This window comes from Lycium barbarum, chromosome 2, assembly GCF_019175385.1.
Source record: "Lycium barbarum isolate Lr01 chromosome 2, ASM1917538v2, whole genome shotgun sequence".
Classification (NCBI taxonomy): domain Eukaryota; kingdom Viridiplantae; phylum Streptophyta; class Magnoliopsida; order Solanales; family Solanaceae; genus Lycium; species Lycium barbarum.
In genome coordinates, this window is record NC_083338.1 from 46,479,914 (window position 1) to 46,552,002 (window position 72,089).

Here is a 72,089-nt window from a genome sequence, read left to right on the forward strand (position 1 = left end):
TACTCAGATGTCAGTCCAGTACGCATGTATTCGTGCCAGTCCAGTATTCAGTCAGCTCTGTATCAGTTAGTGTGTTTGTTCTGTATTCAGTTAATCCAGTATTCAGTCAGCTCAATATTCAGTTAGTGTGCCAGTTCCATATTCAGTTAATCCAATATTCAGTTAGCTTAGTATTTAGTTAGTTCAAAAGACATTCAGTTCAGTATCTCCGCAGTTCAGTAATCATGTATTCATTTAGTTCAGTAAGCATATGTCCTTGATTTCAATGGTAATTGGGATGACCACATGCCTCTTATTAAGTCTACTTACAATAATAGTTACCATGCTAGTATTGGGATGGCACCGTACGAAGCTTTGTATGGTGCAGATATAGATCACCGATTAGTTGGTTCGAAGTTGGTGAAACAAAGTTGTTTGGACCAGACTTGGTCTGTCAGGCTATGGAGAAAGTTAAGTTAATTCAAGAGCATTTGAGAATTGCTCAGAGTCGCCATAAGTCATACACAGATGTAAGGCAAAGTGACTTTGAGTTTTAAGTTGATGATTGGGTGTTTCTTAAAGTTTTGCCTATGAAGGGAGTTATGAGATTTGGTAAGAAGGGGAAGCTTAGTCCCCGCTATATAGGACCATACATAACCCAGCGAAAGGTTGGTCAAGTGTCTTATGAGCTTGAGTTGCCACAAGACTTTATTGCTGTGCATCCAGTGTTTCATGTGTCTATGTTAAGAAAGTGTGTGGGAGACCCGTCATTGGTTGTCCCGACTAATAGCATAACGGTCAATGATAGTTTTTTTATGAAGAAGTTCCGATGGAGATCCTTGATCGTCAGGTTCGCAAGTTAAGAACGAAAGAGGTAGCCTCAGTAAAGGTTTTGTGGCGAAGTCAGAAAGCTGAAGAGGCTACATGGAAGCCGAAAAAGACATGAAGTCTAGATATCCCTATCTGTTCAAAGAATCAACAGGAAATGGTGAAGGCATTGTACTTCCCCTCTTAGATCTTTCCTTCTACAGTTTCTACATTATCAGTATTCAGCCTGGTAGACAGTCAACTTAGTAATTATTTAGTTCAACAGATAATTCAGTTCTGCCCCCTTTTCAGTTCAGTTTTCATGTGCTCATGTCAGTTAGTGTGCATATGTCTCGGCGGACACTCTTTAACAGAATCCATCATTCAAGGACGAATGATCCCAAGGGAGAGATAATGTAACACCCCGTATCATTAGAGTTCTAGTGGAAAAACTGAAGGTTTTAACATTTTTCGAAAATGGTTGACAGGCCTACTTGGGGAAACCATAAACCCTTTATTAGTTGGAAATTTGGGAAAGTACCCTTAATGAAAGTTGTATCACATAGAAATACCTTTCCAAGCATATAAGGATCAAGCCAATCGAGGTATGGATCTAGGAGATATGATCGTCTCAAAATGGCTAATAGAGGGGTGCTCACATTCGATAGAATCAGCTAAGTTTTCGATACGTCTGCCTTCCAGCCCAATTTTGTGAACATCCGTTGGGAATTTGAAAAGACTTAAAAGATGAAACTTGTAACCCTTTGAAATATCTTTCCAACGTCATATTATGGAGACAAAACAGAGTTTGTGCTAGGGGTTATCCCCATTCTACCGAATATTGTCAGAATGGCCTAGGGCGCCGCCCTGGGCGACTCCCCAAGCCACAATTTGCAAAACAAATGTAATTTTCATTAGGGCCTGTAGTATAGGCCTAGTGCCCCCACCTTGGGTGACGCACCAGGCCAAATTATGCTTGAAACGTCCTTTTTGAATTTTATATGTACCCAACTCCGAAAAACTTTTCCCACTTCTTTATAAACCGTCTTTTTGGAGAGAAAACACTCTAGGACTTCCACAAAGCATACAAGATGAGTTCCTACTCAAACCCCATTGATTATTACGTCAATATAAGAAAGATTAACGCTAGAATCCCAATCTATTTCATAGATTATAGATTGAGTCTTCGTTTTGGACAAAGAAACCCTAGAATCCCAATTCAAAAGGATTGAACTTCAAAATGGTAATACTTCTACTCTCTAATCACTTATAGTTGTGAATTGATATGTTATTGGGAGAATGGTAAATGGACTTCATAGAGAGTATCATCTGAACTATGCTAGGGTTTTGGATTATTAACTTAGGATTTTTGTAGTCATATGGGTGATGAAGAATGATGTTACTTTCATCAAATTGAGATTGTAGAATCACCTAGAAGTAATAGAATAGGAATTGGGTGAAGAAACACCATTAATTGATATTATGGAGCTTTATGCCCACCAAGTGTTTGATAAAATGCTTAGATGAACAAAGCATGAATATTATTGCTAATATAGAATCCCTTTGACTTGTATTGAAATAGATCAGAGTTGAAAGGGTTGACGAACATTGTATTACGCTCAAAGGCTGGAATTAAGGTATGTGAGGCTAACTATCTACATTAGGGAATATTCATGATTCTCCTTACACTTCATTCTTCATACTTGTCAGTAATTTGACTCAGAGTATAGTTTAGCCCTAGTTTCATGATATGATATCTTCTAGGGTTGCAGTTACAGAATTCGTTGATGGATATCACTTTGAACATCATGAACTCAGCACGTAATCTTTATAGACTTATGCATTATTATCACATGAGTCTCAGTCAGTGTATAACTAGTTATTTGCATGAGTCCCATAATCAGAAACAGTTATCATGCTATCAGCTATAGCCAGTCTCAGTCTTGTAAATTGTTAATGTTAAACACCTGTATCTGTATTTAGGCCCTAGGCCAGAGTTTATGCATATGTATTTCTTGGGCCTGAGGCCACAATTTTTGTGCACATTATTTGGGCCCTAGGCCACAATTATAATTATAGTTTTACAGGTGATTCTTTATCCAGAATAGGGAGTACTTCAGCTTCTTACTTTCCTGTTTAGTTCAGTTTCAGTTTCAGTTCCAGTATTTTATTGCTTCAGTTGCTTTACATAACAGTACAATTCAAATGTGCTGATGTCCCCTTTTATTGCTTGGGGGCCTGCATCTCGCGATGTAGGTAACGACATACAGGTTGATGACTCAGTTATTTAGGAGTGCACGTATTAGCTACTGGTGAGCCCTAAATTCCTTCGGGGCGTTGTTAGCTATCCAGTTATTTCAATTTATAGACAGCTCTATTATTCACTATTTTTAGAGGCTTCATAGACACAGTCCAGACAGTCAGATATTTGTTATGTTAGCCTTGTAGACACTTATACTCAGTTGTTCAGTTGTTTTGGTTTACCCATGTTGGCTACTTTCAAATATGTTCAGATTGTCTAAGTATTTCCGCATTATGATACTTCAGCCATACTTTTAGTTAATTAGCATGTGTTAGTTTATTTTATAAATCAGTTATGTTTTGATATCACATGTTGATTCAGCCAGCCAGTTGGTTTGCTCGGTCACATGCAGTCAGGCATCGGGTGCCGTGTTACGTCCAGACCCATGTTCGAGGCATGACAGATCATGCCTTAATGAAAGAAAATTTAGGCTTACATACCTCTTTGTCTTCTTAACTACTTAACGTTCACCGCCAAAGCTTGAGAAATCTACATTTAAAAGGATTCATACCTTGGTTAAGCCTTAAAGATACTCGTATATACAAACTAGAACAATTTATGAATTAACAAAAATTGGGCTGCATTTCCCCTATTTCATCGACTTCCACCATATTACAAAAAAACTCCCAAACAACCATAATGTCACCCACAATATCATAATCAAATAATCACATTCCATTGAGTCTTCAAAATTCATTCTCATATTCAACTTATACTAACAACTTCACACCAACCCTCCGCACATTTTCATACAACGCTTCCACATCATTATTATTACCTTTTATAGCAAGATTATATCCATATCATACTAAGAATCATGATTCAAGTTGGCTTACTACTCAAAAACATCATGAAAACTATATTTAGACCTTATTTTCTATTTCTTCCTTCTACCCAAGTTGTTCAACAACTAAGCATTCTTGATAACATGAAATAAGCATGAAAACTAACCTTTTATCTCATAAGAATGAGTTTTGGAGCAAGTTATCAACTTGTATGAAAACCCTAGCTTCAATACTCAAGTTGTTCTTGGAGTCTACTAACCCTAGTGAGCCTTCCAACACATGAACACCTTAATTCTTGCTATTTGATCTTTGTTTTCCCTTGGGTTTGAGTGGAATATGCTTGGAGAGGGGTTTTAGAGCTTTGAAGAGTTTGGAGAAAGTGGGAAATGAAAAAGAAAGTAAGGGTCATCCATGTATATACAAAGAAAAATCTAACCCGACCCAATTATACGGCCAATTATATGTGCCGTATAATTTATACGGATACGGCTCGTATAATCGGCCGTATAATCTCACCAGGGATCACCCTTCTCTGGAAGTAATCGATGGACCATTATACGGGCCGTATAATTTATACAATCCATACAAATGGCCGTATAACTGGAAATTCCCAAATTTCATTCTCGTCAACTCGTTTGAATTCCAATCCTTGTGGAACCTTCTTGGAACTTATATAACTCTTTATTAACCATATAATAGGCCCTATAGCAACCTCTCAAGACATTTCTAAACACGCATCGAATCAACTATTGCGAAAACCTTTCCAAACACGTCTTGCATCTCACTTCCTTTGACGAACTTAACTTCACATATTCACATGACTTCAAAATCTTATGCTTTGCTCTTAAAACTATTAGATATTCTTCTTAATCTCATAAAAACTTCGTGTTCTTCTTAAGCTCACATTAGTCTACTCTCAAGGCAACAAATCCGGAATTTTCGAGATGTAACAGAACAAATCATACAAAAGCAACAATTAAAGAAATATGCTAAGACCCTAAATGTTTGAAGTTTCACTTAGATACCGTTAAGAAAAACAAAGAATGGGATAATATACAAGACAAATACCTACAGTATACATGATATACACAGATTTCTGGTTGTTTTTAATCACTTTGAGGGTCCCATAGGACATGGTTCCTATGAGGGAACCCCAGCAACCTGGGATAGAAGATTTGGACTGAGTTAGCTAGAAACTCAAAGTCCTCTTCCCTTCCCCTTGGGTCCTAGGTAAGTCACACTAATATTCAACCATACCTTAAGTGCCAACCTCTCATTAACTTAGCCTTTTAACGCTTGAAAACCATATACCAAGCTCTAAGTTAAGTAGTCATGTTCAGTTATACACAAAAAGACAAGATGAAAAGAAACTGTATCCACTCTAATAGACATGGATAAGTCAAATATATGCATAGGCGGTAATCATATGAACATGCATTTGTCCTTTCTTTTCGGTATACTAACAAGAAATAACAATCCCATCATTCACATAAGTTGAGACAAACATTATACAGGGATATACACTCATTTAGTCTATACAGTATTGTTATGTAGACATGAACAGGTTCCAGCTTAGCAAAAATGGCCATACATCATACATTTAGCATGTTCTATCAATATAGGACTTTAAACACTATTATAAGTTCACAGATCATTAGTACAAGTTCACATATACTGAGACAAGATTTAAAATCCTTTAAACCCTTTTAAAATACAAATTCTGAGACTTTTGACATTAAAACAACAAACCAAATGGCACAATCCTCAGGGTTTGAAACAGAGTTATTAAGAGAGCATACAAAGGTCTTGGTCACTTATTAAGTCAAATAGTATGTCACAGACCAAAAGCATATGTAACACCTCGTAGCTTCGGGCGAAAGTTTGACTCATAAGATGATAATATAATGGAACCAAAATGAGGTTTATAGGAAGTGTTTTGAAAACCAATTAAGTCATGAGAAGAGTCTTTGGGCAAAGCAAAGTTGAAAACCACTCTACGGGGCATGTGTACAAGTGAGTTTATAGAAGGTCTTACTTCCAATGACCATAACCCCATTATTAATTTGGAATTTGGGACAACTTCCTTGATGAAAGTTGTAGCCCTTTGAATAGCTTTCCAACGGTATATTATGGGCCTCAAACGGACATCTGTGCATAAAGTTATGCCCATTTTACTAAACAGTGTTCTGTCAGTTACGGTGGAAACATACGAACCGTAAAAATTATACGGTGGAACATACGGACCGTAAAAATTATACGGGCCGTATATTCCAGCAGTATAATTGGTCCAGAATGTCCAAATCACTGGAATGATTATACGGAATGATATACGGTCCGTACAAATTGTACGGGACGTAAAAATGGGCGTAGAATTGCCCGACGGATCAGATTTTAAGATGTTAATAAGAGACCCAAGCTAATTTTTTTCATTCATATTTCTCCTCCAAGACTCAAGGGTTCTCTAGAGCCATCCAAACACTTCATATGCAAGAATCCAAGTGAAACTAAAGATCCACTTCATCAATCCACAAAACTAAGTGTGAGAAACACATCAAATCCATTCAAGTCAAGAAATTCCATGGAAGGTGGAATTAGGGTTTTGTTCAAGTGAAGTATTTCAACTCAAGGCTTATTCCTACAATAACTAAGGTAGGTTTTATGATGTTTCATGATGATTAAAGTGTTGATAAGTTCTTGGGAGAATAGTAAATGGGTTTGATAAAGAGAATTATATGAACTATGCTAGGGTTTTTGGATTGTTGACTTGGGATTGTTGTATTCATATGGGTGATGAAGAATGATGTTAATTACATCTAATTGAGATTGTAGAATCAACTAGAAGTAATAGAATGGGAATTGGGTGAATAAATCACCATTAATGGAGACTGTGGAGCTTCATGCCCACTAAGTGTTTGATAAAATGCTTAGATGACCAAAGTATGAATATTATTGCTAATATAGAATCCCTTTGACTTGTATTGATATAGATCAAAGTTGAAAGGGTTGACGAACATTATATTGCGCTCAAAGGATGGAATTAAGGTATGTGAGGCTAACTATCTACGTTAGGGAATGTTCATGATTCTCCCTACGCCTCATTCTTCATACTTGTCAGTAATTTGACTCAAAGTAGAGTTTAGCCCTAGTTTTATGATATGTTGTAGAACTGTTATCTTCTAGGTTTGCAGTTACAGAATCCGTTCATGGTTATCAATTTGAATATCATGAACTCAGCACGTAATCTTTATAGACTTATGTATTGTTACCACATGAGTCTCAGTCTAGAAATTCAGTAAGCTCAGAAACAGTTAGTGTTTTCAATTCAGTCCAGCATGTCTATTTCAGTTCAACATTGTTCATTGTTGTTATGGTCTCAGTCCTTATTAATTAATCATAATTATACATATGTGATTTTGCCCGAGGGCACAACACAGTCTTGTGTATACGTATACATGGCTGAGGCTATTGACTGACGCACTACTAGGCCGAGGCCATAGCGTGCATTTATTATTGGGCCGAGGCCCCACATATACAAACACAGATAATACAGATGATTCAGATACAGAGCAGGGAGCATTCATATATTTACTTCCTTGCTATTACAGTTACAGTTATCAGTTTCAGTTTCAGCTTCAGTATTTTATTGCTTCAGTTGCTTTACATACCAGTACAATTCAAATGTGCTGATGTCCCTTTTTATTGCTTGGGGGCCTGCATCTCGCGATGCAGGCAACGATATACAGGTTGACGACTCAGCTATTTAGGAGTGCACGTATCAGCTACTGGTGAGCCCCAAATTCCTTCGGGGCGTTGTCAGCTATCTAGTTAATTCAGTTTATAGACAGTTATATTATTCAGTACTCTTAGAGACTTCATAGACACAGTTCAGACAGTCAGATATTTGTTATGTTAGCCTTGTAGACAGTCATACTCAGTCGTTCAGTTGTTTTGGTTTAGCCATGTTGGCTACTTTCAGATATATTTCAGATTGTCTAAGTATTTCCGCATTATGATTTCAGTCAGACCTTTAGTATATCAGCATGTGTTTAATTGTTTCCACATTCAGTTATATTTTGATATCACATGTTGATTCAGTCAGCCAGTTGGTTCGCTCGGTCACATGCAGTCAGGCACCGGGTGCCGTGTTACGTCCAGGCCCAGGTTCGGGGCGTGACAGCATAGACCTCATAGTTTGAAAGCAGGGTCATAAAAGGGGACATGCAAACGTCAGGTTCATCTTTTAAATCAAGAAAATGTCATTTTGGTTTCAATATACAAAGTTTTAGGTCCAGTGAACATAGAGGTTCTATACTACTATCCATAACATATTTCTGAGAACATCATGTGACTCAAACAACACATCACAAGGATGAATAGCTAATATATCAAAAATATAGGTCACAAGTGACTCTGACTTAACTTTAAGCACATATAGACATGCCTCAAATACCAATATAAGTCTACATCAAAGAGGGATTAAACATACTAGTCATGCTATCACAACAAAGGAATTCATGAACATGCTCAGTATGCATTTAGATCAAAGTATGACAAATCCTAACATACATGAGTAGGCCAACAGTTAACAAGATAACCAAAATACAAGGAGCTTAACTACATCAATATGCTTGGTAGGCTTCTAAATCCAAAGTCAAGTTCAACACTTATCAGTAGCATAGCAGTGGATCATACAAACTTACATTTAGATAATAGGCAAAGCTAAACATGATCTTAAGTGTACAAAATTGAAACATATAGATATAGCATCAGTTCTTATGAGACATTACCTTAAATCAGGACATGGAACAACAGTTTAACATCTTAGACATGATCCAATTTAACCGAACAAACAACATGATCCACAATAAGCTAAGCACTTAACATTAATGCACTTAAACCCTTTTTAATGCCCTTTTTACATTTTTACCACACCATAGGACTATATCTAACATAATAATGAACTACAGTACTACAAATAGGACTATATCACATGCTTAGATAATAAAAGGAACAAAGACTAGGCTAAACACATGCCAAAACAGGATTTTAGGTTAACAGTGCCTAAATCATGCCATTACTACTATCTTAATCAACTAAAACTAACTAAACCATATATAAAACAAGCTTAACTGAAACAAACTAAGCTAAACTAAACTATAAAACATACGTACCTAGGACAAACTAACATATAATCAACCACAGATAACTTAAAACCAGAAAAAATGCTAAGAACATAAAAAGGAAAGGGAATTACCTTTCTTATGTGAAGCCTTTGAATCGAGATTTGAATTTGGAGATCCTTTGTGCTCCTCAAATCACAAAAAACCCACAAAAATAACAAACAAAAAGCTTTAAAACTTTAAACTAACTCTAACTCTTAAAGTTTTGAAGTAAATTACTCAGAAACTTAGATATTTCGAGTATGTGTGAACATATATTAATATTCAGTGTGTAGATCTGTTAAACCCCCAAATCCTAATTTTGATTTCGATTTGGGACAATTATAATTTTTGAGAATTCATTTCTCACACAACAATCAAGGGCTGAGATTGAGTCAAACAAACATATCAAGGGCCAGATCTGACTCAAAAGTGATCGAGCCATAAGGTTCTTCAAGAACTAATAAAATTCATGAATTCAAACAAGTGCAAACAAAACCTATTAAGATTTTTCAGAGTTTTGACCATTTAATCATCAGAAAAGTAAAAGAAATAAAGAACGGGGAGGAATTGTACCGTGTTTGGGTTGTGTTTGGTGAGAAACGGGGGAAGCAATTAATGTGTTGCCTCATACGGTCAGACAAACCTGGAAAAAGAACGGTTTGCCTGAAAATTTGCCATAAACGACGAAGATGACGAGGAGAGAGAGAGAGAGAGGAAGGTGGAGGCGGCTAGGGTTTTCAAACCTTTTAGAGAGAGATGACATAGGGGTCGTTTGGTATGAATAATGCGAAGAGGAGGGGCATTATCCCCCTCTTTAATTAATAACTGGGTTGGGTCGGTCTTATTCGGACTCGGCTTAGTTCGGTTTTAAAAAGGAAATAAGGGGCCTGTGTATAGGTATACACTTATATACATGATATACATGTATATTTGTGTATACCTGCGTATATACGTCAACACAAGTTTAATAAATGGCCATAATTAAGTAAACCCATTAATTAAACCCCCTTAATTACGGTCAAAACATAACTTTAATAACCACTTAAACAATTAACAAAAAGCTTAGTTATGCAAAATGGATTCATATTGCAAATATGGCCTTAATTGACTTTAAACCATGAAGTAGGTTATTTCAATTACAGCCATAACCAGCATAATTAAACAATTAAGGACTAGTTTTACACCAATAGCCTTAATTGGACTTAAACCATGAAATTGGTTGTTCCAATTATGGCCATATTTATCTTAATCAAACAATCAAGGGCTAGTTTTGGAATAATGACCTTAAATCACTTGAACCATCGAATTGGCTTTTCAATTAGGGCCAGAATTAAACAATAATTGATCATTTCAATTGTAGCCACTATTAACTACATAATAAAAAAATTAAGGAACTAATCACAATTAAACACTCAATTAATTTTGATAAATTCTAATAAATTTAATATGAACCAATAATTTAAGGGTAAAATGATTAATTCATTTAATTAATCAAATTCTTTGAATCAACAGATCAAAATACTTGCTAATTAATTTATGATAATCTAAACAGTAAATTAAATAATTCTTTTTAAATTATTCCCTTGGTTAAATTTAGAAAATATATCATAATTGTTGCAAAAAATATGTATATTAATTTCTAAATGATTAAAAATACTAGAGAAATTGTTTTACCAAATAAGAATGGTAAAACATTATCTAAATAATTTTATAAAATCATTTTGACTTCTAAAAAATATATATTTCACTCCGTTTAATATCCAAGGACTCTGGGTAATCAAAATGTATTGTGGGAGGTTAAAAATTAGGTGTCAACACATGTTTCGCAACACAAGCATTTATATTTACCACTGGTCTACTACCAGTTGGGCAGTTATACCATCGAGCTACGGCCGGTTGGGCAGATATGTATTTACTACCATGCTACGGCTGGTTGGGCAGTTCTTACCACCGAGCTACGGCCGGTTGGGAAGTTACCACTGATCACTGAGGCAGATGCACTCTACTATCGGGCGATAATCGGATGGGCAGTTTACCACCGTGCTACGGCAGGTAGGGCAGTTACCACAGATCAGTTGGGCAGATAGTACCAGGATAATGAGTAAGCCAGAGACACAGAATTGTACATAGATGCAGTTAAGCGCAGGATAGTATAGAGAGACATACATGCTAGACTAAACTTGGAAAGTCAGAAGTGCCAGGTTGATTCTTATTCTCCTTCATTTTAGTATATGTTTATTACGTTACGTTTTTCGTCTTACATACTCGGTACATTATTCGTACTGAAGTCCTTTTGCTTTTGGACACTGTGTTTCATGCCCGCAGGTCTTGAGATACAGGTTGACGGATCCCTCAGTAGGATACCAGCTCAGCAGGCAGTGTCATGGCACTCCACTTGCTCTAGAGTTTCTCTGTGAGTCAGCATGGTTGCATATACATTTGTATGGGTATGGTGGGGCCCTGTCCCGGCCAGATTAAGTCATGTACTCCAGTAGAGGCTCATAGACAGATACGCACAGTTAGATGTCTTATGGTCATCTCAGTTTATATTTTGTTATGTCATTACTATGGATAGTCTTGCCAGCATATGTACTTGGAATTAGCTTGATGACGTAAGTATATTATCTTTTGGGCTTGTGTCCCATACTTTTTATGATATTTATGAGTTAGAATGATAGCCCACTCAAGTATGATTATGTGATGTATGTATGTTTGTGCTGCTCGGTTGCTTAGATCCGGGTGCCCGTCATGGCCCTCCGATTGGGTCGTGACAGAAGTGGTATCAGAGTAGTTCGTCCTAGGGTTTGTCTACGAGCCGTGTCCAGTAGAGTCTTGTTTATGGGTGTAGTGCGCCACACTTATAAACATGAGGCTACAGGGCATTTAGGATGGTTACCCTTCTTTGTATCCTAGATCGTGCTATAAAGCTGAGTCATAGGGTGTAAATCTTTAACCCAGACCTTTGTTGTTTTATAGTTTCATGACGACCCCTTCAAAAAGGACTACAGGTGATTCAAGGATTGCAATGATGACGGGAAAAGAAAAGGAGTAATATTAAAGAGGAACCTAGAGTGGAATCTGTGGTTGGACGATGGGTTAAAATTGTGAATAAGTTGATAATACGGTGAATAAAAAAAAAAGATATGTTGTGGTAATAAGGAAAGGTATGATTAATCAGGAAGGGCATGTGTGCGGAACATAGTTCGATGAAGAGACTATACCTAAAGAATTATGAATGATGTGTGTTAAGAGGAATCAGTAAGATAAGAATGACTTGTAAGTAAGGGAAGATAGTACAGTACAAGGGGATGAGCAGTGACTTCAGGAACAATTATTGTGGTAATATTGTTTGTACACCCTTGAGGGTGGTATTGATATATTATATGAAATTCTATTAAGATAAATTTTGAAGTATCTTGGTGGGACCTAAAAAGAAGAGAAGTTTGATGGAATTTTTAGTTGGGTAATAGCAAAGGAATGTGGATATACTGTGAATGGATATCTACTTAGAAGTGTTTTATTAATGAGACATCGACATGATTAGATGGAAGTCGTATTCTTCCCTTGAGTTAAGACGTGGAATGGATACACACGTGTTTAAAAATGATCCTTAAGTGTAAATATACCAATGATTTATGAGTAGAAAGAGGTGAAATAGGAATTACAGAAACGGAAATAGTATCGGTTATAAGGATGATGATGTTTAATGTCTAAAAGGGATATGATACGAAACACGATATTTTGCCAAGGACAATTATTGTTTGAATGTTTAAAAAAGTATATGATTGGTTAGAAAAGGTAAAAGAACGATGTATGTCATTCAATGAGCTAGATATTGACTAGGGCCTCCTTATTGTATAGAGTATATTAGAAATGGTGTTATATAGAGATATGAGATTCATGTATCCGCATTTGTTTCCATTACCAAAGGTTATCCAGACTGAGAAATCATAGCCTTCAGGTATGTATATGTTGTTAGTTACTGTCATTGGTCATGTGGGGCCATTGTTGTTACTGATTATTGTAGCCTTGGGTGGCATTGTGTCGTTGGTATGCTGCGTGACAGGTCGATAGTATTACATTTACTGAGGAAGCTCTACAGAAATTTCCATAAGATCTCTGAGAGTTTAATATTCGAGGATGAATGTTTTTTTTTGGGGGGGGGGGGGGGGGGGGAAGAATGTTACACCTCAAAAATTTTCACATCGTTTGTATCGTAATTAAGCTAACGTAAGGTAGGAGAGGCCATGAAACCCTTATAAGGTTAAGGAATACTTTTAACAAGTGCAAAGCAAGTGTCTAAAGGTTTCGAGATCAAGTGAATCGAAGAAATTAAGCTTATCAAAATTTTGTAAAACTTGGCAGAATTTTGGACAGGAAATTCTGGTCCAACTTGAGGGAGGTGTACCTCCTAGAATATGAGGATTTATGGAATGCATAACCTAATTATATTGAATTTCATTAAGTCTAGTTTCCACTGCAACAAAGCGTTCGTCGATCCGACATCAGAGTAGAAAGTTATGGGTGTTTCAAGTTAGTCTGCCAGATGGCTTCTCCGCGGGCCCCAGTTGGAAGGCAGTAGAACTGACCTTTAAGGGGGTATAAATACCCTATACCCCTCATTTTATCATCATTCTACACTTCATTGAGCTCTAGAAACCTCCATTAACATTTCTTAAACACTTATAGCTCCTTAGATCAAGAATTCAACAAGATTACACTAAACTAGTTCATGAAAAGTGATTGTTCTTGCTTCTACTTGATGTTGTGGTGAGTTTGTTCTTGAAGAAAGTTGGTATGGCTATAGTTCTTCAACTATATGGTATGTTCTTCATCTTCACTTTGTTATTGAGTTGTTTTTGGAGGATTTTAATTGTTTAAAGTGAAGGAAAACATAGTATAAAAGTCATAGTTTGATATGTTGATGTTGTTGGCTTAGGGGCTGATTTTTGAAGGAAGTTTTGGATGGATTTGTATATGTTTGTCATGCAGTATCTTGATTATGTTATTGTTGAGGTTGTTATTGATGTTTGGGAGCTGTTTTAGAATTGGTTGGAGTAGATAATATAGGGGAAATGTTGTCAGAATTCCGTTAACTTATTAACTAGCTAAGTTTGAGTGTGAAAGTGTTCCTATTGCCTGATTGTTGTATGAATCATCTTGGATGCAGATTTGCAGGCTTGGAAGGTAGACTTTGAGTGGCTAAGTAAGCAGCAAGGTATGTTAAGGCTGTCCCTTTTTTTCTTAAGGCATGATCCTATTGTTATGAACTTTCACAAATGATGTCCATAATGATTCCTATCCTAGAAATGCTAGAAGCTTACATTCTTGATGTTCTTACGATATTATTGATATTGGTCTCACCTTATGACTATTGTTCCTTCAAGTTGAGATATGCCAATGATGTTAGCTCCATAATGGAAATCGGAGGTTTACCGACATGACGTCACTCCGATAAATTTAGAAATGAGTTCTTAAGGAATGTTTTGTAAGACATGAATAGTAGGCTAGTTATGAGATCCCTGACGAGGTATTTAATACTAGAAGAGAGGCTTATGATGTATCTCAGGATTTGGTTAAGGTTTAGTTAATCGGGAAGAAGTCCTAATGGCCTAGAAATGTGCTTATAAGTCTTATGTAATCATGTAGGCATCAAGGATAAGTAATGATCATGAGAAGAGCATAAAAGCTAAAAGATAAAGAATGAGCACTAGAAGTGTATAAAGGGTGGCTATAGGGGATATTTGGATCGGGTTGCACGTTCCGCAACACATGCTTTCATATCTGGATAGGGTTGCACGTTCCGCAACACATGCATTTATATTTACCACTGGTCTACGGCCAGTTGGGCAGTTATACCACCGAGATACGGCTGGTTGGGCAGATATGTATTTACCACCATGCTACGACTGGTTGGGTAGTTACCACAGATCAGTCAGGGCAGTTACGCTCTAGCATCGGGCGATAATCGAATGGGCAGTTACCACCGTGCTATGGATGGTCGGGCAGTTACCACTGATCAATTGGACAGATAGCACCAGGATGATAAATAGGCCAGACACATAGTATTGTACATAAATGTAGTTAAGAGCAAGAGAGTATAGAGAGACATACATGCTAGATTCTCATTGGTGAGTCAGAAGTGCCAGGTTGATTCTTATTCTCCTTCTTTTCAGTATATGTTTATTATGTTACATTTTTCGCCTTAAATACTTGGTGCATTATTCGTACTGTCGTCCTTTTGTTTGTGGACGCTGTGTTTCATCCCTGCAGGTCTTGAGATATAGGTTGACAGATCCCTCAATAGGATACCAGCTTAGTAGGCTGTGTTGCGGCACTCCACTTGCTCTAGAGTTGCTCTGTGAGTTAGCATGGTTGCATATGCATTTGCATGGGTATGACAGGGCCCTATCCCAGCCACATTATGTCATGTACTCCAGTAGAGGCTCGTAGACAGATATGCACAGTTAGATGTCTTATGGTCACCTCAGTTTATACTCAGTTATATCATTACTATGGATAGCCTTGCCAGCACATGTACTTGGAATTAGCTTCATGACGTAAGTATATTATCTTTTGGGCTTGTGTCCTATACAGTTTATGATATTTATAAGTGAGCATGATGGCCCACTCAGGTATGATTATGTGATGTATGTATGTTTTGTGGTGCACGGTAGGTTAGCTCTGGGTGCCCATCATGGGCCTCTAATTGGGTCGTGACGGTATCATATCTTATCATCCTCCCTATCAAGTGAACCTCAACGCATCTGGTTCCTCGAATAAGGTTAATCACACCGCAAGGTATCATGAGAGAAGACACTTGATCCCATATGATCCCTCTAATAAGGTTTGTCATTTTCATGTATTATAACACGTGGCACCACTCAAAAGCGGTTTGTCCAATCATCAAAACATAAGTTATCATAACTCGTTAATTTCTGTCACGACCCGACTAGGGGCCGTGACGGGTAACCGGGATTAACCACCGAGCACCACTCATTTTATTACTCATCATACTGAAATCATAAGAAAATCATTTTTCATTTGAGAACATAAATACTTTTATATACATAAGCCTTTCGGCTACCAAAATGATAATATATATATATATATATATATATATATATATATATATATATATATATATACAGTAGTAACATTGTGAGACCATATTACCCACATTTGCGTATTTACGAGCCTCTACTAGAGTACTAGACATAGGGACGGGACGGGACCCCGTCGTGCCCAAAATATACATATGTACACAAAAGAATAATCAAAGGCACCTCCGGAACAATGGAGTTCTCTCAAGTCAGCTAATAGCTCCTATGAGTCTGGATCAAGATCACCTCTCTGTCTACCTGTGGGCATGAACACAACGTCCAAAGAAAATGGACGTCAGTACGAACATTGTACTAAGTATGAGAGGCATAAATAATAATAATACGACAATGAGATAAAGGAAACATCAAATAAGGAGCAATTGTATCTGACTGTCAATTATAAAAGAAATAATGTATGCTGGCTTACTTCATATTCATCATCATATCATGTATGCATAAATGTATAAGCTGCCCGTCCATATAGGTACGGTGTGATAATCATTAGCCTGCGTCCAGGCCTCCTACGTCCGGGGTACCATCTCACGCCACCCACTAGTGGTGCTGCCCGTGCCATATAGGCACGATGTAATCATCCATAAGCCGCCCGCCTTAGCGGTGCTACCCGTGCCATATAGGCGTGGTGTAATATCATCAATATTTACTCGTCATAATGCATACATAATAACTCAAAGAGAGCTATACTTTATCGAGGTGACATAAGGTCGTGAATCCCCGATTCCATTATGGAACATTTATAAGTATTCTGCCTCACCTTGAAGGAAATAGTATATAAGGTGAGCGTATACAACAAATAACCTCATTAAACTTGTAAGAACATCATATAATGAATTCTAGAGTCTTTGTACTTAACTCATAATCATTATTGGGCTCGTAATGTATCTCTTATCTCATGTGGCTATTCATGGACATAGACTCTTAGCTTTCCGGGATATAGAGGATTCATGGAGAAGAAGGAAAAATCATGCCATCGGATTCATGCCATAGAAATAAAGGACTAGCCTCACATACCTTTTTCGTTTAACTAATTTATCACTTGCTTGTTCTCCTTCAATGCCCACGTCTTTACCTTCAAGAGAATTCGCATCAACATTAGCTAATCGATTACTTAAACGTGCTTACTAAAGCTAAAGAAAATTGGGCAGCATTTCCTTTGTTTATACTACTTTCTCCATATTATATATCAACTCCCAAACATCCATAACAACATTCACAATATCGCAAGCAACAATCATCGTTCGTCTATATTACCCACATTTCACCATTTCACTCCAATTTCTCCATAATCATGGTCATAGTTCATTATTGCATTTTCTCACATATAATACTTATTCCATGTTCTAAATGTCGTTCATAACATACTTACAATCACAACATACCAATATTCATAATTCACCCCAAACTACTATTTAACGTCACTATTCACACATTCATGACCCATTTCCTATATCTTTCTACAATCCAAGTGTTTTTAACTTTCAACACCTTAAACAATATTGAATGATCATAAAACTCACCTTAGATAATGGAAGAACAAGCCTTGAGTGGAAATTATCTCTGTGCACAAAAACCCTAGCTCACTTCCCTTGGGATTTCTTGGCTTAGATGAACTTTGATAGGTTTCATACACTTGATTTTGTGGGTTTGATGAAGTTGATCATGGATTTCTCTTGGATTGTTATGGGAGAAATGTTCTAGAGAGAAGTGGTGTGAAAGGAAAAAATGAAATGAAATGAAACTTGGTCCCTTATTAAATACACAAATCTGTCCCGACACATTTATACCGACACACATACGGTCCGTACAATTTATACGGTCCGTATGTGTGACCGTATAATGGTTCCAGTGGAGTCTCTTCTCTGGACAGGTTATACGACCATACTTACGGCCCGTATCTTTTGTACGGTCCGTATAGTGGACCACACAATCCACAGTTTTCGAAAGTCGTTCTCGTTGACTTGTTTGGTCTCAAATCCTTATGGAACCTTCTTGACACTTGTTGAACACCTCAATACCAATCTAAGGGTCGTTATAACTCTTCTCCAAAGCATCACTAAACCATCATTAACTCGTTACTTGTAAATCCTTTCTAATACACCTCGTATGCCTTGCCTTCCTTGACAACTTTCTTCTCTTACTCCGAATGTCTTTGAAATCTCATTTAGAATCATCAAATGTTATTTCTTACTCATCACAACATCACATACGTCGCGCCCTTCGTCTAGTATATATGTACAACTAAAGAATGTCTAATAAATTCAGTATGTAAAACAAATAAAGAATATGTCAGATACAAAGAGCATGTAGCAAATAAAGAATGTGTGACAAATAAAGAATGAAATTAATCCGGCTAGAGCAGTGATCAAAATTATACGTACAACGGCCTAAGAAATCTAAGAGTAGATTCACCTAAGCTGATAAAGAATATTCGGACAACTGCGAGATGGCAAGTAGTAAAACTAGCCCACCAATATTTTGAAACTAAGGAGTTTGAAGAAGGTTCGGAGGAGCGCAAAGCACAACTCGCGTGCACAATGTGTGTGTGTGCGGCCAAAGACTCAATTGAAAGTGCGATGACAGTCTAAAGAAAGCAGTTACATGTAGTGTCTTCAAACAAATAAGGAACACAACTTTGGCTTTGACTTGCATCCTTTCAAAGATAATATTATAGCAGTTCACGATATATATAACAAGTAATAAGAATAAAAACAGATAAATAATCACATATCCCTCAAGTGCTCACTTAAACTAAATCTGTTAAGGTCAAAACCTAGGTTATCCCCAGCAGAGTCGCCATTCTGTTATGCCTTATTTTGAACGGGTCCAAGATAGTTTGCAACTTTCCAGTTCTTCTAACTGGTTTAAAAAGGGTTAGAGTCGCCACCTTATTTTTAAGGAAAAACAGGAAACCTGTATGTATTTGTGCGTCTACTCCATTTTTAGTCCACGAAACCTATAAGATTCTAGATAAGCGTTTTATTTACCCCGAGGGGAAGGTATTAAGCATCCCTCAGAGCCTGTCCGAAAACAGTCTTTAAACTTAGTTTAATTGAACATTAGAGGGGGCTTATTTATCTGTTTATCATTATTATTACTTGTTTTCAAAATGTTATGATTTCATGATAAGCTACACTAGGTGATAATATGCTAAGTGTATACAGTGTATAAAAAATGTATATCAAGTATCAAGAATTTATGAAGAATGTATATCGATATGAATGTACAAAGGAGTGTAAAGAAAACATACCTCGTTCGTATGGTAGTGTATTTGTTAGTAAAAACAAGTGTATATCTATTGGCACAAAGGTATATCAATTGGTGTAAAGAATATATACAACAATATAGAAGATGTATAAAAAATATAAGAGTATGCAAAATAGGTATATAAAGAATGTGCGTCTATGTGTAATGTATGTATATTAAACATATAAAGAACATATTTCAAGTATAAAAGAGTGTATATCAAATATAAAATGTCTAAAGAATCGTATAACTAGGTATATTAGTGCATCAAGAATATAAAAATAATCTACGAATATTCATTGGTGTAAAGAGTTTATATAACAAAATTATTAGAAAAAGTGAAGTTGATTTGACTTGTTTCTACTGTTTAGTTAAAAAGAGTATTCATTTAATGAATATCCTATCAAAAGAATGAGGAACAAAAGGATAGTAAAAAATTTTGGTAAAAAATAAGTATAAGGAATTATGTATAAAAAAAATGAGTGAAAATGTGTAATGCCTCTAAAGAATAAGAGATTTGTAAATGGACGACTTAATATTTGCCTAGCGTCAAAACGTGGATTTAACTTAATTAAAATATGTATTAGTTTACATGAAACAATATAAAATGTAAGTTGTATTAAGAGTGTATAAAGAATATAAAATATAGGATGGACTAGTATTTTTGCCTAATTGTCAAAAGTGTGAATTTATTTAACAAAGTATTTATACCAAGTAAATTTAATCTAGTTATGAAAGAATTGACGGCCTAAGTCTTGCCTAAAGAGAATGATAATTCTACGTTTAACAAACTAGGCGACAAGTAAATAAATATATCAACCCGTCATTACAAAAATAAGGTTTCCACTATACTATGAGTTTATGTTTTGTACAGTTATAAAAAAAATGCGGAAAGTAAATATAAACAGTGATTCGATGAAGTCTTCGAGTTCCTTCCGAGTGTCGTCTTCGGGATGTATCTCTGGGTACCTGTATAAACACTTAGTAAAAATGTTAGTAAGAGAATAAATAACTATCGGATGAATTAAAGAAATAATGAATAAACTTAAAATAAAAAACCTATCTTTTGTACATGAGAAGCCTTGGAAATCGACGGAAATTTCTTCATCGGATATTTGGGTTTAGTATTCGCCCAAATGAATTTAACTAAATGCGATAAAAAAGTTAACAATACCATTGACCGCCAAAAATCTTTTTTTCGGGCACAAAGCCAATATTTATTTAGTAAAAGAAATGTAAAATCAGTCTGACTGCAACGTAACAGGGATGAATGTAGTACAAAACCAATAGCAAAATTGGCTATAGCTAGATTACAACAACAGCAATAACTAAAAAAAATGAACTCGCAGAATACGCTCGACAAATGCAAAGACAGCGCCAATGATTTTCCGAAACAGTTAAGGCAACACAAAAATTATTAAAAGACAATAATAAACATAGCAATGGTTTAATGTAACATAGCAGTGATAACAAACGTAGTAAAAAACGGGAAGCCATGGTCGTCGGAGAACGATCTCCGGCGAAGCTCCGGGCAAAGTAGTAGTGAGAAATAAAAAAAAATAAAGGGAGAAGGGAAAGGGACTGGCGGTGCTGCGGAGAGGAAAGGGAGTCGACGGGGATAAAAAGAAAAAGGGGGTGATGAGGGAGCATCGCGTGTGGAGTAGCAGTGGCTGGCCGGAGGAGAAAAGGGAAAAGGGAAAAGGGAGTGGGGTTGTGGTGGTTGAGGGAGGTGTGGCGAGAGAAGCAAAGGACAGTGAGGTGGGGGAGCGGAGTGGGAGCTGTTGCTCTGGCGACGTGAGTTGGCCGGAGAATATGGCGGAGAGGAGATAGTCAGCGGCTGTTTTGGGAGAAGGAGAGGAAGTTGTGGGGCAGTGGGGTCGTGGAGTGGTGGAGGCTGCTGGTGTGCACGGTGAAGGTGGGCGGGGCGTCGCCGGAGCTCTGTGGCATTTGAGAGAAAAATGAGGGGAAAAAAATGTTTAGGAAAAAAAATCTGAGTGTTGTGTGTGTTGTGTAGTAGATGAAAAAAATTAAATTAACCCCTCTTCTTTCTTATAATGTCAATAAACACCCTCTTTTGTCCAAAAAATAAAAGAACTCCCCCCTTTGTCCCCTTACCCCTTTTAACCCATGTTTAAAAATGCCTTAACCAATGGATCAAGAGCCCAACCCATTACCTCAAATGTCAACGTTTTAAAAGGTGACGAGACCTTGACTTGATCGAATTTTTGCTCTGCGTTTAAAAATTAATTGCTCCGATTTTCTCTACACTGACGGACTGTACTAAAATATAGTTAATTAATACATGTATAAATAATAATGTAAGTATAAAATATAAACATTAATGTATAAGATATAAACATGTACTGCTATAAAATAAAGAGACAATTACTAATTGCACAAAAATGGTAGTATTACGCTGTACATCTGCAAAATAATGATTCTTGAAAAATGACAATAAATTGATAAAATTCCTAAAATAACGATAATCATCAATAAATTGTTGAAAAAATGTAAAAAATGTGTAAAAATGTATTTCGCGCTCTTTAAAGAATCACGGCCCCCCAAAACATTAATTTTAAGCACGTCGAGCCAAAATTAGGTGTCAATAGATACTATTGTGGATCTATATCTTGATAAAAAAAATTCTGTAGATTGCGGCTAGAATTCCACCAAATAACATGCCTTCGGATGAAATGATACTTGTTGTGGAGCATGGAAAATATACTAGGGAAATTAATGCTCACAATATTTTGTGTCGATTTAGAATAATCCTGGTGCAAATCTCTTTATTATCATTGTTAATGGAGTTGCAATGAATCTTTGCGTATGGGATCCAGGAATAAGTTCCAATTCCAAGGCTCTTATAGGTTATACAGTGAACATTGAACCACTACTGTTGCTGGGATCAACTGGCACGTTTTTCATTGCGTATGTTAACACTATAACTCAAGTGTGGGGTCTCGGACAACAAGGGTGTGTGCATTCTTCCTATTTGCTATGTGCTATTGCATTGGCAGTGGTGACTTTGAATTTTAGTTTTCGGGACACTTTTGCTAAGTCAGTTGTTGTGGATGAGATAGTAGTGATGGAATCAAAATTTGATGTTGCATACACTGAGGTGAATCGGGTGTTTGATGACAGTTCCCAAAGAGCTGCATCAATAGAGCTACAACCAATTGCACCTCGGGATATTATACGTCTTCCCAAATTATTCTGATTCCTACAACATCTATTAGAACTACTCATTTTTGTTCTCCAAGGTCCAAAGCGTAAGGTAAAATATGCTGCATCAGGAGGTGATTTCTCTTCCCCAAAGAAAAAAAATTAAGCAGGCTAGTCTACTGAAAATGGCACTAAAGGGAAAAGAAGTTACTGCAACTGCTATATTGCATGGTTACAAGGCTGCCTCAAGTCCATGGCACGCTTCATTGAGCATGAGTTACGTAATTTCTATACGCTTGAGGAGATCATGGTTTTCTTTGGCACTCAGGGTATACCAACTAGTTATGCTACAGGTGATAAAGTTATCGACTACCCTCCCACTTTCTTACTGTATGAATTTACTGCACTACAAACCTGTGAAAATGATCATTGAAGCTTGATTGTGATTGAAAGTAGCTGCAATTTTTGCTGCTAATGTTGTTAACAAGGCAATGATCAATGAGAGTACAAGCACTTATCTCTTGGTGAGTTGTGATGGTAGTTTTGGGCTGTTTAAATCTTCAATTAGGTGCATGTGCTATATTGCCTATATTGGTAGCGATAGCTGCGTGAAATAGCGCACGGGAGAACAACAAGTTCTGGAGTCCAATCCAGTACTTAAAGCACTTCGCAATGCCAATACAATTAGAAATAAGATTTCAAGTCGTCGTGGTATATGTGTGCAGATTCAGCTTGAGAAGCTTGGAATAACATATGGTGCAGTCATGGGACCGTCTCACCCTGGAAAATCTCGAGCGTTCCTAGTTATACTTCTTGAACATAACTATATTTTTTTCTACCTTCTTTGTGAAGCACCCATAGAGGTAAACAAACAGTATAGATTGGGGGATCCTGCATTATTTTTCTATATCAAACAATCTTATTGCTATGAAATAGCAGGTATTACTAACGCTTATGACTCTCTTGATAAAAAGAAGGTAATGGAAATTGTGGGACTTAGCAAGAGAGATCAAGTGGCAATATTTAGAATTATGGCTTCTGTTCTTTATCTTGGTAATATTGAATTGGCTAACGGAAATGAGATTTTTTCATCAGTTCTTCAAGCTGACGGGTCTTGGTTTCATCTTCGCACCATTATAGCAGTCTTCTACTATCACGACCCAACTCATGGATCGAGCCGGCACCCACGCCAACGCCAACCCCTCTGGTGGGTGAACCCTTCCCTTATTCATCATTCAAATTAAGCATAACAAAAGAAACAGAATTATCTAAGCAGTTTCCATAGCATATAAATTATATAAGCACGGAAATACAACAACTACCCAAGGAATATGGTCAAGTCACAGTACAAGAGATATTAAGTAAGTGCATAAGTCTGAATAGCAGAAATACATCAAGTCTGAACAATACTATCTCGAATACAAGGGGAAGATATCATGGTACAAGAGCTTTTCGGGTAGCGGATAGGAACATGGCTCACCCTAGATACTACAACAAAACTGCCTCGGGAAACTCACTCACGAGGTCCTGATGTGGAATATGTAACAAACTCTGCACTCATAAAATAATTAAACAAGGTAGCATGAGTACAAACAACAAGTACTAGTAGGTATCATAGGCTGACTAAGATTAGTTCGCGCATATAAGGCACAGAATTAACAAGTTAAACAGATAGGCACATATTAACCACTCAAGTCACAGAATATCACACAACTAAATCATCGCCTATGGTGAAGCACCTAAACACAAGTCTGTCAAGTTTCCAACATTTCCTCAAAGTAACCTCAACACGAACACAACAAACAATCCAGTCAATCTATGTACAATGTGATGATGATATATGCAATGCATATGAATGTGATGGAATGCAATGCAATGGCCAGTATCTCAACCTATACACACATGCTCCGGACGGAATATCGACATCTCGACAGTCATGACCCGCGGGGGACTATGCGTCCATGTACCAGTCACTCTGCACCTAGCCCAGAGGTGACTTTCATAAAACTAGCCACTCCACACAAATCCTAGAGGTGACTTTCATAAAACTAGCCACTCCGCACAAAGCCCAGAGGCGACTTACATAAAACTAGTCACTCTGCACGAAGCACAGAGGTGACTTTCATCTTTCACTATCTATCATATGTTTCCAAAGTCCTTTCCATCAATTGTTCCACGATTGTTTCATCACATTGTTTCCACAATATTTCCATCATGCATGAATGTATGAATGCAAGAGTAAGAAATCAATGCACTCAAAGCCAATGAATATGCTATGAAGATCAAAAAGCACCCAAAAGCCATATCAAGACTTGCATAAATCAGAACAATCATGGGAATAGAAACAACATAGATTTTCAATCATCGTATTGATATATTACCTCACATTACCCAATCACATCAACAAGTACACCACATGTCATAGCGTGTAAAATAACGGCGACAAGCCCACATAATCAAAAGTCAAACCAACCTAAGAGTATATCCATCCCAACATCATGTGTGAAGACCTAATCATTCTTTCTCCCATCAATTATATGCATACATACATTTCACTAATCAAAGTCTAACTAAAGTAAGCCGTAACCTACGTCAATATTGAGTCAGGGCCACGAACTATCCAACTTGAGCTTTTTCATTACGAATGGCGTCCAAACAGTCAAAGTCTAACAATTTACCAATTGTCTAAATTAATATATGTTCACAAGAATGTTCAATTATTCGCAATAGCATTCGGGTGCAAAATCAATCCAAAATCCCAAACCCCGAAAGTCAAACGGTGATTTATCGAGGAATTGGACTTATCATGATCAAATTAGTAGCTTATGCGGACTTAGGAATCCATCAATACCCATATTGCTATAAAGAAGTTTAGGTTCAAAGTCGACTCAATCAACCCCTTTCCAAACCCTGAGGGTCAAAATAATTAATTTATTGCGAAAACAAGGTCATCATTACGAAATTAGTATTCAACAGGGTCATACGAACCAAACAACACCCATATTGCTATACTTAAGTCTGGATCCCCTAAATGGACCCAAAATATTCTAACTCGCGCCCGAAGGGCAAAACTAGAAATTGAATTTAGAAATATGTTATTCATAGTCTAGATAGTCATAACCCTAAATTTCACATAAAACTAGTCACAATTTGCCTTCAATTCCATTAATTTATCAAAACCCCAATTTATGAAAAAACACTTATTCTCATATCTAGAATCATGGATTGAATTGGAAATTCTATTTTTGGAATAGTTTACCCATAGTCTAATTGGTAAGAAACTCGAAAATCTTTGAAATCCATTCACAAATCGATATTTAATTTAATCGAGGGCAAAATGGAAAAAGGATCGTTAGAAGCTTGCCCCCATGAAGAATCTTGAAGAACCTTTCCCAAAGGATCGTTAGCACGATCGTGCAGCCGCAACGCCGTAGGCGCTGACCAAAACTTTCCTTCTGCGCGATTGTGCAGCTGCAGCGTCATTAGCATAGACCAACTTACTTCCTCTAGCAAGATCGCGCTCCCTAAGTGCAATTGCGCTCACACCAGCTACCAAAATTTTCTAGTGTCTTCAATTCTTTGAACTAACACTCGAAACTCATCAAGAACCTCCCGGACACAAACACAATATGCCAATCAGTCATAAAACGCACTATGAGCTCACCTGCGGACTCGAAATTTCAAAAAGAGGTCATTTTGACCCGATCAACCCCTGAACCTCCAAAAATAAGGTTTCTGTCCAAAAGCCAAAAACATCCCCCCGAGTGCCTCGAGAGCCGTACAAACTATCCTAACAAGTCATAATTAACCATTCAGACCTAATGCAACTAAAAAAACTCACAAAAGAACACAAATACCCAAAGTCAACTATTGGTCAACATTTGTTTTGCTTATTCAACTTAAGAGCTTCTAAACTCCTCAAACCAATTTTGATCACCTCGGGAATAGCGCTACCCATCTCACGAGTCAAAACAACTCTGATGAAGCTGGAGAAAGGGTCAACAAGGGTAAAAGAGGTAAAATACCTAAAACGACCAAGTGAATCGGTGCATCAGATACAAATCAAACAATCGTTCGTCCTCGAAAAAAAAAAGAGTACAAAAACAGATAAAAGACCAAGGAATCCCCATTATAACCTCAAAGAAGCCTCCACAAGCAAGAAGTACACTGATAGTACTGTTGGTTCACCTTATCAACCGAAAGCACCCTTTACTTAGCTCAAGTACCCAAGATTTTCCATTCTTTTATACCCGAAATTTCTTTTTCGGTTGATCCTCGAATATATAGACTGCCCCACTCGAATTACGTGATTCTTACTATAACCAAACCACTGAATGAATTCATTGCTTCCACAATACCACCGCAGACACAACTTCTAGCTGCCGTCGTAATCCATTGCTAAAACCGAACCGTTGAGTACTTGTAATCCCATTTGGTCATTATTGCACTTTTGACCCATTTACACTCGTTGACCTCCCCAATCCTTGTTAGTATAATTTTGACCCACGGGGATGGGAGACACAGTTCTCGAGGTAATCAGGTGAGTTTTATGGTGATTTATGAGAATTAAAACCTTAAAGTGAAAAATTATTGATCGATAGTTGACTTTTGAGTAAACAGATCTTTTAAGATATTTTGTGAGGTTTGGAGGGCTGACATGACTAGGTGGATGTTTGGTTTGGTTCTCGAGGCATTCGAGGGCATCTTGAGCTATTGGTTGGGAATTCTGAGACCATGAGTGAATCTGTAATGTGTTTTTATGTATGTATGCATTTCTATTTTGTACCTGGGAGGTCTCAAGTGATTGTAGAGATTTGGGAAGAATTTAGTGAAAAAATAGAAATTACGGGTTTCTGGTGTCTCGCCCCACCGAGATTGGGTGCGCCCCAGTGGACCCACCTCAGCGAGGCCTGGGCCGCGGGCATGGAAGTGTTGGATTCCATTGGGATTGTCACGACCCAACCCCATTGGCCATGACTAATGCCCGATCTGGGCACTCAAACGCATTCTAGTATATGGCAGAAGCCGACAAGGCTTTATTTCAAATTTAGCTAATTTTTAGAAAAATTTCGGCAGAGTTTCCTTTGTTTTACGGACTATCCCATATATCCTGCACGCAGAAAATACCAACAAAGGCCACACAGGGCCAACAAAGCAACATTTAAATATATGCGGACCGACCGCCGCGGCGAATGGGATCGCCCAAACACAACATAAGCACCCAACTGTACAGAAAGATCCCGACCCACAACATGTCCACAGACCTCTAACAAACCGACAGAATCATATGACGGGACAGGGCCCCGCCGTACCCATGAACGAGAATATACATATATAGAAGTGACAGACTATACCAAAAGATGGCTCTGAATAAAAGAGCGCTCCAAGAATAGCAGAATGAGATCCTAAGCAGACGGATCAGCAAACCTGTCGTCGGTACCTGCGCGGCATGAAAACGCAGCCCCCGAAGAAAGGGGGTCAGTACGAAATATGTACTGAATATGTAAAGCCTGAGTTGCAGAAACAAAATCATAACTGGTGCAGAACATACAGAAAGTAAACGGAAAATCCAAAGTATCAGATACATATTTCCAAAACATGCAGAGTGTGTACAGAACATATGTCATATCAAATCCGGCCCCTGCCAAGGGACTCGGCAGACAGAACGTGGACACCCTCCCGACGCTGGTGCCACAACACAGAAGAATCAGAATAGGGGCATAACCCCGTAACATAAGATGTCATATCAGATGGCCATAGTAAATCATATCAGAACAAATGTACATGGCACAGCATACTCCACAAACCCATGTACGCATATACCTGCCCCCTCACATCGAGGCACGGCGAACAATGCAGGGGATTACGCTTGACAACATATCCTGGCCCGGGCTCAGTGTGGGAAACATTGGGGCATCCACGAATAGAGTCGTGAGAAACTAATGCAAGTAAAATATCATAAATGTTTCCATAGACTCGAAGAGGCATATCAAAGACAAACCGATCCGATGAAGTCGGAAGGAATCATAGTAAATGAGTTTCGAGTATCAAAACAATTTATCAGACTTAATGGAATATTTAAAACCATATTAGTTAGGTAATTAAAAGGGTAGTCGAAACGTTTCTTTCAAAAATCGTTCAAAAAGGGGACTTTAGTACATTAAGGGCAAAACCGGGAATAGCGGGCCCACCTCGGAACAAGCAAGGCGGTGGGCTCAAATTACGCCCTTTAAGCTTATGGGGTCACCTATAAAGGTTCTACGGACATTCTATAGCTTTTCAAGGAGTTTAGAGAAAGTCTACATACTTTCAGGAAAAGCATATCAAAATGGTTCAATTCTACTGAAGGAAAAACTGATATTTTCTCTTGCGGATTCCGATGGCCAAGAAGGTCTTTTGAGGCCCGAATCCGATCCTAAAACACTTAGACATGCCAAAAGAAGGATCGGGGTAGCTTTACATACCTTTCAAGCTCCTTACGCCTTTCCAAACTCACTTCCCGTTTCGTCAAAAATCTGCAAATGGTCAAGTTTGCCAATTGTAAGTTATAGATGCTACAAATTCAATTCAACTCTTATTTGTCTACCGAAATTTCGGCAGCACTTCCCCTATACATATAGCACCCCCGAGAACTTAACTCGGCTCACAATCATCAACAACAACCCAAGCAACAACATCAACATCAACAACAAACATTAGAAACACAATATGGCAACACTAGTTCTACTTGCCGACATAATGTCATAACCTTTACTTTCAAACTATTCTCAACAATTTCACATTCATTATCAATCTAGATTACCACAACATAGTTTAAAAGCATTTCATATCGTTTTCCACAAGATATTCATACGATATACATAATATACAAACTTTCCGCCAAAGTCATAACGCATTCGAAACTTCTAATCTTTGACTTACGTATTCATAACATGATTCCATCTTCCAAATTCATCAATACCCGTCATAATTTGCAACCTAATAACTTCATTTTCATAATGTCGCAAAATCATACTTAAACGACATAAGTTTTCTACATTCCATTTCCAAGCAAACTCATATCGTTTTACTTTCATTTACATTGCAAGAATCACAATAACACAATTAACACACTAGACAAACTTAATCCATTTCCATTCCACACACCCCATACCACACGGCCAAACACCCCACTACCAACTACTATCCAATTCATTCAATTTTCATTTCCAAGATGCATTTCATCCCAACCACAACTAGAATATGATATAAATTCAACACCTTACAATTATACACATAAATATATACACGGCCACATGCCTATATACATATCCACTTGGTAAACTTCTATTTTTCCGTACAATCAACTCATTCTTACTTACTACAACACAACCAAAACTTCATAACACAATAAAAAGGAATGAATCCTTACCTTTTTCTCTAGTCTTCTTTACTTGAACTAGTGATCAAATTGAGGAACCAAGTGCTTCTTCCTCCGAGACAACTACACCAAGTTGAAGAGGCTACCCAAATTAGTAGGAAAACCACAAAATATAAATTTTTGAAGCAAGATTTTTGTGGCTTATTTTTGCACTCCAAACCCGAAACCCTCTTCTCTTTCTCCTCTCTTGCTTTGTTTTTCTTGTCTTCTAAGTTTTTCTTGAACTTTCCAATGTATATAATAGCCCCTTAATTAAATTGTCACATGGTTGCCATGTGACTTGGGTTTGGGCCAAGTATGTTGGCCGGCCACCCCTTTTGAGTTGGGCCCAAATTTTTCTTTCAATTATTTGGGCCCAATGGATTATAATTCCCGTTTTGTAATTCCCGAAACTAATTTTCGAAATCCCAAATTTGCCCTTAGCGTTCCTCGACACTTCCATATTAATATTCTTTCATAACAACTCAAGGGTTACATAAATTCAATTATGACCTTATTTCATACAAGTCCAAATTATTTCCAATTTTCCAAAGGTGTGAAAACACGGGATATAACAGGGATCCTCCACAGTGGATGGAATTCTACCGAGGCGGTTGCGTGACAGCCGATACTTAAGTTAAACCCTTTATTTCCCATTCCCAAAATTATTTCTCCAAAGTTTCTCAAGGGCGATTTGAAGTGTTTCTGAGTGGGTTCTTCTTGGGGTAAGTCTCTTCAACCTTCTTAGCCATTATTTTCCTTTTCTAAGCTTGAATATATGGTGAAACTCTAGAAAGCTAGTTGGAGAAGATGAGTTTCAACCTTAATTTTGGTATTTGACTTTTAGGCTTTGAATGTGAGATTAATTGATGAATTTGACTAGTTTAAGCATGGAATTTCATTAATTAGTAGCTAATAGGCTTGAATCGTCAATTTGAGTTGAGAAATTGAATATGGAAAAGCTAGGGTTTTTGCCTTATTTGGGGTTTTTGCTTTGAATGATGAAATTGATCAATAATTGGGCTAAATTAGCAATCGGGGAGTAGAATTGAACTTCTAGAGGGTTGTGTTACTAATTCCATCTTTTGAAATATTCGTTTTACCCTTGTGGGTCGGATTTTCCTCCTTTTTACTCTTGTGGGTCTGATTTCCCTCTTTTCTTTAGTTGATTTTGATTCGAACAAATATATAGCAATATGGGTACCGTTGTTCCCCATTTCTAACTTAGATTTGGGTAATGGCTAGACTTTGAATATTCAGAGGCTCTTCAAAAGGGCAAGGCTCAGGTTTGACGATTCGTGGCTCCAGCTCGGTATCGAGGTAGGTTATGGCTTACCTTTCGGGTATAATTCAGTTAGCGAAGCATATATAGAACTTAGTTATTGATGGAGAAAGCATGTTAAGCCTTTGGGTATAGAGTTGGGATGAATATTCTTAAATTAGTATTGTTGATGACTTTGTGGGCTTGTCGCCTAGTGTAGTGTGATTTGGATTGTTGCCATGTGTGTGGTGTCGGGCTTGTCGCTTATTTGCTATGTTGTGGTTGTGATATGTTTGTCTCTCCCTTATCTTGGCATTTATCATTTAGAAAGGAAGAACTGAATTCGATATTGTTTTTGTGATGTGTGCTAATATAGAGGCACGAATGAGATTTGATTATGATTTACACTTAGGATTGATATCATGCATATCGTTCATGCACATTCTATATGATTCATTGATATGAACTGTGATTTGGTATTAATAATGATAAGCGGGAAAGTGAAACATCTGAGGCTTCTTATTATGGTGTTTGCGACATGCATATTTCATATGGCATCTCTTGCATATATTATTTGGTGTTACCTATGTGGTCCGAAAGGAAATTTTTTCGGACATGGAATTGCACAGATTGGGAATAGGATTATATTGGTAGTTGATTTACGGATGTTGTTATGTTTATTGACCCTCATGATTATTGTTGAATTTGACGTTTATGAATGCATTTCGCATGATACTGTGATGTGGTTCCAATGGAGAAAGTGAAGGATGAAAGTCATCTCTGGGCTGTATGGAGAGTGACTATGGATAGATTTGATATAGTAGCCATCTTTGGGATATTTACGGAATGGCTAGTGATATGGAAGCCACCTCTGGGTTGTGTGTGGAGTGGCTGGTGTTGTGGAAGCCATCGCTGGGTTGTGTGTGGAGTGACTAGTACATGGATTTTGCGTGTGCTCTATAGGTCATGACTATCGAGACGTGGAGGATTTCCATTCGTAGCATGTGTGTACGGTATGAGACAGTTAGCCAGTGCATTGCATTGCATCGCACCTAAATTTGTATTACCTCCACTCATATCGTTGATTTGGATATTTGCATTTATTGCATTGTGTGGTACATTTCCGCATTCATTCCTTGGTGGACTATTGATTTGAGTTGTTGTGTGTCTCATTAATACATGCTTAGTGACTTGATGGACTCGAGGATTAGAGTATTTCTCCTAGGTTATGACTTGAGGTTACGGAGATCTATTATGGTTCCAATTACTATGAGTTTTGTTGAATGTGCTTAGTGACTATAATTGACTGCTTATGTGTCTATTTGTTGATTTCTTTCTTCATATATGTGAACTAATTGTTGTCGACCTACGATGCCTACCGGTACATCTTTGTACTGACGCTACCTTGCTGCATTCTTTTCTGAGCGTAGAGTTTATTACAGATTTCGCTTCTATCCGTCTAGAGTGACCCCGAGGCTAGAATTTCAAGTGTCCAAAGTGAGCATCTGATGGATCTGTTGCCTGGAGACTCCTCTATCCCCCTGTCTTTATTTTCTCATTCTGAGACAGATATGTATTTTCTGACTTGTATTTTCTAGACATATATACTTAGTTGCTCTTGTACTATTCAGACTAGATTTGGGGGTTTATGTTGTAGGATTCCGCTTGATTATCCATATATGAGTTGAGACTGCTATTTCATCTTATTTATTTCCTTATGTTTTTTTAGGCGTATGAGTTAAGGGACGGGTTCGCCTGCCAGCTGGGAATGGGTAGGTGCCCGTGCAATCTATGATTTGGGTCGTGACAAGTCGATATCAAAGCCCTAGGTAACGCGATCAATAAGTACATGAACATGTCTAGTAAAGTCTTACGAATCAGTATGATGAGTTCCGTACTTATCTGCGAGAGGCTATAGGACATTTAGGAAACTTCCAATTCTTTCATTCCCTTCGTGCTACTTCATTCGGATTGGTATCTTGTTGATCCCAATTGGTATATGAATTTTCTTGTCTTAAACACCCACAGAAGGTGGGATCTCATCCTTAAATTCTTATGCGAATGGTTTTGTTATGACGTGTTGTGGTATGGTACGGGATATGTCATCCTGATTCAGACGCATGGCCAATTTCAGTTTCTAGCTATGGCTTGAGGATTCAGTTGTGTTGGATTGTGGTTAAGATTTGGTTATAGTAAGAGTTTCTTGAGAAATTGGAGAGATCATACAGAGGGTCAAATGATCTCCATCTTTTCAGCATTGGGTTGCTCGAAAGTTGCAGAATTGCATTTATGGCTTAACAAGAATGGTTTGTTCAAGGCATGATTGGTTTGGGTAAAGTTTCAACATTGTCAAGGTATCATGATGTTTTGCGTGGCATGGGTGTTCGAATGGTAGGTCAACGATTCAGCAGTGGCAGTGTATCAGATGGCGATATGCGGGGACGAGTGTAAGTTTGGTAAGGATCATCGGATTGGACAAAAAGACAGTGATCGCGTGTAATAAAGAAGAGAAGTTGGGAATAAGGACATGAAGGATGACTTTTGTGGAAAGCGTGTAGCGAAGTAAGACTTTTTAGGCTATATTCGTAAGAGTACTTTTGTGTTATGGGAGGGAGGATTAAGGAAAAGGATTTGGATAGATCACTCTCTGCTCTTAGGAAGGGAACAATATAATTGGTATTTGACGTGATTGTCAGGATAAGGTTGCAATTAGTACGAGAGTGGATTTTGTAATTGGCCGTGAAAAGTTAAGTTGGGCTTTGATATGGCTATATGGTAGTGGTGAAGTAAGAACTAGTGTTTTGTGGGTTCTTTCAGGAAAGTGGTTATCGATTCTAGATCGGAAAGCAAGGTTACTTGTGACGAGTGAAGACTTAATATATTGGGCAGCTGTGGTCCTAGTCCTTCAGTAAAAGGTGTATTCACCGGGTCATCGTGTTTAGAGGAATGATAAGGATATCGTGGAAGTAAGATCTAGTTGATTTGAGCATTATGTTGTGGTCATACTTGGTAGAATAGACATAAGGGTTCAGTATTAAGTTGGCATAAATGGTTATGCCATTGGCCAATAGGAGTCAGTGGTTGACTAATAAAAATGACTCTAGTGTTGGACTAGTGAGAAGTTTTAGTACTCAAGGAGCTATAAGGTGTTGCATATACTCTTAGACAAGGGCTGGGAGTATTGTACATGTTGTGTAAGTTTCAGCTAGTTCCTGATATTATGAATCTGTGGAATTGATCGAATGAAGAGGATAATCATACGATTTGTTAGAGGTGTTCTGGTTCGACAGGTAAGGCAAGAGGTGATTCTTCACGGGGGAGTAGCGTTGAAAGACATTTGATATGGTAGATCATGATGGGGTTTGAATTAATTCGAGTTGTAGAGAACATTTTGAAAATTAAGTTAAGAGAATTCGAGCAAGGGAACCTTTGTGGGGATACATGAGGACATTAGTAGGACTGTGTATATGATACGCGGGATTTAGAAAGTAATCATTTTATAGTTAAGTGAGGTAAGGGAACTCTAGGGAGTAGAGTGTGTGGCATACTACTATCTCCAGAATTGAGTCGTCTAGTTCGTAAGACTTATAATTATGCAGTATACTATTGAGTGGGTTCGAGTAATGGTCAGACGAAGGCGGTGAATGTGAATCAATAGAAATTAAGGAATTAAAGAGTTAAGAAAAGTTATAGTTGATTGAGAATCGATAAGAATAAGGTACATCTTCGGGATTACTAGGGTTAGTATGGATTGTGGTGTTCTTGTCTTGCATATTTCAGATGAGGTGTGAATGTTGAGTACCCTTAAAGAGGGAAGTTTACAGAAATACTAAGTGATATGATGAAGTTTCGTTATCAGTGACTAGTGAGGAATTAATTTCAGGTAACTGATATGTTAAGGCTTATGGGAAGGGTCTTTTGTGGTACCCGGTTGGGTAATTTCATACCACTCTTTGATGGATGAGCTTGTTTGGTTAACAGAAAGGAATTCTGGGAATTCTTATAATTTAAAAGCTGGAGTTACATTTTTGAGATGAGACCATCTTCGTGGATGTGTATTATATTATGGGTATTACTAATCAGATAGCTTGGGTGAGCATTTTCAGAATATTAAAGGCTTGGGAATAGTTGTGCCAGATTGGTGCAAGAGATTGCGAGATTTGATGCTTTTGGAATGGGGATAGACATATAAAGGTTTTATAGTAGGAGATTCGACGGTTAAAAGTGTATTGATTGAGGTGCTAAGAGTTGTGAGCAAGTTAGGGGAAGTACGAGGAGTAATCGATGTTTTTAGAGTTCCTGATATTCAGTCAGATTCGAGTATCGGGTGAAAGTTGAGGAAACATGAAGGTTGAAATCTTAAGTTACACTAAACTGACAACGTAGATAGAATTCATCTTTTGGAGTCTAGGGTGACGGACATGATTGATTCTGCATGAGAAAAAAGTAAGAGTTGGTCGCCACAGAGGTGTGATAGAGTTGTGATTGGTTTCGAAAAGTTAAGAGTCAGTTCGGGTGACTGTTGGTGGTATTCAGGGGTTGTGCATTACTTATGGGTCAGAATTGTTCGATTAGAGCTTGATGGAATATGTTTATATTTCCAAAAGTACTAATGGGTTTTAGTTCAGAATTGAGGTATGACAGGTTTATCTAGTTTATCGAGGTTTACGAGTAGACTAGATGATATTTTATCGAGGTCGATTATTCAGACAGTTATAATGGTTTATGTCGGTGCTTGGTAATGTTTTGAGGAGGTACTATGGTTGTGAGAAGTCTTTAGAGTGGTCAGATGGTTCTCTACAGGTTACGAAATTAACAAACTTGGAACTAGCGAAATCGGCTGTGAGTAGGATCAGCATGATCGAGAATTTCTTAGAGTTGCTCGGGTAAATCAAGGATTCTTCTAGGAAAATTAAATCATGATCAGGCTTATGGCGCGTGTCTATATGTCTCTAAGGAATCGTAGTGTGAAGAACAGCTTGGTAGGTGTGAAAGAAAGATTAGTGGAATCAGAATATTTTACCGGTTCAGAATGGGCTATGGTTTGTGACTATGTTTCATAGGTTGTGTTATTAGGGGAAATGTTTGTAGGACCTATCAATCGTGTTTAGATGTGTGTTTTAGCGAATCAGAGAATTCAAGTAGAGGCAGCTCTTATATTCGGGAATCAGTTAAGAAGGAAATTTCGAGGATGGAGATTATGGAAAATTGGGTCTTTGAGATAAGTTAAAGTAAGTTCTGACCGATAAGGGGAACGGGCAGTGATTTTTGGCGCACTTCTTACCGTAGAGAGTTCCGTTTGGTTATAATAAGGATTCCTTGGTTACCGTCGGCTTTCGTACTCTCTTTCTTCAGGACGAACGAGTGTTTAATTAGTATCTAATGTAATGACCCATTTTGTTGTTATTTCACTTTTGACACATTTACCCTCGTTGACCTTTCACTGAGCCCTATCAGTATGATTTTGACCCACGGGGATGGGAGACACTATTTCCAAGGTAATCGGCTGAGTTTTATGATGACATGTGAGAATTATAACCTTAAAGTGAAAAACTGTTGACCGATAGTTGAATTTTGGATAAACCGACCTTTTTCAGAAATCTGTTAATTCTGCGATGTCCAGAGGATTGATTATAACTTGCTAGGATGTTCGGTTCAATTCCCGAGGCACTCGAGGGCATCTTAGGCTATTGGTTGGGAAGTTGGCTTTTGGCCATCGGGGGTTAACCCGGTCAATTAGGCCTTCGATGGAAATTTTGAGACCACGAGTGAATCTATAGAGTGTTTTTATGTATGTATGCATGTCTGTTCTGTACCTGGGAGGTCTCGAGTGATTGTCGAGATTTGGAAAAAACTTGGTGAAAAATAAGAATTTACTGGTTTCTGGTGTCTCGCCCCAGCGAGACTGGGTGCGCCCCAGCAGATCCGCCTCTGCGACGCATGATTCGCGGGCACGAAAGTGTTGGATTCCATTGGGATCCGCCACAGCAGATGGAATTCTACCGAGGCAGATGCGCGGCAGCAGAGGAAAGAAAGACGTTGTTCTAGATACATTAAATACTTAAGTTAAACCTTTCATTTCCCATTCCCAAAATTATTTCACCAAAGCGTCTCAAAGGAGATTTCAAGTGTTTCTGAGTTGATTCTTCTTGGGATATGTCTTTTCAACCTTGTTATCCATTATTTATCTTTCCTAAGCTTGAATCTATGGCGAAAATATAGAAAGCTAGTTGGAGAAGATGAGTTTCAACCTTAATTCTGTTATTTGAATATTAGGCTTTGAATGTGAGATTAATTGATGAATTTGACTAGTTTAAGCATGGAATTTCATTAATTAGTAGCTAATAGGATTGAATCTTGAGAAAGGTTTTATGCCTAATTTGGGGGTTTTTCTTTGAATGATGAAATTAATCAATAATTGGGCTAAATTATCAATCAGAGAGTAGAATTGAACTTCCAAAACGTTGGGTTAACAATTCTATCTTTTGAAATACTTGTTTTACCTTTGCGGGTTTGATTTCCCTCTTTTTCTTTGTTGATTTTGATTCGAATGAATGTATAGCAATGGGCACCATTGTTCCCCATTTCTAACTTAGATTTTGGTAATGGCTAGACTTTAAGTATTCGGAGGCACTTCGAAAGGGCAAGGCTTAGGCTTGACGGTTCTTGGCACCAGCTCGGCCTCAAGGTAGGTTACGGCTTATCTTTCAGTTAGACTTCAGTTAGCGAAGCATATGTAAAAGTTAGTTATTTATGGAGAAAGCATGTTAAGCCTTCAGGTATAAAGTTGGGATGGATATTCTTAAATTGGTATTGTTGATGACTTTGTGGGCTTGTCGCCTCGTTTAGTGTGATTTGGTTGGGTGTCATGTGTGCAGTGTTGGGATTTTTGCTAATTTGCTATGTTGTGGTTGTGATACGTTCGTCTCTCCCTTATCTTGGCATTTATCATTGATAAAGGAAGAACTGGATTCGGCATTGTTATTGTGATGTGTGCTCATGTAGAGGCACGAATGATATTCAGCTATGTTTTACACTTGAGATCGATATCATGCATATCGTTCATACACATTCTACATGATTCATTGATATGAACTGTAATTTGGTATTAATAATGATAAGAGGGAAAGTGAAACATCCGAGGCTTCTTATTATGCTGTTTGCCACATGAATATTTCATGTGGAATCTCTTACACATATTATTTGGTGTTACCTATGTGGTTCGAAGGGAAATTGTTCCGAACGTGGCATTGCACAGATTGGGGAATAGGATTGTATTGGTAGCTGATTTATGGATGTTGTTATGTTTATTAACCCTCGTGATTATTTTTGAATTTGAAATTCATGCATGCATTTTATCCTGCATTTCTCATGATACTGTGATGTGGTTCCGATGGAGAAAGTGAAGAATGAAAGTCATCTTTGGCCTGTTTGCGGAGTGACTATGGACAGATTTTATATAGTAGCCATCTCTGGGATGTGTGCGGGATGGATAGTGATGTGGAAGCCACCTCTAGGTCGTATGTAGAGTGGCTGGTGTTGTGGAAGTCATCTATAGGCTATGTGCGAAGTGACTAGTACATGGATTTCACGGGTCCCCCATGGCTCATGACTATCAAGACGTGGAGGATTTCAATCCTTAGCATGTACGTACGGTATGAGACAGTTGGCTAGTGCATTGCATTGCATCGCACCTATATTCATATTACCTCCACTCATATCATTGATTCTGATACTTGCATTTGCATTGTGTGATACGTTTCCACATTGATTCCTTGGTTGATTATTGATTTAAGTTGTTGTGTGTCTGATTAATACATGCTTGGTGACTTGACGGACTCAAGGACTAAATACTTTCTCCTAGGTTATCACTTGAGGTTACAGAGATCTATTGTGGTTCCTATTACTGTGAGTTCTGTTGAATGTGCTTGGTGACTATAATTGATTTCTTACATGTCTGTTCTTTGATTTCTTTTTTCATATATGTGAACTAATTGTTTTCGGCCTATGATGCCTACCAGTTCTTGTTGTTTGTACTGATGCTACCTTACTGCATTTTTTTAGTGCAGAGTTAGTTACAAATTTCGCTTTTATTCCTCGAGAGTGACCCTGACGCCAGACTTTCAAGTGTCCAGGGTGAGCATCGGATGGATCCGCTGTCTGGAGACTCAACTATTCCTCTGTCTTTATTTTCCCATTTGAGACAGATGTTTGTTTTCATACTTGTATTTTCTAGACATATGTACTTAGTCGCTCTGGTATTCAGACAAGATTAGGTGGTTTATGTTTTAGGATTCCGCATGATTATCTATTTATGAGTTGAGGCTGCTATTTCATCTTATTTACTTCCTACTGTTGTTTTTTGACGTATGAGTTAAGGGACGGGTTCGCCTACCAGGCAGGAATAGGAAGGTGCCCGCGCGATCTGTGATTTGGGTCGTGACAGTACTCTTATTTTGCTAATCCTTCCTTCCCACATTCCAAGTCATCATCATCACCAAGACTCTTTAGAAACACGTTGACACCTGCCGCGAGTCCAAATTCTAAGTATTTCCATCACAATCGATCTTATCTAGAGCTTGTTGCGCTATTCCAATCTTTTTAGTTCAGTCTCCCAAAGTTGGAACCACTTAATCAAAACCCATCGTCCAATCGTTCTCAAATTTTCAAATCACCAAACTATATGCATACCTACTAATTGCTTTGCCGAGCCAAATTCGTAGGAAACCATCTGATCACGCTAAAGACATCCTATAACCATTTGAACCTTTTCAATAAGCCGCCAATACCAGTGTAAACCATTAGAACTGCCTAATTAGGTGCCATCAGTAAAATATCATTAACCTCGCTTGCCAACTTCAAGGAGACCTGATAACACTACCATACCTCAATTTGAACTGAAATCCATCAACCCCATGAAGGTGATTTACCATAGTACCAATAAGTCCTTTTGGTATTATAAACATAGTCCCCCGACTCTAGTTGAACAATTATGACCCGGAAGTAAATGCAAAACTCCCCGAATACCACTAATGATCACCTAAACTGACTCTAAACCTTCACGAACCCAAACATGATACATCTATATGACTGTGGTGATCGATACTAATCCTTTCTCTCATAATCAATCCATTTTGAAACCTTACACTACACAAAGTACGCCTCTCATACTTCTGCAGGAATCTCTTCCACCTATTTTCTCATAACTAATCAACCCTGTGCCGTCACCCTTGAGTCTAGAAGTCAAATCCTACTCATGTCATCCACTTAAATTGAATATCTATACCTTATGATTGCGATCCTCATGTTTCTCAACTTCCAACTAATACACAAATATGACTGAACCCCATGAACTCTAAATACATCAAATTCCCCTTGCGCCTCCTCTTAACTTGCTCATGACCCTGAACACTTGATGCAAAACATGCGGCCTTAAGTAATACACCTTTAACCATCGAATCTCCCATTGTAACACGTCGATATGCCTATCACAATTCTAAAAGCATCAAATCTCGTAATCTCTTGCACCAACCTTCCACAACTATTCCCAAGTCTTTAATGTTCCAAAATGCTCACCCAAGCTATCCAGTTAGTAATATCTACACATAACCCACTATCATAAATACGGTCTCATCTTGAAAATATGACTCGAACCTGCAAATTATAGAGATTCCCAAAGTCTCTTTCTCATTAGACAACTCTAGCTCATCCTATGAAGAGTGCTATGACATTACCCATCTTTGTATAACAAAAGCCACCTTTCCATAAACCTTAGCATGTTGGTCATCTGAAATTGCTTCCCACCAATCGCTAATCACAAAACCTCACGAATCTTTGTCATAATGCTTAGTTCATTTCGGTAAACTTCCTTCTTTAAGCGTACTTAACAATCACACCTCATCTAACAGATGCAAGACAACAACACCACAATCCATACCTGACCTAAGCAATCCAGAAGATGTACCTTACTTCTACCGATCCTCGAGCAACTATACCTTTATCTTATTTCTTCACTTACTCTATCCCATTCAGATCAAAATTCACCGCCACTGACCGACCATCACTCGAACCCATTAGAAAGTATATGGCAAAGTCATAAGTCTGCCAAATAACTGAGTCAGCCCTGGAGATAGTAGTATGTCACGCACTCGAACAACCGAGAGTTCCCTTATCTCATTCGACTTCAAAACTGATTTCTCCTCTAACCCGTCGCACCATATATACAAACCTTCATAATCCTCTCTGTTAGAAAATACCAACCGATCTATGAACCCTTACATCCACTCTTTATCGAAAAACCACAACATAATTCGCAAATCAATAAGCTCTTAGTTCAATTGATTCCCCTTTTTATCTCTAACCTCGAAATACCACGACCATACGAACACACCTTTATTAAAGAATCACCGTTGTTCATTCCCTTAAATTTCCCTCATCATAGATAACATTGCTACATGCCTAGAACAGATAGTCATTTCCCAAAGGAACCCTCAAACCACTAGCATAATACTCCACCACTACAATTATGTCATAACAAAGCCCAAGTTAACTTTTCATAACCTTATACGACATCCACCCTCGCACATCTGGCAGTCTTATCGTGATGAACACGTCAGATAGCAATTGTTCCTTTCATAGAGCAGAGATTGATTCATCCAAATTCTCTTCCTTGCACCTCTGTCCCATAGAACAATGAAGTACTCTTACCATAATACCTTAAGATTTACTTTCCCACACCTTAACACACAAGTCGCCCCTTATGTCCTTAGTCTCAACTTCTCTTTTTCATTACAAACGATCACTATATTTTTGCCAAATCTAATGATCCTTACCAAACTTACACTCATTCAATAATCGACATCTCTACTCTGCCACTGCTGAACCGTTGACTTGCCATTGTGCCACACAACTATCATATTAAACACTGATGATGTTGAAACGTTCCCAAGCCAATCCCACCTCGAGCAAAACATTCTAGTTAAGCCATAATTGCATTTCTACAACTTTCGAGCAGCCCAACGCTGAAAACATAGAGATCATGTGGTCCTCTGTACTATCTCTCCTATTTCTCAAAAAAAAAACCACAATAAACGAGTCTTAACCATAATCCCACACAACTGAATCTTCAAGCCACAACTGGAAACTGAACTTGGTCACGTGTCTAAATTAGTATGACACATCTCGTACCATACCATACCATACCATATCATACCACACCACGTCATATCACCCATTTATTTATGAATTCAAGAATGTGTTCTCACCATCAGTGAAAGAATAAAAGGTGAAGTCAGATTCCAATCTGGACCAACCAGATACCAATTTGGATAATGTAGCATGAAAGGAATGAAGAAGATAGATGTTTCCTAAATGTCCTATAGCCTCTCACAGATAAGTACGAAGCTCTTTGCACCGATCTGTCAAACTTTATTAGAAATGCTTTTGTACTTGTAAGACTGGGTAACCTACAACTCTGATACCAACTTGTCATGACCCAACTCGTGGGTCAAGCAGGAACCCACGCTAACCCCCCTGGTGGGTGAACCCTTCCCTTATTCATCATTCAAATTAAGCATACCAAAAGAAATAGAATTATCTAAGAACCTTCCATATCATACAAAGTATATAAGTGCGGAAATACAAAAACTACCCAAGGAATCTGGTCAAATCGCAATACAAGAGCTACTAAGCAAGTGCATAAGTCTGAATAGTAGAAATACATCAAGTCTGAACAATACTGTCTCGAATACAAGGGACAAATATCATGGTAGAAGTTGGGGTAGCGGATTGGAACATGGCTCACCCTGGAAACTCCAACTGACTACCTCAGGAAACTCACTAACTAGGGCCTGATGTGGAATTTTTAACAAACTTTGCACTCAGGAAAGAATGCAGCAAGGTAGCATCAATACAAATAACAAGTACTGGTAGGCATCATAGGCCAACTAAGATTAGTTCAAGTATATAAGGCACAGAATTAACAAGTTAAACAGATAGGCACTTATTAACCACTCAAGTCACATAATATCACATGACTGAATCATCGCCTAAGGTGAAGCACCTAAACACAAGTCTATGAAGTTTCCAACATTTCCTCAAAGTAACCTCAACATGAATATAGCCAACAATCCATTCAATCTATGTATAATGTGATGACGATATATGCAATGCATATGAATGTGATGGCATGCAATGCAATGGCTAGTATCTCAATGTCACAACCCAATCGGAGGGCCATGACGGGCACCCAGATCTAGCCTACCGAGCACCAGAAAGTATACATGCATTACATAATCATACTTGAAGGTGGGCCATGAGGGTCGTCAAGAGACAGCCTGCTTACTAATAGACATCATAAGCTGAGTGGGATACAAGCCTAAAAGATATATATACACAATCATAATCAAGGTGAACCCAAGTATATATGTTACACCTCGGAAAATTCCCCGTTGATGCAAAGTAAATAGACTAATGAAGAGAACGAAGTATATGGTATTTCAATAAGTAAGGAATGACATTTGATGACCCTAATTGAGATTTGCATAGACATTCGGAGTAAGAGGGGAAAGTTTGCCAAGAAAGGGCAAGACATACGATGTGTATCGGAAAGGATTTACGAGTAACAAGTTAATGATGACTTAATAGTGTCTTGGAGAAGAATTATAACGTCCCTTAGATCGTTAATGAGGTGTTAAACAAGTATTAAGAAGGTTCTGTAAGGATTGGAGATCAAACGAAGTGACGAGAACAAGATCCTAGAAACGATGGGTTCCACAACCAATTATACGGTCCGTATAATGGTCCGCAAAATCGTCACAGTGAAGTCCCTCACTGGTGGGATTATACGGTCACTTATACGGACCGTATAAAATTATACGGGCCGTATAATGTGCCGTATAATGGTCACAGAAGCGAGATGTTGAAGGGGCAATTTCACGGTCACTTATACGGACCGTATAAGTTTATACGGACCGTATAATTTCCTGACGGATCAGATTTCTAAGTTATTAAAAAGGGACCAAGTTCATTATTTCATTTCATTTTCACCTAACACTTCAAGAACTCTCTCTAGAACCCTCTCCACTCTTCATCCATAAGAACACAAGAGAAATTTATGATCAAATTCATCAAACTAAGAAAACCAAGTGTAAGAAACTCATTAAAGATCATCCAAGTCAAGAAATTTCATTGGAGGTGAACTAGGGTTTTGGCTCAAGTGAAGTATTTCCACCCAAGGCTTATTCCTACAACATCTAAGGTAAGTTTTATGGTATTTCCATGTTGTTTAAGTTATTGAGAAGTTGAAACACTTGGATTGTAGAAGAATATAGAAAATGGGTCATGAATGTGGGAATAGTGTCATTTGTGAGGAGTTGCTTGGGTTGAGTAATGATTCTTGATATGTTATAATTATAATCATGTTATAAATGATATTGAGAATATGGGATAAACATTTTATATGAGCGAAGGTAATAGTGTGCTATGACCATGGATGATTGGAAGTGAATTGAGAAGTAAGGATAATGTAGGTAAATAAAGACTATTGTTATGATGTTGTGAATGTATTATTGATGTTTGGGAGTTGATATATGATATGGAGGAAGTCGTATAAATAAAGAAGATGTTGTCCAATTTTCTCTACCTTTAAGTTATGTATGCTAAGCTATAGATTTTCTAATGATAGTATAACTCTAATGAAGGTAGAAACGTGAGCATTAAAGGAGAACGTGCAAGTGATAGAATAGTTGAACGGAAAGGTATGTAAGGCTAACCCTTCTTTCATAAGGCATGGTTCTTTGGCTAAATATCTAATCTTCTATGAGCCTATGATGTCCTTCAAATGATTCTATCTTTAAAAGCTACTAAGCTCATGATTCTCGATATGTTACGATTGTACTAAATCCCTCTTATGATGAGTAATCCTCTAGGGATAGATGTAATGAACGATGATAGTAATCATGCAAAAGACGCTTATGAGCTTTTATGTATATGTGCCTATGTATGGCTATTATGAAACCCCGAGCTTATATGGCCGGGTAGAATATATATATATATATATATATATATATATATATATATATATATATATATATATATATATATATATATATATATTGCGCGCGCACCACTGCAGTTGGGTACGGACAACCCTGAGCCTTGGTAGGGCCAGGTATGTATGACCTTGAGCCTTGGTAGAGCCAGGTATGCATGACCTTGAGCCTTGGTAGGGCCAAGTATGTGTGACCCTGAGCCTTGGTAGGGCCAGGTACGTGAAACACCGAACCTTTATGGTCGGGTATGCTATGTAAATGATATGAATATTAATACGATAAGAATATGAATATGAATACGAATATGCTATGACTATGTATATGAATATGATTATGGATACGAAATGGAAATGAGTACGGAAACGGATACGGATGTATGTATACAATCACGCATTAGAAAGGGAAAGTCCCTATGAAAAGCAAGTAAGTGTTTGTGACGATGATAATACTATCTCCCATCCTATGCTATTTCTTATGTTGTCTATTATGCTTTCATAATGATGTTGATCATGCTTTACATACTCAGTACATTCTTCGTACTGACGTCCTTTTGTTTGTGAACGCTGCGTCATGCCCGCAGGTGGCCAGGGAGACAGACTTGATCCATAGCTTTATTACCCAGGGACTACATAGCGGAGCTCCATTTCATTCGGAGTTACATCTTTTGGTACTTATTCTTTTGTGTACATATTTATGGGCATAGCGGGGTCCTGTCCCGCCTATATTATATGACATACTCTCCTTAGAGGCTCGTAGACATATGTATATGGTTAGAGGTAATTGGGCTTGTCGGCTAGTCTTGTGTACATCATTTTGTTAGCCTCGTCGGCTTATGTACATTGATATGGGCATTGTTATTGATGGTGATATTTATATATATGTATCGTTGGCCAATGGGATTAGTATGGAAGGAAAATATGATTTAGCTATGTGGCTCACCTAGATGTAAATGTGAAAGTATGATAAGAAGTGCCCAGGTGGGTTAGCACCGGGTGCCCGTCGCGGCCCTCCGGTTGGGTTGTGATAATATATGCCGACAAGGCTACCAAAGATAATGGTACGACAAAATGTAGACCGAGATGGCCATAGAACATCTAACTATGCATATCTCTTTACGGGCCTCTACTAGAGTGCAAAACATAATAAAGACGAGACAGGACTCCACCATACCCAAATGTACACAAAAGAATCATACCAAGCTAGATTGCAACTCCGGAACAAGTGGAGTGCTCCAGTACAAGCACTGAGAAGGCAGCCTAAGGGTGTGAATCGTCTCCCTGTCTACCTGTGGGCATGAACGCAACGTCCACAAATAAAAGGACGTCAGTATGAATAAAGTACCGAGTATGTAAGGCATGAAGAACAACATAATAAATACATGAGGGTAGCATGAGATAAAAGAGAATAAACCTGTGCATCTGAGTGCCTCTGAGGGTGGATGACATGCATGCTTTCCTAATATTTTCGTACATATAAATATAAGCCACACTGTAGGGCTACATTAGCATCATTAAGCCTCTCTTGGGGCCATCATCATCATACCGTACCCAACTGCAGTGGTGTGCACAATAGGTACCGTACCCGACCGACTATAGCACGACGCGGTGTCATAAACTATATATATATATATATATATATATATATATATATATATCTAAAAGCATGCATGAGAGCACAAAGAAGTGTTACGACTCTATCGGAGTGACGTAAGGTCAGTATACCTCTGATTACTATTATGGAACTAACATCGTCGACATATCTCACTTTGAAGGATCAATGACCATAAGATGAGATCAACAACCATGAGACAAAACCAATAGCCATGAGACAAGATCAATAATCGTGAAACAAGATCAATAACATCATAAGAAGATCAAGAACATGAGCTCCTAATATTTCTAGGAGTAGAGTCATTATGGATGTCATTCGTATATGTTCGTATCAATATGATCATGCAAAAAGAAAGAACAGGACAGACTTAACATACCTCGTCGTCTACTTAATCACTCAACGTCTATCTTCCCAAGCTCGTAAATCTATATTCAAGCCTATTCACACTAAGGTTAAGTCGTTGAAACACTTACAGGTCAAGATAAACTAGTAGGTGAGCTAATAGAAATTGGACAACATTTCCCCTATATCATATACATCCTCCCAACTTCAAAACAACTCTGAAATATCAATAACAACATCAACAATACCATAGCCAAGAGATTACATTCAACAATACTCAAATCAGTCCAAAACTTCCTTTCAAATTCGACCCATAGCTAATAACTTCAACACAACACACTATGACCATTCCACCCGAACGTTTTTAACTTTTACGACTTGGTAAACCTTCAAAACAACTCAACACAAGAGATAGAATGAAGAACATACATTATATCTTGAAGAACATCACCCACATAACGTACTTCAAGACTAAATTCAACATCAAGTAAAAGCAAGGACAATCACCTTATATGAACTAGTTGAGGTTTTTAAAGCTTGATCTTTCTCTTGAAATGGTTTGGGATAATTATGTATGATTGAGAGAGTTTTAAAGGTCACTAGGGATCTGTTTTGGTGAAACAAATATGCCCCAAGTTGTGCCAATTAATTTATAAACCAAGGACCAATCTCCACCGCCTCTTTTTCACGGTGCACTTCCACGGTCCGTGGAAGTGATCGTGAAACACTTCCAATGAGTAACCTGGTTGCCACCCATTCCACGGTGGCCAACCATCACTTTCATGGTCCGTGAAATTATTCACTGTCCGTGGAATGTTCTTAGTCTAGTTTTCTGATGAAACATATTCTTTTTGATTCGTTTGACGTCTAACCTTCGTACTCTTGTCCAATCATGTGTCACACCCCGGAAAAAAATTTCATTAATGCATAGTGAATAAACTAACGAAAGGCACGAAGTATACGGTATTGCAATAAGTGAGAAATGACATTTGATGACCCTAATTGAGATTTGCGAAGACATTCGGAGTAAGAGGAGAAAGTTTGCCAAGAGAGAGCAAGGCATACGATGTGTATCGGAAAGGATTTACGAGTAACAAGTTAATGATGACTTAATGGTGTCTTGGAGAAGAGTTATAACATCCCTTAGATTGTTAATGAAGTGTTAAACAAGTGCGAAGAAGGTTCCATAAGAATTTGAGATCAAACGAAGTGACGAGAACAAAATCGGAGAAGAGATAGATTATACGACCAATTATACGGTCCGTATAATGGTCCGCAGAATCGTCACAGTGAAGGTCCCTCACTGATGGGATTATACGGTCACTTATACGGACCGTATAAAATTATACGGATCGTATAATGTGCCGTATAATGGTTACAGAAATGAGATGTTTTTGGAGCGATTTCACGGTCACTTATACGGACCGTATAAGTGTCCGTATAATTTCCCGACGGGTCAGATTTTCCAAATATAAATATAAGACCCCATGTTATTATTTTCATTTCCCTCACTTCTCCACTTCTCTCTAACCCTCTAGAATATTCCACACACTTCTTTTACAAGAATCTAAGACTAAACAAGAATCAAATTCATGAAACCAAGTGCTTGAAGCCAAGAAATCTCTTGGATTGAAGCTAGGGTTTTTCTTCAAGTGGAGTATTGCTATCCAAAACCCATTCCTACACTATCAAAGGTAAGTTTTATAATCAATTCATATTATTTAGAGTATTGAGGGGTTGAAAGACTTGGATTATAGTAGGAAATAGAAAATGGGTTACAAATATGAGAATAGTGACATTTTTTAGTAGTAGCTTAATATGAATCATGATTCTTTGTATGTTACGAGTATAGTTATGTTATAAATGATATTAAGAACATAGGAGAAACATTATATGGGGATGAAGGTAATGTTGTATTATGACCATGGTTATGGATGCCCTTGAAATGGAAGTAGGAGAATTGAATAATGTATGGTTGATGAAGATTATTGAGTATGATATTATGGATATTTTTATCGACGTTTGGGAGTTGATATGTAATATTAGGAAAGTTGTATAAACAAAGGAAATGTTGCCCAATTTTCTCTAGTTTTAGTAAGACCGTTCTTATAATCGTTTAGCTAATGTTAATACGAACTCCCTTGAAGGTAAAGACGTGAGCATTGAAGAAGAACGATCAAGCGGTAGAATAGCTAAAGGAAAAGGTATGTGAGGTTAGTCTCTTCTTTCTAAGGAATGAATCTTATGACATGATCTTCCCTTCTTCTTCATGAATTTTCTACATTCCGGAAAAACTAAGAGTCTATGTTCATGAACAGCCATATGAGTAAAAAAACAAAATAAGAGATATTATGAACATGATGATGATAAGCTTAAGTCCAAAGATTCTAGACTTCACGAATATGATGTTTCTACAAAACTAATTATGTTAACTACGATCCATTGATTTTGTTCATTGTGTACACTCACCTCATATGCTAATTCCTTCAAGGTGAGGCAGAATGCTTATGAATGCTGCATAACGGAATCGGGGGTTCACGACCTTATGTCACCCCGATAAAGTATAGTTGACTTTGAGTTCCTAGGCCTGCATTATGATAATAGTATGATAAGATCATGATAAGTCTATGAGATGTACATGATGATATCACACCGCGCCTATATGGCCGGGCAGACACTGCTAAAGCGGGCAGCGTATACACCATGTCTAGATGGCATGGGCAGACACCACTAGTTGGCGGCATGCGATGGTACCCCCGGACGCGGGAGGCCTGGACGCGAGCTAATGATTATCACACCGTACCTATATGGTCGGGCAGCTTATACATATATGCATACATGATATGATAATGATTATAGAGTAAGCCAGCATGCATTATTTCTTTTATAATTGATAGTCAGTTACAGGTTGCTCCTCATTTGATGCTTCCTTATTTCATTGATGTATTGTTATTGTTGAAGCCTTACATACTCAGTACAATGTTCGTACTGACGTCCGTTTTCTTTGGACGATGTGTTCATGCCCACAGGTAGACTTTGAGATGATCCAGACTCGTAGGAGCAACTAGCATACTTGAGAGCACTCCATTGTTCCGGAGGTGCCATTGATTTATATATATATATATATATATATATATATATATATATATATATATATATATATATATATATTGATAGCCGAAGGGCTTATGTATATAAAGGTAACTACGTTTCAATGTGAAAAAAAATGGGTTTCCTATGATTTGAGTATAAGACTAATGAGTGGACGCTTGATGTGCACAATGGGTAATGGTATGAGCGGTGCTCGGTGGTTAGCCCCGGGTACCCGTCATGGCCCCTAGTCGGGTCATGACATCATGTTTAAGGGCTTATATAACTCCGAGATGCACCCATAGTCCTCATACACAATTTCTCAAATGATTCCTAATACGAGCCTATGACAACCTACTTAAAACAAAAATTTAGCGTATGCCAAGATGAGTTGTAACACTCAACCTATACACACATGCTCCGGACGGAATATTGATGTCTCGGCAGTCATGACCTGTGGGGGACTCATGGTGTCTATGTACCAATCAGTCCTCACAAAGCCCAGAGGTGACATTCATAAAACTAGCCACTCCGCACAAATCCCAGATGTGACTTTCATAAAACTAGCCACTCTGCACAAAGCCCAGAGGAGACTTTCATAACACTATCCACTCCACTCGAAGCCCAAAGGTGACTTTCATCTTTCACTTTCTATCATATGTTTCCAAAGTCTTTTCCATCAATTGTTCCACGATTGTTTCATCACATTGTTTCCACAACATTTCCATCATGCATGAATGCAAGAGTAAGAAATCAATGCACTCAAAGCCAACGAATATGGTATGGAGGTCACGAAGCACCCAAAATCCATATCAAGACTTGCATAAATCAGAACAATCATGGGAATGGAAACAAAATAGATTTTCAATCATCGTAGTGATCTATCACCTCACATCACCCAATCACATCAACAAGTACACCACATGCAACAATGCGTAAAATAACGGCGACAAGCACACATAATCCAAAGTCATACCAACCTAAGAATATATCCATCCCAACATCATGTATGAAGACATAATCATGCTTTCTCCCATCAATTCTACGCATACATACGCTTCACTAAACAAAGTCTAACTAAAGTAAGTTGTAACCTATCTCAATGCTGAGCCGGTGCCACAAACTATCCAACTTGAGCCTTTTCTTTACGAATCACCTACAAATAATCAAAGTCTAACAATTTACCAATTTTATAAATTAATATACGATCATAAAAATGTTCAATTATTCGCAACAGGATTTAGGTGCAAAATTAACTCGAAAGCCCAAATCCCAAACCCCGAAAGTCAAACGGTGATTTATCGAGGAATTGGACTTATCATGATCAAATTAGTAATGTATGCGGCCTTACGAATCCATAATTACCCATATTGCTATAAAGAAGTTAGGGTTCAAAGTCGACTCAACCAATCCCTTTCCAAACACCGAGGGTCAAAATAGTCAATTTTTTGCAAAATCAGGGTCATCCTAGTGAAATTAGTATTCTGCGAGGTCATACGAACCCAACAACACCCATATTGCTATACTTGAGTCCGAAACCCCCATATGGACCCCAAATATTCAAGCTCGAGCCCTAAGGGAAAAATTGAAATTGAATTTAGAAATATGTTAGCCATAGTGTAGATAGTCATAACCCTAAATTTCATGGAAAACTAGTCACAATTGGCCTTCAATTCCATTAATTTATCAAAATCCCAATTTATGGAAAAACCCTTATCCTCAAATCTAGAATCATGGATTGAATTGAAAATTCTACTTTTGGAATAGTTTACCCATAGTCTAATTAGTAAGAAACTAGAAAATCTTTGAAATCCATTAGCAAATCGATATTCAATTTAGTAAATTACTTGAAACCCATTTCCATGGAAACCCCCAATTTCTATGACCAAAATCATGATTTCTTTGATAAAATTCCATAATAATCGAGGGTAGAATGGAAAAGGGATTGTTAGAAGCTTGCCCCCGTGAAGAATCTTGAAGAGCCTTCCAAAATCTCCCAAATCCGAGGTCTAGAACTCCTAAAATAGTGAAATAACCTTAAATCCCGATTCTCCCCATTTTTATAGCTGAAGCGCTATTAGCGCGATGGCGCACCCCCAGCGCCATTGGCGGACCAAATTTCCTTCAGCGATTGCAAAGCCACAGCACCATTGGCGCTGACCAAAACTTTCCTTCAACGCGATTGCGCAGCCCCAACACCGTTGGCGCTAACCAAAGCTTTCCTTCAGCACGATTGCACAGCCCCAGCACTATTGGGGCTAACCAACTTATTTCCTCTAGCACGAACACACTCCCTCAGCGTGATTGTGCTCACACCAGATACCAGATTTTTCTAGTGTCTTCAATTCTTTGAACTAATACCCGAAACTCATCCGGACCTCCCGAGCACAAACAAAATATGTCAATCAGTCATAAAACACGCTACGAACTAGCCCAAGCACTTAGAACTTCTAAAAGAGGTCATCTTGACCTGATAAATCCCCAAACCCCCAAAAATAAGGTTTCCATCCAATAACCCAAAACACCCCTGAGTTCCTCGAGAACCTAACCAACTATCCTAACAAGTCATAATCATCATCCGGACCTAATGGAACCGACATAACTCACAAAAGAACAAAAATACCCAAAAGTCAACTATTGGTTAACATTTATTCCCCTATTCAACTTTAGGGATTCTAAACTTCTCAAACCAATTCTAATCACCTCGGGAACCGAGCTACCCATCCCCATGAGTCAAAACCACTCTGATGAAACTAGAGAAACGGTCAACAAGTGTAAAAGAGGTAAAATGAGTAAAACGGTCAAATGGGTCATTACATCTACACACGCTAAAATCCTAGAAGATTCACCATCATATTGTTAGTGTGGCTCTACTCAAACCTTGAGGACAAGGTTCTTTTTGATGGCAGGAGTATTGTTGCAAACCATGTTAACTTCCTAAGGGCCAATTGCCTAGAAACTAATATTGGGCCGAGTAAAATGTTGGTGTGTTTTATTTGGGATCCAGGTCCAATCAGAATATTGTTTAAAAGGTGGATAGATTAGAACGGGTAGTGTTTTATGCGAAAACTAATGTTTAGTTCTCTTTCTCTTCTCTTTCTGAATCTCTATTCTCATCCCTTGTTTCTTCTATTTTTTATAGTCCCTTTATTGTTCCATTGCAGATATTTTAAGCTTTGTAATTCAGTGAATTGTTTTAATACAATCAGTTGACTCCTATTTGTGAGTTGAATTTCTGGTTTGTTTCATATTCTTTCTTTAATATGGCAACAACACATAATTTAAATCTAGGCTATGGTTGCGAAAGTTTAATGTGTTAAAATTTTTGTATTCTTTTTAATAAATTGTAGCCGCCACATTTTTAGAGCCGCATATATATAAGCAAGTTGTCGAATGAGAGTAGTGTTTTGTAAAAGTTGTACACGAATTCGATGAATTTATAGCAGACCATTTCAATTTCATGGTGTACACCTACACAAAAGTAATAGTTATTTATGTGCTAGAGATAATAGTTTCTAAAATATTTAATTTATGTATATAAATCATAACTACACAAACATGTACCCTTTGTCTGACTCAAAATTATTAATTCTTTCATCTGTGAATTAAATTGTATAAATATAATTTTATTATAAAGTATAGCAGGACATATATAGGATTATATACCGTTCTTACCGCAGATCTTGTTGAAGGAAAACATAGGCACATTTTCAACACACAAGTACTAAACGTGCTTTTCCAAGGGAATTTTGTTCAGCAATAGTCTATAGGCTTAACATTTACAAGAGACAAAATAGTTAATATTTGCTGGCAACATTTTTGAATTCCCTCGTACTGCAAACTTCTCTTGAATGGTATACTGGCGCCTGAAAACAAAAAAGATGTCCTGAGATATGTTTGTATAGTTAAATGTTGTTATTATTGCAGTACTTTTTCTTGTTCCAATATTAAACTGTCAAAGGCAACAAAAATTTAGGGAAAAGAAGAAAGTAGTCCTTTAGCTATAAGCCCAAAACAGTTCCAACTATACTATTCGTCAAAAGTAAACGTCCTCATTCTTAATTCCGTATTAGTCTTTGGAAGGAAAAGAATGCTAGTCTTCATTTATAATGCAACGTTACTGTAGCTTCTCCGTTACCCCTTCTTCTCCATCTAATCTCAATAGAAGAGCTTAATATTCTAATTATAATCGCACAAAAATGATTAATAACAGTGGAGAGTGTTCGCATAAACAAGAGTAGATAGTTTGATGAATACTCATAAGAAATAACAAAGGAAAATAAACTTACCCGGTAAATCTGAAGTTTTCATCTGTTGTTTCTTTTATTGGTGATGGTTATGCATATTGAAAATTTATAACTCCATCTATAAGTTCATCGGTAGGCTGATAATATTCTTCAGCAGATACAATAATTCATATATTAGCAATTTATTGTGGTAAACAAATGGCCATTGGTCGTACATATGGAGCACGAGTGATGACAAAGAAACTCAAAAGTTTGTTGAACACTAAGTCCATTGTAGGAGGTGAAAATGCTTTGGTGGTATTAAATTTTCAATTCCCACATTCACAAGCCACAACAGCCATAATACGCCATTTAATACAAACAGCACCCTAATTTAATAGCCGTTTTATTACCAATATATGAGGAGTTTTGGAGTGAAATAATAGCCTAATTTGAAGTTCGGGAAGTCTAGTTTCCAACGCAACAAACCACGTGTCGATCCGACATCGGAATAGAGAATTATGAGTATTTTAAGATGGACTGTCAGTGCAGGACTTAACCCTGTGCGAACGCGCCAAAGGGTGGCGCGAACACATAGAGTAGGACTAGACAACTCCGCGCGAACGCGCCCCAAGGAAGCCCGAATGCGCATAAGGATTTTAGAGTCGGTGCCAACCGCCTCTAATCCAGTATATAAGGGGTAAAACACCCATTTTTCTTCACCAAAAATTTCCCAATTATTCCATAAATCTCATCAAGCATATGAGAGCTTATATACACCATAAAAGTGAGGATTTTAATTAATTTCAAGAGACGGAGTATTAATCAAGGCCCGGATAGCGTGTAGCCGCAATTATAGTTTCGTTTTGTGTTGGAGTTGGCTTGGTTTCAAAGTGAATATTGAAGATTTTCCTATTCTAGTAAAGGTAAGGTATGAATCTCTCTTTATTAATATTTATTTAAGGATATCTACGAGAATAAAAGCTATGGATTGTGGTGTTGGTATTGTTGGCTTGTGGATTGAAGTTGAAGAAAGTTTTGGATGAAATTATACATATTTATCTTGTAGAATCTTGATGATATTGTTATTGATGTTGTTGGTATTATTTGGGAGTTGTTTTGGTATTTGGATGAGGTAAAGAATATAGGGGAAATGCTGCCCAAATTTTCGTAACCCAAATTAGTCTTCGATAACTAGTATGAATAAGTTGATGGGAAAGTATCATTAAAGATGTGTTTCTCATCATATAGATTCAGGTGAAGGGCAGGCACCGAAGTAAAGAATCCCTTAAGAGGTAGCTTGACGACTAAGGTATGTAAGGTATTTGTTTCTCTCTTTCCTTGGCACGAATCCAACTGTAGCATGAATATGAACGTTTCATAATAAAATTCACTCCATTCCTATGTCATGTAGCTCAAATCTTAATGTCTTAGTTATTTGATGGATTCCTGGTATATTATCATGTTTATCATCGTTAAGTCATTTCTTTGGATTCGACACGAATTCCATAATATAATTCGGAGGTTACCGACCTTACGTCACTCCGATGAAGGTGTAGCTTTCATATGAGCCTTTATGCATACTATTTACATTATGTATATGTAACATATGATAATTATGGATCAGGTCGTACGTTCCTCGGCACTAACATATGATAATTATGGATCGGACCGTACGTTCCTCGGCACTAACATATTATATTTATGGATAGGGTCGTACGTTCCTCGGCACTAACATATATGGATCGGGCTACACGTTCTGCAGCACTAACACTTATATGATATACATATACACATATGTGCTTACTTATATATGATTTTTAAGATTCATGCATTGCATATTGTATGATCTCAGCTGACAGGTTACCTCTACTCTCTTTATATTTCCGTCCTACCTATGTTGTTGCTTCCAGCCTTACATACTCAGTACTTTTATCTGTACTGACGTCCCATTGCACGGGACGCTGGACTTCCTGCTGCAGGCTCTGACAAAGTTATTGGAGAGCATCCGTAGTAGGACTTCCAGCTTTAGTGGTGTCAGTAAGTGCCACTACTCCGGACTTTCTATCTTTTGTTACTTTTAAGTTAATGTAATAAATGTTTATATGTACATTCTTAGAGGCTTATAGACATAGTAGGGTATGTAAGTATTGTATATGGTCAGGTTGGCATTGTCTTGGTCTGTGATACTTTCTTGTTAGCATGGTCGGCTTTATGATACATGTTATGTTGTGGCGACCTTGTTAGTCCGCATATGTACATATGTGTTGAATTATCAGATACTTCTATGTTGGGCCTTTTCTGCGTGCAGGTGTTCTTGAGTTATGGTATATGATGTTCAAGTAACTGTTAAGCCAAGTGGTTCCCGGCCTACGGATCGGAGCCCGTCGTACCCCTTGTCGGGGTGTGACAAATTGGTATCAGAGCAGTTCAGTCCTAGGATGTCTATGAGCCGTGTTCAGTAGAGTCCCGGTTATCGGTATGTCGTGCACCGTATCTATAGCAGGAGGCTACAGGGCATTTAGAAAGACACTTTTCTTCATGATCTAGATCGTGTGATAGAGCCAAGTAAGGATGATGTTATCTAATCTTTTCCTGTTTAAATTTCATTGATGCCTCAAAGAAAGAAAAAAGCCAGCAAAATATAGGACGCGACGGGGGAAGGCCCGAGCCGAGTACCCCCAGCCGAGTTAGGGCATAGTGAGGCTCAGAGCGCTACTCTCTCACATGCTACTTCTACTCCATCAGTTGCTGAAGAGCATGATAGAACTCCAAACCCTCCGGTTCCTCAGCCACCAGCTTCTCCCCTTGCTAATCCAGATCAGGACTTGCGAGATACAGTCCAGTTATTGACCAGATTGGTGGCTTCTCAGACTCAGCAGCAGGCTGGCCTTCCGGACAGGGCTGTTTGTTCCCGCGTGCGTGATTTTTTACTTTGGGCCCTCCAATATTTACGAGGACAAACCCGAAGGATGATCCTCAAAACTTTGTAGATCGAATGGGTCGCGCTTTGAGGGTAATGCATGCTTCTGATACAGAATCTGCGGAGATAGCTTCTTATAGACTGTGGGATGTGACCGCAGTATGCTATGAGTCCTGGCAACAGTCGAGGGTAAAATGCACCTCCAGTAGTATGGTCCAAATTCACTAGGGGTTTTCTAGATCATTATCTGCCCGCTAAGGTGTCACGACCCAACTAGAGGGCCATGACGAGTACTCGGGGCTAACCACCGAGCACCACTCATTCTATTACTCGTCATACTCAAATCATAAGAAAATCATTTCTCATTTGGAAACATAATTAATTTATATATATATATATACATAAGCCCTTCGGCTATCAAAATAATATAAACATATACAATAGTAACATTGTGAGACCATACTACCCACACATGCGCATCTACTAGCCTCTACTGGAGTGCTAGACATAAGGACGGGACAAGACCCCATCGTGCCCAAAATATACATATATACACAGAAGAATAATCAAAGGCACCTCCGGAATAATGGACTGCTCTCAGGTCAGCTAATAGCTCCTACGAGTCTGGATCAAGATCACCTCCCTGTGGGCATGATCACAGCGTCCAAAGAAAACGGACGTCAGTAAGAACATTGTATTGAGTATGAGAGGCATAAGTAATAATAATACGTCAATGAGATAAAGGAAACATCAAATAAGGAGCAACTTGCAACTGACTATCAATTATAAAAGAATTAATTCATGCTGGCTTACTTTATAATCATCATCATATCATGTATGCATATATGTATAAGCTGAGCGACCATATAGGTACGGTGTGATAATCATTACCCTGCGTCCAGGCCTCCCGCGTTCGGGGTACCATCTCATGCCGCCCACTAGTGGTGTCTGCCCATGACATCTAGACCTGGTGTATACGTTGCCCGCCTTAGCGGTGTCTGCCCGTCCATATAGGCACGGTGTAATATCATCAACATGTACTCATCATAATGCATGCATAGAAACTCAAAGATAGCTATACTTTATCGAGGTGACATAAGGTCGTGAACCCCCAATTCCATTATGGAGCATTTATAAGCATTCTGCCTCACCTTGAAGGAAATAGTATATAAGGTGAGTTTATACAATAAACAACATCATTAAATTTATAGGAACATCATATCATGAACTCTAGAATCTTTAGACTTAAGCTCATCATCATCATTATTAGGCTCGTAATGCATCTTTTATCTCATATAGCTATTCATGAACATAGACTCTTAGTTTTCCAGGATGTAGGAGATTCATGGAGAAGAAGGAAAAATCATGCCATAGGATTCATGTCATAGAAATAAAGGACTAGCCTCACATACCTTTTTCGTTTAACTAATCTATCGCTTGCTCGTTCTCCTTCAATGCCCATGTTCCTACCTTCAAGAGAATTCGCATTAACATTAGCTAATCGATTACTTAAACGTGCTTACTAAAGCTAAAGAAAGTTGGGCAGCATTTCCTTTGTTTATACAACTTTCCCCAGATTCCATATCAACTCCTAAACATTGATAACAACATTCACAATATCACAAGCAACAATCATCATTCATCTACATTACCCACATTTCGCAATTTCACTCCAATTTCTCCATAATCATGGTCATAGTTCATTATTGCATTTTCTCACATATAATACTTATTCCATGTTCTAAATTTGATTCATAACATACTTACAATCACAACATATCGATAATCATGACTCAATCCAAACCTTTACCCAACAATGACACTATTCCCACATTTATGACCCATTTTCTATATCTTTCTACAATCCAAGTGTTTTTAACTTTCAACACCTTAAACAACAGGGAATGATCATAAAACTCACCTTAGATAATGGATGAATGAACCTTGAGTGGGAATTCTCTTCTTGCACAAAAACCCTATTCCACTTCCCTTGGGATTTCTTGGCTTAGATAAGCTTTGACAGGTTTCATACACTTGATTCTGTGGGTTTGATAAAGTTGATCATCAATTTCTCTTAGGTTCTTGTGGATGGAGAGTGGACAGTATTCTAGAGGATTCTTGAAGTGTGAAGAGTGGAAATGAAATGAATTAATGAGAGAGAGAGGTCCTTATATCAACTTAAAATCTGTCCCGACCGAATTCTACGGACCAACATACGGTCCGTATAATTTATACTGACCGTATGTTTGGCCGTAGATCTAGTCCAGTGAGGTATGATATTCTGGGCTGATTATACGGCCAGTATAATTTATACGGACTGTATGTTGGGCCGTATAATGCCCAGTTCTTCCGAACTTATTCTCGTTGACTCGTTTGATCTCCAATCCTTATGGAACCTTCTTGACACTTGTTTAACACCTCAATACAAATCTAAGGGACATTATCACTCTTCTCTAAGATATCATTACGCAATCATTAACTTGTCGCTCATAATTCTTACCCGACACGCAATATATCCCTTGCTTTCCTTGACAACCTTCTTCCCTTACGTCAAATGTCTTTGAATCTCGATTAGGATCATCAAATGCTACTTATTACTTATCAAAACATCGCATACCTCATGCCCTTCGCTAGCCTATTCACTATACGTTAACGGGAAATTTTTCAAGGTGTAACATTCTTCCCCTCTTTTGGAACATTCGTCCTCGAATGTTAAATACTCGGGAATTCTACAAAAATTTCGCCAGAGTTTCCCCTGTAATATGGCACTACCAACCTGTCACAACAATCCATAATAATATTGTCTCACAAGGCCACAACATACCAATATAAATTTGGCCACACACGACTAAAAGCATGTAAAGAAAGCATACATACCTCATAGTGTTAATGTTTCATCTGGGATCTCTCCTAGGAGTTGGAATAAGTGCGGGTATGTGGATTTCATTTTCTTTTCTGCCTCCTAAGTCATTTCGTCTCGGTTGTTATTTCGCCACAAGACTTCGACTGAAGCTACTTCCTTATTTCGAAGTCTCCGTACTCTCCTGTCTAATATGGCAACGGGCACTTCTTCATAGGTTAGCTTTTCTATCACTTGAACATCATCTATCGGAACAATCCTCGTAGGATCTCCAACACACTTGCGGAGGATTGAGACATGGAAGACTGGATGTACTGATTCAAGCTCTGAAGGCAAGTCCAATTCGTAGGCTACATGACCCACCTTGCGGATAATTTTATAGGGTCCAATGTATCGAGGACTTAACTTCATTTCTTTCCAAATCTCATCACCCCTTTCATTGGCGACACTTTCAAAAATACCCAGTCATCAATTTGAATTCTAAATCTCGTCGGCGGTTGTCCGCATAAGATTTTTGGCTACTTTGGCCTGTCAGTAATCAGTCTCGGATCACTTTGAACTTTTCTACCGCTTGCTGAACCAACTCAGGGCCTATTAGCTATACTTCTCCTGTTTCAAATCATCCAATTGGGGATCTACACTTCCTTCCATATAAAGCTTCATACGGAGCCATTTGGATACACGAATGATAGTTATTGTTATATGCGAACTAAATCAGAGGTAAGTGATCATCCCAACTACCACCAAATTCAAGTACACATGCCCGTAGCATATCTTCCAAAGTCTGAATAGTACGTTCGGCTTGCCCATTAGTCTGCGGATGAAATGCCGTGCTAAGCTTCACTTGAGTACCTAGACCTTCTTGGAAAGATTTGCAGAACTTGGTTGTAAATTGCGCTTTCCTATCTGTGATAATGGATACTGGAATACCATGGAGTCGCACAATTTCTTTGAGATACAACCTCGCATAATCTTGTGCTGAATATGTGGTTCTGACTTGAAGAAAATGAGCTACTTTCGTGAGTCTGTCCACGATCACCCATATAGAATCATACTTGCCTCGGGAACGAGGTAACCCCACAATAAAATCCATGTTGATCACTTCCCATTTCCAAGTAGGGATTTCCATTGCTTGCAATAATCCTCCTGGATTTTGATGTTCGATTTTCACCTGCTGGCAATTTGGACATTGAGCTACAAATTCTGCTATGTCTCTCTTCATGCCATCCCACCAATATATCAACTTGAGATCATGATACATCTTTGTTGCACCAGGGTGAATAGAATACCGAGAATAATGAGCTCTTCTAGAATTCGACGGCGCAATTCTGCAACATTCGGAACACATAACCTGCCTCGGTATCTGAGAATTCCATCCATAGAAGTTTCAAATGGGGACTTCTCTTTTTCATAAAATACGTCTCTATAATGGCTCAACTGAGGATCTTCATATTGTCGCTCTTTCACTTCCATATTCAGGGACGAAACTGTGGAATCATTAATATCGATTCCTGCACCACTTGAATCAATTAAACGTACTCCAAGATTAGCTAGCTAATGGAGCTCATGAATCAATTCTTTATTTTCCGGAGGAACTTCACATAGGCTGCCCATTGATCAGCGGCTAAGCCCATCAGCTACTACATTTGCTTTTCCGGGGTGGTATAAAATGCTCACATCATAATCTTTCAATAACTCTAACCACCGCCTCTGCCGCAGATTTAGCTCCTTCTGTTTGAAAATATATTGAAGACTCTTATGATCTGTATAAATATCGACATGCACACCATACAAGTAATGTCTCCACATTTTTAATGCATGAATGACTACAGCCAATTCGAGATCATGAGTTGGGTAGTTCTTTTCATGTTTCCGCAACTGTCTCGAAGAATAAGAAATGACTCTACCGTGCTGCATTAACACACATCCTAACCCAACACCAGAAGCATCACAGTACACAACATAGCCATCTGGCCCTTCTGGGAGTGTCAAGACTGGGGCTGAGGTTAAACTGTCCTTCAACTCTTGAAAACTGCGTTCACAAGCATCATTCCATTGAAATTTAACTGACTTTTGGGCTAGCTTCGTCAATGGGGCTGAAATAGAGGAAAATCCCTCTACGAACCTTATATAGTAACCTGCGAATCCCAGAAAACTACGGACCTCTGTAGGCATCGTAGGCCATTGCCAAGTCTTCACAGCTTCAATTTTCTGAGTATCAACTCGAATACCATCATCTGAAATAACATGGCCCAGAAATGTCACAGAATTCAGCCAAAACTCGCACTTTGAAAATTTTGCATATAATTCTCGAGTTCGAAGAATTCCAAGAACAATACGTAAATGATCTGCATGTTCTGATTCTGTGCGAGAGTATACCAGAATATCATCAATGAACACTATTACGAATAAATCCAAGCGTGGCCTGAATACATTATTCATCAAATTCATGAACACTGCCGGAGCATTGTTCAACCCAAACGACATCACCCGGAATTCATAATGGCCATATCTCGTTCTGAAGGCTGTTTTGGGAATATCTTCTTCTTTAACTCTCACTTGATGATAACCTGACCGCAAGTCTATTTTAGAAAACCACTTGGCACCCTGTAGTTGATCGAACAAATCATCAATCCTTGGGAGAGAATATTTGTTCTTTATCGTCACCTTGTTCAACTGCCTATAATCGATGCACATTCGTAGCGAACCATCTTTCTTTCTCACGAACAAGACTGGTGCTTCCCACGTTGAGGAACTGGGTCTAATAAATCCCTTCTCAAGCAAATCTTTCAACTGTGCCTTTAGCTCTTTCAATTCTTTCGGAGCCATTCGGTAAGGAGGAATGGAAATAGGCTTGGTGTGCGGCAACACATCAATAGCGAAATCAATCTCTCTTTCCGGAGGAAGGTCTGGAAGTTCATCTGGAAATACATCCTGAAATTCATTCACTACCGGAACGGATTGGAAAGTTGGCGACTTTGCTTCGGTGTCATGTACTCGGACTAAGTGATAAATATAGCCCTTAGTTATCATCTTTCTTGCCTTAATGTAGGAAACAAACCTACCTTTTGGAGATGCTGTATTACCCTTCCATTTAAGCACGGGCTCTCCCGGAAATTAGAATCGAACTATTTTCATCCGACAATCAACATTAGCATAACACGAGGCCAACCAATCCATACCCATAATCACATCGAAATCTAACATTTCCTGCTCAATTAAATCAGTTTTGGTCTGGCGATTGCATATCACAAGTACACAATTTTTATACACATGTCTAGCTATCACGGGATCACCAACCGGAGTAGATACCTCAAAAGGTTTAATTGGCTCAGGTTTCACCCCAATACGACCAACAACATATGGAATAATATAAGATAGAGTAGAACTAGGATCTATCAATGCATACACATCGTGGGAAAATATGGATAATGTACCTGTAACCACATTCAGGAGGACTCAAGATCCTGTCGTCCGGAAAAAGCGTACACACGGGGCTGAGTGGCACCTGAAGTAGATGCTCCCCCTCTGCCCCTACCTCGACCTGCTGAAATCTGGTAAGTCTGCCCTACCAGGCGCACTGAAGAGGAACCAGCCGCTGATCTTGTGGGCTGAACCCCAACTCTACCACTCACCGATGGGCAATCTCGCATCATATGCCCAACCTGGCCGCAGGCATAGCAAGCATCTGAACCTTGGCGACACTGTCTAGAATGCAATCTACCACACTGGCTGCATCGCGGTACTGGGGGTCTCCTCTGACTATAATCTCCCCCAAACTGAGAATCTGAGGCCCTCGAACTCTGACCCTATCCTGAACGAAAGGAGCGATCAAATCTCCTACCTGTAAATCGTGGAGGCGCGCTAGTCGCTGACTGGCCTGAATGTCTAGATGTGTCTGCCTTGATCCCCCTCTATAATCACTTCCGGCCCCCATAGATCTGGCCCTCTTGCTTTGCCTTCTATCGATATCACGATCACCCCTTTGTGGAGGTTGTTGTCCTTCTAAATTCTAGGCATGAGCTTGTATTCGGGAAATGTCCATCGCATCTTACAATGAAGCTGTCAAACAATCCTTAAACAAATATGGCCCTAAGCCACTCACGAATCGATGAACTCTATCTCCCATGTCAGCCACTATAGTTGGGGCATATCTATCCAAGGAATTAAATTGAAGGCTATACTCCCGGGCACTCATATTTTCTTGCTTTAGATTTACGAACCTATCCGCTCTAGCTCGGCGGACCTCGGGTGGCAAATAGTTGCGGATGAAAGCAGCTACAAATTCTTGCCACACGGGAGGAGGCGCATTTTCTTTTCTTGATGCTAGCCAATTATTGTACCACAATACCGCTACATCTCGGAGTCCATAAGATGCCAACTCCACAGATTCAGTTTTAGAGGCATGAATAATCCTAAATGTTCTCAGCATCTCATCAATAAAACCTTGCGGGTCTTCATCCGGCTTTGACCCGAAAAACTTCGAAGGATTCAAACTCATAAAATCACGGGCTCTGGTACTAGCTGCCCGATCACTTGAACCCGCAGTCTGCCGCTGTGCTTGGGCGGCAACTAACTGCGTTAATAAATGGATAGCCTCGGTCATTTATTGACCCGAAGCAACCGGTGCAGGAACTGGAGCTGAAGCTCCTCCTTGTTCTTCTACATTGGGCGGGGTGGAGGAAGTATTAGATGGGGCCTCGTTATATGATTTGCCCTCTTCTACATTCATTGGTGGCTCTCTTTCTATCCACCTTTTCATCGTAGTCTTGCCCTTCTGGGCGGCTGTAGCTTTTCTCTTTGGCGGTATTTCTGAAATCATAGAACACTATTAGGGAGGAGAAAATCTTATAATACAGCTCTATCGCACAATCTCTTAAGATGAAAGATGGTCATTGTTCCTAAATGCCTTGTAGCCTCTTGTTTATTGGTGTGGCGCGCAACACACCATAAACATGACTCTACAAGACACTGCTCGTAGACACGCCCTAGGACTGAACTGCTCTGATACCACTTTTATCACAACCCGACTAGGGGCCATGACAGGTACCCGGGGCTAACCACCGAGCACCACTCATTCTATTACTCGTCATACTCAAATCATAAGAAAATCATTTCTCATTGAGAAACATAATTACTTCATATACATATATACATAAGGAGCAACCTACAACTGACTGTCAATTATAAAAGAAATAATGCATGCTGGCTTACTTCATAATCATCAGCATATTATAGATGCATATATGTAGAAGCAGCCGACCATATAGGTACGGTGTGATAATCATTAGCCTGCGTGCAGGCCTCCCGCGTCCGGGGTACCATCTCATGCCGCCCACTAGTGGTGTCTGCCCATGCCATCTAGACATGGTGTATACGCTGCCCGCCTTAGCGGTGTCTGCCCATCTATATAGGCGCGGTGTAATATCATCAACATGTACTCATCATAATGCATGCACAGAAACTCAAAGATAGATATACTTTATCGAGGTGACATAAGATTCCATTATGGAGCATTTATAAGCATTCTGCCTCACCTTGAAGGAAATAGTATATAAGGTGAGTTTATACAATAAACAGCATCATTAACTTTATAGGAACATCATATCATGAACTCTAGAATCTTTAGACTTAAGCTCATCATCATCATTATTGTGCTCGTAATGTATCTTTTATCTCGTATGGCTATTCATGAACATAGACTCTTAGTTTTCCGGGATGTAGGAGATTCATGGAAAAGAAGGAAAAATCAAGCCATAGGATTCATGCCATATAAAGAAAGGACTATCCTCACAAACCTTTTTCGTTTAACTAATATATCGCTTGCTCGTTCTCCTTCAATGCCCACGTTCCTACCTTCAAGAGAATTCGCATTAACATTAGCTAATCGATTACTTAAACGTGCTTACTAAAGCTAAAGAAAATTGGGCAGCATTTCCTTTGTTTATACAACTTTCCCCATATTCCATAACAACTCCCAAACATTGATAACAACATTCACAATATCACAAGCAACAATCATCATTCATCTACATTACCCACATTTCGCAATTTCACTCCAATTTCTCCATAATCATAGTTCATTATTGCATTTTCTCACAAATAATACTTCTTCCATGTTCTGAATTTTATTCATAACATGCTTACAATCACAACATATCGATAATCATGACTCAATCCAAACCTTTACCCAACAATGACACTATTCCCACATTTATGACCCATTTTCTATATCTTTCTACAATCCAAGTGTTTTTAACTTTCAACACCTTAAACAACAGGTAATTATCATAAAACTCACCTTAGATAATGGATGAATAAACCTTGAGTGGGAATTCTCTTCTTGCACAAAAACCCTTGTCCACTTCCCTTGGGATTTCTTGGCTTAGATGAACTTTGATAGGTTTCATACACTTGATTTTGTGGGTTTGATAAAGTTGATCATCAATTTCTCTTAGGTTCTTGTGGATGGAGAGTGGAGAGGATTCTAGAGGATTCTTGAAGTGTGGAGAGTGGAAATGAAATGAATTAATGAGAGAGAGAGGTCCTTATATCTACTTAAAATCTGTCCCGACCGGATTTACGGACCAACATACGGTCCGTATAATTTATACTGACCGTATGTCTGGTCGTAGATATGGTCTAGTGAGGTGTGATATTCTGGGCTGATTATATGGCCAGTATAATTTATACGGACCGTATGTTGGGCCGTATAATGCCCAGTTCATCCGAACTCATTCTGATTGACTCGTTTGATCTCCAATCCTTATGGAACCTTCTTGACACTTGTTTAACACCTCAATACCAATATAAGGGACATTATCACTCTTCTCCAAGACATCATTACGCCATCATTAACTTGTCGCTCATAATTCTTACTCGACGCGCAACATATCCCTTGTTTTCCTTAACAACCTTCTTCCCTTACGTCAAATGTCTTTGAATCTCGATTAGGATCATCAAATGCTACTTCTTACTTATCAAAACATCATATACGTCGTGCCCTTTGCTAGCCTATTCACTGTACGTTAACGGGAAATTTTCCAAGATGTAACATAAGGTTCGCCGAGCTAGGGTTGATAAGTTTCTATTACTCTGCCAGAACAATATGAGCGTCCGGGAATATAGTTTGAAATTTAATTCCTTGGCTAGATATGCCCCGACGGTTGTGGCTAACATGGAAGATAGGGTACACCATTTCGTGACTGGACTTGGTTTAGGGTTTTTTGACAGCTTCGTTAAAAGGTGGCATGGATATTGCTCGTATCCAGGCGCATGCTCAGAATTTGGAGGACCTTGAACGCCAACAACGGATTGAGCAAGACCTGAATAGGGGCCGTTATAAGCGGGCCAGATCCGCATGTTATTCCGGTGCTTATCAGGAAGGTTATAGGCCCTATTCTTATAGAAGATAAACTTCTTCAGTAGTTAGTGCAACTTTCCGATTCCCGAGGCAGCGTTATGATCGACCTACTTATTCTGGACTGAGTCAGAGTTCGAGAGCGCTAGCCCCTTTTTATAAGGGAGAATCGAGCCAGGCAAGGCCCCCACTGCCCCGTTGTGATCAGTGCGGTAAGGGACACTTTGGCCAGTGCCGCCAGGGTATGGGGGTGTGTTACTCTAGCAGGCAGCCTAGTCATGTTATACGGGATTGTCCGACTCGCGGCGGAGGTGGTCCGGCACAACCGACAGGTTCGATCGCAGGTTCTTTATCTTCTGCTCGCCCTTTTGGGCAAGGTTCTTCGTCAGTTCCAACCAGTAGAGGTAGGGGAAGAGGTCAGGTGTTTGGTTCCGACTACAGCCAAAATCGTATTTATGCACTTACAGGGCGGCAGGATCTGGAGTCATCCCCAGATGTTGTGACAGGTATCTTATCCATCTGCTCTTATGATGTCTATGCATTGATTGATCCAGGTTCCACACTATCTTATATCACTCCTTATATTGCTGATAAGTTTGGCATTAAGCCCGAATCTTTATCCAAGCCCTTTTTAGTTTCTACTCCGGTCAGGAAACCTCTTGTTGTGAGACAAGTTTATCGTAAGTGTGTGGTTACAATAAGTGGCAGTGAAACTTTTGCTAATTTTCTAGAGTTAGAAATGGTGGACTTTGACGCTATAGATTGCCTAGCCTCTTGTTATGCCAATGTGGAATGCTGGTCCAAAACTGTAAAATTTCAATTTCCGGGTGAGCCGGTCCTCAAATGAAAGGGCAATACTCTGGCTCCAAAGGGTAGGTTTATTTCCTACCTTAAGGCACGAAGAATGATTTTCAAAGGCTATATTTATCATTTGGTTCGAGTTAGGAGCACCGAAGCCGAACCGTCGACTTTACAATCTATTCCTGTAGTTAATGAATTTCAGGGCGTATTCCCCGATGAATTGCCAGGTCTCCCTCCCGAAAAGGAAATTGAATTTTCTATTGACGTGTATTCGAACACTCAACCCATCTTTATTCCACCCTATAACATGTCCCTTGCTAAATTGCAGGAATTAAAGGTGCAATTACAGGACTTGCTGGATAAGGGCTTCATTAGGCCCAGCACGTCTCTGTGGGGAGCACCGATATTATTTGTGCGCAAGAAGGACGACTCACTAAGAATGTGGATTGACTACCGGCAATTGAATAAGGTAACTATCAAGAACAAATATTCATAGCCTAGAATTGATGATTTGTTTGACCAGCTACAGAGCGCCAAATTGTTACACCCTGGAAATTTCATGTCGTCGCGTAGTGAATGAACCAACGCGAGCTTAAGGATAATACGAAGTTCTTAAGATTATAAGACGGATAATTAGTGATTTTAGAATGCATACATTAAGATCTTGAAGTTATATGAAATGATGAGATAAGAATTGATAAGGACAAGTGGAGTATAAGTGAGGTTTAGGAAAGGTTTCGTAAATTTTTGTGTTAAGGATTGTTTGGTAAGGTTTTGAGGAAGAATTATAGGGATGTTTAGATCATTAATGAAGTATTAAAAAAGTGTAAAAAAGGTTATATAAGGATTGGAGATCAAACGAAACGACGAGAACAACTTCGGAGAAGCTGTGAGTTCCACGGCCATGTTTCCCGGCCCGTGAAACTTTCCACGGACCGTATACTGGTCCGGGAATACCCAGCAGCGATGATGGCTGGCCAGTGGTGAAATACGACCACTTCCACGACCCGTGAAATGTTCCACGGGTCGTGAAAGTGTCCGTGGAAGTCCCGACGAGCTGAATAGTTTCTGGTTATAAAAATGTGTTCCCACTTCATTAAATTCATTTCCCACATTTCCTCTTCATCTCTCAAGACCTCTAAAAGGCTCCATACACTTCATTTACGAGAATACAAAGGAAAACAAAGATCAATCTCAAGAATTCAAGTGAATCAAGTGCAAGGAAGCTCACTAGGGTTCTTCCAAGTCAAGAATTCTCTTGGGAGTGAAGTTAGGGTTTTCTCCAAGTGAAGTATTACCAACAAAAACCCGTTCCTACGCATTCAAAGGTGAGTTTCATGAATATTCTATGTTGTTTAAGGCATGAAAAGGTTGAAACACTTGGATTATGGAAGAAAATGGAAAATGGATTACAAAAGGCGAGATTAGTGACAATTGTGAATAGTGGATTAATATGAATCATGAATATTGATATGTTGAGACTGTAATCACGTTATGAATGATGTTAGGAGTATGAGAGAAACATTAGATGAGAATTAATGTAACGTTGTAGTATGATTATGACTATGGATGACCATGAGAGTAAATTGTAGGAATTGAATAATGACGATGATATTATGAATGCTATTATTGACGTTTGGGAGTTGAAATATGACATGGGGAAAGTAGTATAAACAAAGGAAATGCTGCCCAAATTTTCCTAGAATAGTAAGCACGTTTAAGTAATCGATTGGCTAAGGTTCGTGCGACTTCTCTTGAAGGTATAAACGTGGGCATCAAAGGAGAACAAGCAAGCGATAGATTAGTTACACGCCAAAGGTATGTGAGACTAGTCCTTTCTTTCTATGGCATGAATCCGATGGCATGATTTCTCCTTCTTCTCCATGAATTCTCTACATCTCCGAAAAACTAATAGCCTATGTCCATGAATGGCCTTATGAGATGAGAGATATTATGAGTTCAATAATGATGATGATGAGTTATGGATAAATATTCTAGAGGTCACGATATGATGTTCCTATAAATTTGATGATGTTATTCGCTGTGTACGCTCACCTTATATACTATTTCCTTCAAGGTGAGGCTGAATACTTATAAATGCTTCACAATGGATTCGGCAGTTCACGACCTTATGCCACCCCGACATAGCCATAGTTCCCTTTTAGTTCTAATGTATGTTTTTAATGATAAATGTATAATGATGTTAAGTCATGATATGTCTGTGAGATGATTAATAATGTAAGTTATAATATGCCTATGCCATGTATGAAAATGTTGAGTTACGAAAGGTATATGACGATATGATTAGACCGTGCCTAGATGGCCGGACATGTCACCGCTAATGTGGGTTGCTTATGATTCCACCGTGCCTAGATGGCCGGACATGTCACCACTAATGCGGGCTGCTTATGATTCCACCGTGCCTATATGGCCGGACATGTCACCACTAATGCGGGCTGCTTATGATTCCACCGTGCCTATATGGTCGGACATGTCACCGCTAAAGTGGGCTGCTTATGATGGTTACCCGGACGCGGGTTAACGATGATGATGATGATGCGATGATATATATATATATATATATATATATATATATATATATATATATGTATGTATGTATATATATGCTATGATGATACCTGTACTATGATTATATAAGTATACGATATATGTATGAAATGTATTCACCTATAGAACTCATGCAGGTTATATCCTCCTCCTATGGTTTATAATTCTTCTATTATGCTTATTTCATTCATGTCTTACATACTCAGTACAATATTCGTATTGACGTCCGTTTCATTTGGACGCTGTGTTCATGCCCACAGATAGACAGGGAGACGGTGCAGACCCATAGGAGCTACCAGCAGATTTACAGGAGCACTCCATTATTCCAGAGGTGCTATTTGGTTGATTCTTTTGTGTATATACATATATATGTATTTTGGGCACGACGGGGTCTTGTCTCGTACATATGTCTAGTACTCTAGTAGAGGCTCGTAGATGCGCATGTGTGGGTAGTATGGCCTCACGACATTATGATTGTGTATGTATATTATTATTTTGATAGACGACAGGCTTATGCATATAAAACTAATTATGTTTTCAAATGAGAAATGATTGTCTTAAGATTATGAGCATATGGATGGTAAGGAAGTGCATAATGACTATGACGAGTAAGGGAATGAGTGGTGCTCGGTGGTTAGCCCCGGGTACGGCCCCTAGTCGGGTCGTGACACAAATGCTATCAGAGCAGTTCAGTCCTAGGAAGTGTCTATGAGCTGTGTCTAGTAGAGTCTTATTTATGGTGTGTTGCGCGCCACACTAATAAACAGGAGGCTACAGGGATTTAGGAAAAATGACCATCTTTCATCTTAAGAGATCATGCGATAGAGCTGTATTATAAGATTACTTCCTCCCTAATTGTGCGTTATAATTTTAGCAAAGCTGATGAAAGGAAAAGCTACGGCAGCCCAGAAGGGCAAGATGGTGGTTGAAGAAGGGCTTGAAGGAGAGCCGTCTATAGATATGGAGGAGGGCGAACCCCAGAATAAGGCCCCACCTCGGTTTTCCCATACTTTTCCCTCTTTCGAGGATTAGAGGG